At 41.9% G+C, this 72,089-nt stretch overlaps 2 protein-coding genes across 4 annotated transcripts; both read left to right on the top strand.

The window, feature by feature from the left end:
- Positions 1-2,187: 2,187 nt before the first annotated feature.
- On the top strand, positions 2,188-17,038 carry sqor (sulfide quinone oxidoreductase). Of its 2 annotated transcripts, XM_060914831.1 has the most exons (10): positions 2,188-2,281; positions 3,831-4,062; positions 12,652-12,822; positions 13,111-13,164; positions 13,683-13,877; positions 14,052-14,261; positions 14,349-14,532; positions 14,760-14,827; positions 14,925-15,103; positions 15,197-17,038. In XM_060914831.1, the coding sequence occupies exons 2-10, from the start codon at positions 3,847-3,849 to the stop codon at positions 15,252-15,254; spliced, it is 1,335 nt and encodes a 444-aa protein (XP_060770814.1). In that variant the 5' UTR covers positions 2,188-2,281; positions 3,831-3,846; the 3' UTR covers positions 15,255-17,038. The 2 variants fall into 2 exon arrangements, with proteins under 2 accessions (XP_060770814.1, XP_060770816.1); XM_060914833.1 differs by lacking the exon at positions 3,831-4,062.
- A 16,853-nt stretch (positions 17,039-33,891) lies between these two features.
- ctdspl2a (CTD (carboxy-terminal domain, RNA polymerase II, polypeptide A) small phosphatase like 2a) lies at positions 33,892-61,411 on the top strand. Of its 2 annotated transcripts, XM_060914834.1 has the most exons (14): positions 33,892-34,078; positions 38,538-38,644; positions 38,883-39,091; positions 39,218-39,356; positions 40,033-40,179; positions 43,062-43,283; positions 43,411-43,498; positions 43,595-43,706; positions 44,455-44,541; positions 51,050-51,112; positions 55,721-55,800; positions 55,992-56,118; positions 56,202-56,297; positions 60,080-61,411. In XM_060914834.1, exons 3-14 carry the CDS (start codon positions 38,906-38,908, stop codon positions 60,143-60,145), a joined length of 1,413 nt encoding a protein of 470 aa, XP_060770817.1. In that variant the 5' UTR covers positions 33,892-34,078; positions 38,538-38,644; positions 38,883-38,905; the 3' UTR covers positions 60,146-61,411. The 2 variants fall into 2 exon arrangements, with proteins under 2 accessions (XP_060770817.1, XP_060770818.1); XM_060914835.1 differs by lacking the exon at positions 38,538-38,644.
- The last annotated feature ends 10,678 nt before the right edge of the window (positions 61,412-72,089 follow it).

Raw genomic sequence — 72,089 nt, forward strand, 5'->3', positions numbered from 1 at the left:
AGCTCAGTCCCCCCCAGTTCAAAAATCCTATCTGCACCCCTGTAAAGATGTGAATGAGCTGAAAGAACAAATCACTTTAATAAATGAAAGTTGTAAAATAACACATTTTCAACAGGCTAAAAGTTGGTTAGCAACTAACATTACCAATGCACGTCTTCTGCTGCAAACCACAGACTGTATAAATTGCTGCAAACCCTGTATCTGATGAATCAACTGAATACGGTGTGGACTAGAAGCTATTGCTTCTAGCGCAGGGCTTTTCAAAGTGTGGGGCGAGTCTCCCCTAGGGGGCGCCAGAGTTCTTCGGGGGGGCACAACGTGAGGAAAAATAAACCAGAATAAGTTACTATTGCGGACATTTAGCGAACTTCAGCTAGCCTTTGCCAGAGACAAAATGGATCGATTTTTAGTACCTAAAGCTACAGTGAGTGAGGAGACAGAGTCTGGGCCAAGCAGAAAAAGAAGGAAGTATGACCACGATTATTTAAAGTTTGGATTTTCATGGACTGGATCTGAAGATGCTCCACTGCCACAGTGTGTTGTCTGCCAAGAGGTGCTAGCTAACGATGCTATGAGATGTTTAAAATGTGTAAAACAAGATGTTTAAAAAAAAGCACAGATGTTTAAAATGTGTAAAAAAATAAGAGGTTTTCAAAAAGCACAGATGTTTAAAATGTGTAAAAAAAAAGATGTTTTAATAAAGCTCATATGTTTTAAATGTGTAAAAAAAGAGATGCTTTCAAAAAGCACAGATGTTTAAAATGTGTAAAAGAAAAAAATAAAAATGTGTACAACACCCATCTCATCTCATTATCTCTAGCCGCTTTATCCTTCTACAGGGCCGCAGGCAAGTTGGAGCCTATCCCAGCTGACTACAGGCGAAAGGCGGGGTACACCCTGGACAAGTCGCCAGGTCATCACAGGGCTGACACATAGACACAGACAACCATTCACACCTACGGTCAATTTAGAGTCACCAGTTAACCTAACCTGCATGTCTTTGGACTGTGGGGGAAACCGGAGCACCCGGAGGAAACCCACGCGGACACGGGGAGAACTCCACACAGAAGGGCCCTCGCCGGCCATGGGGCTCGAACCCAGGACCTTCTTGCTGTGAGGCGACAGCGCTAACCACTACACCACCGTGCCGCCCTGTACAACACCCATTTTTTTTAAATACGAATGGAACATCAAGTATAGCAACAACAAAAATTGTGTGTGTGTGTGGGGGGGGGGGGGGGGCGCTGTTGTTTATTTGCTCTCTGCGGGGGGGAGGGGGGGTGACTCTCCCACACTTTGAAACCCCTGCTCTAGCGCGTTCTAGCGCTGCGGTGACTAAAAATGGTACGGTCCACAATAGGGGTGTCTGTCTGAAATCAATTTACATTAAAATGTTCCTACAATAAGAATGCCGAATGGGAGTTGGTTTGAATTATTCATTCATTCATTCATTCATTATCTCTAGCCGCTTTATCCTTCTACAGGGTTGCAGGCAAGCTGGAGCCTATCCCAGCTGACTACGGGTGAAAGGCGGGGTACACCCTGGACAAGTCGCCAGGTCATCACAGGGCTGACACATAGACACAGACAACCATTCACACTCACATTCACACCTACGCTCAATTTAGAGTCACCAGTTAACCTAACCTGCATGTCTTTGGACTGTGGGGGAAACCGGAGCACCCGGAGGAAACCCACGCGGACACGGGGAGAACATGCAAACTCCGCACAGAAAGGCCCTCGCCGGCCACGGGGCTCGAACCCAGGACCTTCTTGCTGTGAGGCGACAGCGCTAACCACTACACCACCGTGCCGCCTGGTTTGAATTATATATTCCTTTTCACAATATCAGAAAAAATATCGGACCCCCCAAAAAAACTTATATTTTTGTCTCTTTGGGGGGTACTGGGTCTTCATTGGGGGGTATAGTACCCCCCAGTACCCCCCGTAATTCGAACTATGGGTGTGAATCAGAAGTAATCTTTATTAAAATTAATTTTGATTTGATTCTCATTATTTGCATTTACAAGTTTTTTTTTTTTTTTTTTTTACATTTTGATAATATTTTGCTTGTGGAGTTTATTATTTTAAATGCAGCATTAGGCGCAAAATGAACTCCATATTACGGCTCTCAAGATTTGAATTAAAAGAGTCGGTTCAAAGAGTCGACTCATTCGTGAACATTTGATTCTCAGTGCAGTGCAGCAGGAGGATAAGCAGGAGCTGAGTCGAGGCTGCACTGTGGGTCAGACTAGCCTGTCCTCACTAAAGCCCTTACACGGTAAGTGTACATTACATTTGATATTCAGGACTAAGCAGTGTTTGTGGTTTTTTTTAAAAACAATAACAACAACAATAATAGCAGCAGCAGCAAGCCCCCTCCCCCCAAAGGACCCGTTATTAAAGCGGAAGTCGAGTGTTCTGTAGCTATATTAAATACAGTCCAGGTGTTTGATAAACACCAGGATATTTTGCTGTGTCATTACTAAACACCCTGGCCGTGTATTACAATGCAGTTCATTCTGTGCGACAGTAAGTGTGTCGAATGCAAAACATCCGGCTGTTATTCAGGGTCCATGTCTGTCTTTCATTACAGCAGGACATTGTAAAGTTGTTTCAAATTGTTACTGTTACTTTCCTTCTCCAAAGTTCTGGTATAAACGAGGACATGAGCTGTGATAAGGCCCAGGAAGCTGGGGGAGGACAAAGTGGGCCAGGCTGAATTTCAGTAGTGTTGTGAGTCTGCTGTACATCGAATAGGTTTTGCTAACTTCCTACATGTTTTGATCTCATCTCATCATCTGTAGCCGCTTTATCCTGTTCTACAGGGTTGCAGGCAAGCTGGAGCCTATCCCAGCTGACTACGGGCAAAAGGCGGGGTACACCCTGGACAAGTCGCCAGGTCATCACAGGGCTGACACATAGACACAGACAACCATTCACATTCACACCTATGGTCAATTTAGAGTCACCAGTTAACCTAACCTGCATGTCTTTGGACTGTGGGGGAAACCGGAGCACCCGGAGGAAACCCACGCAGACACGGGGAGAACATGCAAACTCCACACAGAAAGGCCCTCGCCGGCCACGGGGCTCGAACCTGGACCTTCTTGCTGTGAGGTGACAGCGCTAACCATTACACCACCGTGCCACCCTATGTTTTGTCCTAATACCTAAAATCCTTCATGTACTTGCTTGATATCTGTTTTGATGCCTGAAATATGCATATGGCCTGTAATTTAACCTGCACTCGGAGAGCTTATGTTAAGCTTAAGAATTGCATCTTTAGGGTGGCACGGTGGTATAGTGGTTAGCACTGTCACCTCACAGCAAGAAGGTCCTGGGTTCGAGCTTGTGTGGAGTTTGCATGCTCTGCCCATGTCTGGTGTGATTTCCACCACAGTCCAAAGACATGCAGGTTAGGTTAATTGGTGGCTCTAAATTGATCGTAAGTGTGATTGGTAAGTTTGTGTCTGTCAGCCCTGCAATGACCTGGCAACTTGTCCAGGGTGTGTCAGCTGGGGTAGGCTCCAGCTTGCCTGTAACCCTGTAGAACAAGATAAGTGGCTACAGATAATGGATGGATGGATGTTTTTTTTTTTTTTGACTTTCCAAATCATGGTGGTTCAGCACGCAAACCCTTTGAGGTGTATAAAATGCATTCTGAGTCAGACATGATTAAACATGTAGCAGTCGAATGAAAGTCAATTGTCTGATTTATAAACTCTGGACAGGAAAGAAAACTGCCCTTTTCTTTCCTTAGCTCTGATACTGGATTCTGTCTTCCAACACATGTTTACATACCGATGTCTTTTTTTTTTTTTTTTTAGAGGAAACTGCAGAACCATGGCAGCTGCTTTAACTTCACGAGTAGTTCTGGTTAGAAACTCTAACAGACTGCTTTACTTTGTGAGGTCCCACTTCCACACTAGCAATGGATTGTCCTCCAAAGAGCATTATAAGGTTGTGGTGCTTGGAGGTGGCAGTGGTGGTATTACCATGGGTGCCCGAATGAAAAGGAAATTGGGTGCAGAGCATGTGGCTATTGTGGAGCCCAGTGAGGTATGGTGTTCTACAGCTTTTCAACCTTTTAATATACAGTACTTACTTTTGTTTTGAAAATATGTAGAAATGCACTAATGCATCTCAAACAATTAGAATATCATAAGTTATTTTTTTCATAATTTAATTCAAAAAGGTAAACTTTTCGTATTCTATATTCATGACACAAAGTTAAATATTTCAAATATTTGTGTTAATTTTGATAATTATGGCTTATGGCTCATGAAAATCAGAAATCCAGTATTTCAAATTTAAAAAAAAAAAGATTTAGAAGACAGAAATGTACAACTTCTGAAAAGTATGTTCATTTATACACTCGATACTTGGTTGGGGCTCCTTTACCATGTATTACTGCATCAGTGCGGTGTGGCATGGAGGTGATCAGTCTGTGGCACTGCTGAGGTGTTATGGACGCTCAGGTTGCTTTGTTAGCGGCCTTCAACTCGTCTGTATTGTTGAGTTGGGTGTTTCTCATCTTCCTCTTGACAATACCCCACAGGTTCTCTCTGGAGGTCAGGTCAGATGAATTGGCTGGTCAATCAAACACAGTAAAATCATGGTCAGTAAACCATTCAGTAGTCGTTTTGGCACTGTGGGCAGGTGCTAAGTCCTGCTGGAAAAGGAAATTCTCATCTCCATGAAGCATGAAGTGCTCCAAAATCTCCTGGTAGATGGCTGCGCTAACTTTACACTTGATTAAACACCGTGGACCAGCACCAGCAGATGACCTGGCACCCCAAATCATCACAGATTGTAAAAACTTCACACTGGACCTCAAACACCTTGGATTCTGTGCCTCTCCACTCTTCCTCCAGACTGTAGGACCTTGATTTCCAAATTAAATGCAAAATTTGCTGTCATCTGAAAAGACGACTTTGGACCACTGAGCAACAGTCTAGTTCTTTCTCTCCTTAGCCCAGGTAAGACGCTTCTGACGTTGTCTCTAGTTCAGGAGTGGCTTGATATTAGGAATGTGACAGTTGTAGCCCCTTTCCTGAAGATGCCTGTGCGTGGTGGCTTTTGATGCACGGACACCAGCCTTAGTCCACTCCTTGTGACGCTCTCCCAAGTTCTTGAATCGACTTTTCTTGACAATCCTCTCAAGGCTGCGGTCATCCCTATTGCTTGTGCACTTTTTCCAGCCACCCTTTTCAGCAATGACAGCCTGTGGCTTGCCCTCCTTGTGGAGGGTGTCGATCATCATCTGGACAACTGTCAAGTCAGCAGTCTTCCCCATGATTGTGGTTGCATGTACTGAACTAGACCGAGAGATGCACGGTGTTTTATACTGTTGTACTCAAAATGAAATATTGTATGTTGAGAGGTTTTTGTTTTTTTATTATTTTTTGCACTATAGGCCATAATTATTAAAATGAGCTAAAATGTTTCAAGCATTTTTCTATGCGTAATGAGTCTAGAATACATTACATTTTCACTTTCTTAAATAACTGATGGAAAATATTGAACTTTTTCATGATATTCTAATTGTTTGAGATGGTACTATATATCTCGTCCTTTGATCCAAAGTGATTTTAAAAATAGGGCAGATTACAGCCAAAGCCTGTGGCTGAGCTAATTACATTTAAGGGTCTTAACCTATAATGGTTCTGTGGAAATACTGGGATTTGAATAACAGTAAAAGTAAGTGTGCAGTAGCTGGGTTCTTAGTGAGTGGTGGTTTATTGGCTGGGTGATCTGGCAAAAAAAAAAATCATATTCTGAATAATAATGTTACATTTTATATAGCACCTTTTCATAGACCGCGGAACGCATTTGAACAAGGGGGGGGCCACAATCGCAAGAGGGTGTCACCGAAATGTTAGGTCAGACATGATGCATATATGCTACATTATATACGGACACGCACGTAATGCTATCAGTCATGACAGCCAGCACAGAACCGCGCAGATTAAAATGCACAAGAAAAGCACCTCGGTGGTCGGTGGTAACTCAAACTGCTTGCTTGTACCAGTACTAAAGCACTATAGAGAGAAACAGTGAACACAGAGAAGTGCACTCGGCGGTGCTCGGTCAGAGGAAAGTATGGGAATATGCCTACAGTTTTGTCAGAGCTGCGTGTGTCCCTGCGTGCGCGTCTGTGTGAGTGTGTGCGTTTCCACAGTATGCCAGCACATAACTGCGCAGAAACTGTGCTGTGTACATTTTGCAACATTTCACGCACGACGTATACACGTTGCTCAATGTCAAATATTGGTTTAGGAAATGTTTAAGCAAATGTTTGATTAAATTACAGCATGGGTTGGGTTTAAGTTCGATTTTGTTGACATGTTTTGAGTTGAAAAACACTCGCAGGCCAACATTTTATTTATTTTTTTAAATAATTTTCAAAAATTTACCCGGGCCACGGCCCCCCTGGCCCGGGCGGTTCCGCGGTCTATGGCACCTTTCACAAACCCAAGCTTGCTTTACATAAGGGGGGGCAAATGAAGCAGTAAAAGACGAAGCGTAGTGTTCATTGAAGAGAAAAGTCTTTTAATTCAGATTTAAATGAAGAGAAAGAAGAGCAGTCACAGAGAGATTGAGGAATAAAGTTCCACAGTTGGGTGGCCATGACACTGAAGGACCTGCCTCCCAGAGTGGAAAGCCTGGTGCATGGGACAGCAAGTAGATTATTGACAGAAGACCTGAGCGAGTGAGAGGGGCAGTAGGGGGTCAGGAGCTTGCTAGTGTAGAGAGGAGCAAGGTGTATGCAGGGCCTTGAACATGAGAAGCAAGAATTTGAACTTTAATACAGGACTGAACCGGTAGTTAGCATAACAGATGCCCCTTTTCCACCAAAGCAGTTCCAGGGCTAGTTCGGGGCCAGTGCTTAGTTTGGAACCGGGTTTTCTGTTTCCACTGACAAAGAACTGGCTCTGGGGCCAGAAAAACCGGTTCCAGGCTAGCACCAACTCTCTGCTGGGCCAGAGGAAAGAACTGCTTACGTCAGCGGGGGGGGGCGGAGTTGTTAAGACCAATAACAAGACCGTGAAAGATCGGCATTTTTAAGCGACGAGAGGCAGCAGCTGTACAAACGCGAAGTCATTTATTATTATTATTATTATTGTTGCTGCTGCTTCTTCCGTGTTTGCTTTGATATTCGCGCCAAGGTTTATGCAAATGTAGCAATGTAACTGACGTATACAGCGACGTAATGAAGTGGCTTCCCTTAGCACTGCGAGCTATAGAAAAGCAAACTGGTTCTCAGCTGGCTTGCAAGTTGAACGAGTTGTGCACCAGCACTGGCCCCGAACCAGCCCTGGGACTGATTTGGTGGAAAAGGGGTAACAGAGGATGGGGTGATGTGCGCAGAGCGCTTGGTATGGGTGAGAACTCTAGCTGCAGAGTTCTGAATATACTGTTGCTTTTATAAAGATGTAGTCAGTAAGCCAAGAAAGGGGGAATCACAGTAATCTAAGCAGGGCATAATGAAGGCATGAACCAGAGTTTGTGCACCATTACTAGTCAGAAATGGGCAGAGAAAAAAGAATTACATTTTGGTGAGGGACTTGATATGTAGCTCAAAATTAAGTAATGGGTCAAAAAGTACACCAAGATTTCTAAGAACGGGAACAGGTTTAAAAAGCACACCATCAATACCAATAGAAAAGCTGGAGAACTCCGATAGTAAGGATGTATATTAGAAAGCGATCCCTGAGAAACACTACAGATAATCGGCGAGGTGGAGGATTTGCGTGGACCTAACGTGACCAAACCGCTGTCTGGTTGTGAAATACAGTCTGAACCATTGAAGGATTACATCAGCAATACCACTAGAAGAAAACCAGGAAATGAGTAGATCATGATTTAAGTGCAGAATTTGACACTGTTAGTCAAGGAGCAAGATGATTTTGAGCGAACCGCAATGGGGCCATGTGGTCCTAAATTAGTTAATTCTTCTGTTAAAACAAGAAAACTAATAAAATTTGAAGTTTGTGATTTGAATTCAGTAGCCTTCAGTCCTCTAAACAAAAATAATTGGGGGTCAGGGAAAATTATTTTCTTTTTATGACCTACACTTGAAAAATCTGAAAGGTAGTCTACTTTTAATTGTATGGGAATTGAGGATACTAATTTTGCAGTTTTGCAATTGGAATTTTTGTCCATCTTTGCTTGATACAAGACTTCAGCTGCTCAACAGTCCGTGGTCACCATTGTCTGATTCTCCTCTTCATGGTGCACCATGCAGAGTCAATAGGAGGCTGATCGGGAATGGCAGCAGGCCAGTTTAGCACATGCGCTCTGTTTATGAAGCCATGCTGTTGTGGTAGGCAGAATGAAGCCTGGCATTGTCCTGCTGAAATAAGCATGGACTTCCTGGGAAGAGATGTTGCCTTGATGAATGTCTCTCTGTAATCCCAATATATGCCCCAATATATCAATGGTACCTTCACGCACATGCAACTCATCCATGTCGTGGGCACTGATGCACCCATACCGTCACAGATGCTGGCTTTTGCACCTTTCTCTGATAACGAACTGTATGGTCATGTTCACCTTTGGCACGGAGAACTTGAAATCGGATTTTCCTGCAGACAAGCTGAAATGTGGGCTCATCTGACCACAGCACACGTTTCCCCTGTCTTTTGGTCCATCTGAGATGAGTTTGGGCCCAGAGAAATCTGCAGTGTTTCTGCCTAGAATTGATTAATGGCTTCCTCCTTGCGTAATACAGTTTCGGGTTGCATTTCTAGATGCAGCTGTGTTAAGTGATACCGGTTTTCCAAAGTCCTCCTGAGCCCATGTGGCCACATTTATCACATTAGCATGACGGTTTCTCAGGCAGCGGTGCCTGAGGGCTTGAAGGTCACAGACCTTCAGCAGTGGTTTCTGACCTTGCTCTTTCCACATCAAGATGTCTCAGAATTTCCTAAATCTTTTGACAATATTATGTAGTGTAGATTTTGAAAGACCTAAAATCCTTGCATTGAGATGTTCTTTTTGAATTGACTAACAATTCTCTCATTTTGGTACAAAGGAGTGAGCCATGACCCATCCTTGCTTGCAGAGACTGAGTCTATGGTGCATACTCCTTTTATACCCAATCATGTTACCATTTAACCTGATTATTGTGGAATCTTTCAAAATGTTGTCACTTGAATATCCTGTAAACTTTTCAGTCGTCTTTTGCCTCTGTCCCAACTTTTTTTGTGTGTTGCAGGTGTCAAATTCTAACTTTGTTTATATTTTAAAAATACAGTTAAGTTGGTCAGTTAAGTTAAAGTCCTTCCCGCGCCATGTGGCACATCGGGTGGCACCGATCTCCGTTTCCGCAGCCCTCAGCCTCTTACCTATTACAGGTCACCACGAGTTTAACTCCCCACTCGCATCTGTATTGCAGCGTGCCTTGCCAGATGGTAGCAGGTACCATTTTTATGATGGTCTTTGGTATGACCTGACCGTGAATAGAACTCACGATCTCTCAATCGAGAGGCGGACACGCTAGGCCACTAGCCGGCCTAGTGGTAGCGTGTCCGCCTCTCAAATCTTTTCGAGATTTGAAAATCTTTTCTTTGTATTTTGTCAGTTAGGCCACACCAATTCGATTAGTTGGTTCTCAGAATCGCCGCTTGAAGAAAATGCAGAATGAAGAAAAAAATCGAAATCAAACTCCCGCCAACAGAAAAGGTCACGTGACGTGAGATCACGTGACGTCGAAAACTAATCAAATTGCCCCTTTCACTTTCGTTAAAGACTTGTGAAGTAGCCTACTCCTGGTCAAATCTTTTTTTTTTTTTTCTGTGTTGATGTTCAATTGACTGTAATTCAATCGTTTATTTAGCCTATCTGTTTACTGGTTTGCCTGTATTGTTTGGTCTATTTCCACCGCTAATTTTACCATCAGAGAATTTTTTTAAATTTCGCCCGCTCGCTTCATGTTTTACCTGAAAAAATCCGAGAACCAACTAATTAAATTGGTGTGGCCTTAAATAAATTAACAATTCAGGGTTTTGTTTTTTTTTAATTGCATTTTGGAAAATATCCCAACTTTTCTGGAAATAGGGTGAGTAGATTAACATGTCTTAAGTAGATGGGTGGGGGCAGAGTTAAGCTGACGGGATGAAAGGTTAAAGTTAATGATGAATTCAGAAACGGAACAAGTGCCAACAGGTGGGAGGCTGGGACAAGCCAATTCTTGAAAGGGCCAATATCATTGAGCAGCTCTGAGAGAGTGTCATGATAAAGGGAAATCATACTGCCACAGGAGGAGAGTTTATGTAAGTCAGACTGATGCCATGTACACACGTAGCCGGGTATTTTTAAAACCGAACATTTTCCCCCCCCTCCGTTTATAAAAATGTTTTATCCACACCACCTCGTCTTCGAAAAAAATCCCTTCCACACATAACTGAACATCTGCGTTTTCAATCATATTCATAAGCATTCCAAACCTGTAGATGGCTATTTCCCCAAATCCTACCCCCTAATCACATCGCCTGTGCTCTTGGAGCAGTAGTTGGGCTTCTAAAATTAAACATGTAAATAGCACCTGCACAATAATTAACGCTTTCAAGGCACTACTCCGATCCATTACTCTTTAGCTAGCCGCACACTACGCCGATTTTCAGCGTACCGAGCCAACTGAAGTCGCGAGTCAGGCGTAAAGACTAGTTTTCGATGGTACCGACTCATCTCACAGCCGATTCGAAAAACTAATCGGGAGCCAGACTGATCGGCGAGAGTCGCTAGCAATAGCCAATCATATCTTTCGCATATAACACGTGACATCATTAAACACAATTTCCAGCGCGAGAAATACGTGTTGGTAGCACCTAATGCAGGTATATACTGTAATTCCATAGACTGAAGCTTTATCCATAGACACAGTGGGCTGGAAAGCCACTCTGCTCAAGTTGTGTGGCTGAATTCCAAATCGCTTTAACTCCCTTATATAAGTGCACTATTTAAGGTTAGGAATAATAGCTCATGCAGCCTAGATAGTGCGCTACATATTCCGTGTTGTGTCATTTGTAATTCAGCCTGTAGCATCTTCAAGTGTTGGATTTAACAGTAACTATATCCAATAGCCAATCACAAAGCTATTAAGTTGTCACGTGTCGCTTCAATCGCGACTGCACTCGTAAACAGTCGGGAGTCGGCTCTGAAATGGGTTGGCTCGGTACCGCGTGGATCGCCGTGGTGTGCGGCTAGCTTAAGTCCATGCTTAATCTGGCTTCTGCAGTAAACAAAGGTCGCACGTTTGACGTCAGGGCAGATTTGTTGTCATTTGTTTTGGCGCAGATTGTGACGTTCTAAAACGCAAAACTCCGGTTATCTCTGTCTACATGAAAAGGCATACACGGAGTTTTCAAAAATCTTCACTTTGCCCGGAGTTTTTTTAAATATTCGTTTTTGATGTGTTTTCATGTGGATGACAGGCCAAAACGTAGAAAAATATCTTCGATTTAGCAGATACCCAGCTACGTGTGGACGGGGTCTGAGATGAGGACTCAAACTGATTCAATCAAACTGATTCAATCAGCTTGTGATCAGATATGAGAAACTGAACCAGAGATCGGGATATCATTCAGACAAATAGGACCGAGCAAACCAAGAGTATGACCATAAGTGTGGGCTGGAAAGTTAACATGCTGTATCAAGTTAAATCATTTCTAATATTGAGATGAACTTAGATTTGTAGGAACAGTTAGTGTCAACATGGATATTAAAGTCACCAAACACAATTATGGCAGCGCAACGAGATGAGCTCATTGTGAGGAGTTAATTAAATTCAGACAGCAAGCGAGCAGCAGCTTTGGGAGGACTATCAACTAACAGCTGCAGGAACGGAGCCTTTAGAGCAACCTTTGCTCAACCTTTAGAGCAATATATTCACAAGATGTAGCATGAAATGGTGAGAGCTCTTTGACTTGTAGCCCAGATCTTTAAACCACATCCAGGATGCCCCTTCTTCCTGTTAGAACTTGGGCATTTTCACAATACGAAATATGATGTTTAGGCTTGCTAACAAATTGACAGCAAAACAGTGGTGCCACATGTATTTAAAAAAAAAAAGTGGTAACCTGGAATTGTGGGTTTTTTTTAATTAATTTTATTTATTTACTTTAAACACAATTAATTCCAGTTTAACACTTATGTAAGTGGTAAACTGGAATTAATTGTGGGGTTTTTTTTAATAAAAAAACAACTCAATTCCAGTTTACTTTTTTTTATAAATATATATAAAGTGGTAAACTGGAATTAATTGGGGTGGAGGAGGTTGCCTTTTGAAAATAATGCATTATTTGAAAAAAACATTGAGTGGAGCTGGTCAGGGTTAGAACAGTACTGATGATACCTATGATCTGTCAGAACAACCTAATGAGACATAATTTATCCCAATATCTACTTCTTATTGCCCTGACCTAGATAGCACTCATGTCTGTCAGGATTACTGCAAATGAAATGTGGACTTTTTATAGCAGTTGTAGAGTTCTCAGCTTGGTTCAAATTAGACGCATACAATACTTACCAAATTAGAACAACTTAGTTTTGTAATGTTTTACAATTTGCCTGTAACATATTATAATCGTGCATAAGTGAGTTGTTGTAATATGACTCCTCTCAGTATTTTTGTTTCTGTTGCAGATGCATTATTACCAGCCCATGTGGACATTAGTCGGGGCAGGGGCTAAAACTATTAGTGCATCTGGACGTTCCACTGCCAGTGTGATGCCCTCTGGAGTCAAATGGGTCAAGTCCAGAGTCATGAAGATTGACGCTAAAAACAACACTGTCTTTACAGAGTCTGGGAAAGAAGTGAGAGGAAATGAAACCCATTGTGACTAAGATTGACACATCTAACCATGATATTGCTGAGGATTTTATTGCTGAGTTGCTGTGGTTAAGCAATAAGGATTGTAGGTGTGGCTGGTCACCAGCCTTAACTGGAACTGTGCTAGAAATAAAGTTAGTCATTCAGAGTAGATGTGCTTTTACACAGTAAACAATGTGTTTTATCATTTTGACAAACATGATCCACTGATAAAATCTGCTGTAGAGTGTGTAAACAGCATGTACTCTTATTAACTGTATATCGTTTCTTAGCTTTCCTATGACTACCTGATTGTAGCACTGGGACTCCAGCTGAACTATGAGAAGGTACCTTTTCTACTATAGAGAATGCAGCATAGGAAGTGTTTTGATCTCTTTTCATTCTAACAGTGTTAGTTGTTAGTAATAAGTTAAATTTATAAAAACCCAAGTTTTAGTTTGCATAATCACCCTGTATATCTCAATGCAAGTTGTTTAATAAGCCTCCTGAGGGATAATATACAGCGAACCAGTCATTATTTCAGCATAAACCAAAACAGGGAGATCTTGAATCACCCTGAGGGAGTTTAGTTTGCGATAATGACTGGCTCACTGTTCATTATCCCACTTGTTACATGGCTATTTACTAAAGGAATTACATAAAATATTAATTTAAAAATGAGTTCATTGCCTCTGCTAATGATGTGACCTGTTGTACAGAAATACCAGACTGTAGAATGCCCCAATTGACCACTTTAACCCACTACAGAAAATGTAGCTTATATTTATTTCTACTGACAAATCTAATCATTATTGAAAAACTTCCAAGCTAGTTAATTACTGATTCTGCTTTTGTCGGAATTCAGATTAAAGGACTTCCAGAAGGTTTTGAACATCCAAAGATTGGCTCCAACTATTCTGTGAAAACCGTAGAGAAGACATGGAAAGCATTACAGCACTTCAAGGAGGGAAATGCTATTTTTTCCTTTCCCAACACTCCTGTGAAGTGTGCAGGAGCACCTCAGAAGATCATGTACCTTTCTGATTCCTTCATGAGAAAGGTACTTTATAGATGGGTTGTATGTGGAGGAAGTAGATGAAGAAAGTAATCAGTTTAGTTCCAAGATCATGTGTATATTTAATAAAATTGGTTCAAATTACATTGATGGCAGTTAAAATGTCAACATTTTACACTTTTTCGTTTATAATGACTCTGTGGAATGTTGTTTTGTAAGACAGGAAAACGGTCGAAAGCCAACATCCTTTACAACACATCATTGCCAGTGTTGTTTGGAGTTAAGAAATATGCTGATGCACTCTGGGAAATTGTAAAAAGTCGTGACCTGATTGTAAACCTCAGACACAACCTTGTAGAGGTCCGAGCAGACAAGCAGGAAGCGGTGTTCGAGAACCTTGATAATCCTGGAGAAACAAAGGTTTTTGAGGTGAGCGGTCCATGTTCCTTGATTCAACATAAGTCACTATATGTTGGTTTATTCACTTTTCAAATGTCCTGTCGATGATTTGGATAGTATGAGATGCTCCACGTTACTCCTCCTATGGGACCACCATCCGTGCTTAAGGGCTCCTCATTAGAGGACGAAGGTGGCTGGGTTGATGTAAATAAAGACACCCTTCAGCATAAGACGTACAGTAACGTGTTTGGAATTGGGGATTGTACCAATCTTCCAACGTCCAAAACTGCAGCTGCTGTAGGTAAGCCATCTGTAAATCATGCTTTTCTGTATTTGTATGTTATCACACTCATCACTGGTTTGGACAATAAACTTGCATATCAGAATAATGAGTGTGAATAAATGGGCACCGTTATTTCAAATTGTAGGACAAAGTCAGAATTTTTTAGTCCGTTAGTAGATGTTAAAAATAACCTGAGCAGACATAGCTAATTCTGCACAGCGGTTAATGATGTCTCTTTTTCATAGCTGCACAATCAGGTGTCCTTGATAGGACCATTACCAAAGTGATGAGGAATGACAAGCCTGATGATAAAGTGAGCATGAAGGAGTTGAACATTAAGCCTCTGTTTAAGTAACTTTGTCGTAATTCACCAATCATGACAATATAAATGTACTTTTATCTCCTCACAGTATGATGGCTACACCTCTTGCCCTTTGGTCACCAGCTACAAGACAGTCATCTTGGCCGAGTTTGACTATAATTTACAACCTCTGGAGACCTTCCCAGTAGATCAGAGCAAAGAAAGCAGAATCATGTATCATATGAAGGCTGACCTAATGCCCCATCTCTACTGGCATGGTCTTCTCCGGTAAGTCCAGTTCATTCCGTTTTAGATGACAAAGACCTTGTGTAGTCTACAGTGAGGATTTTTGGCTCTAATATATTGCTTTTATTCTTAAAGGGGACTTTGGGGAGGCCCAGGACCATACAGAAAAATCATGCACCTTGGGATGAAATAGAGGTTGCCAGAGATCAGCCAAAAGGAATGGGCACTACTTGTATTCACTCCTTACCACATTTCTACTAAGCCTTTGTATTAACATTTTAACTTTCAAACATACCATACACAATTGGTGTAACTTCAGGTAAAACGGGATACAAATAATGCATTTTAAACATTAACCAAATGTTTTTGTTCAGAAGATAGAAATGGCAATTTGACATTGTATATAAAGTTTTTAAACCAAACGAGTATATTCTAGAAACTGTACAGTGTGTTGGTTATTTCTTGTCTTTTAGGTGACGGTGTAATTATTTCCAGTGTGACCGTTTTTGCTTTAAATACAGTGGGAGAAATAAATGGTGTGTTCAACACATGAACTATTTTTCTATTAAACCTATTCCCTGTGCAGCTCTTGACAGGAAATGCTGAGTGGACTTGGGTAATATTGCAGTAAACCTACACAAAAAGAAATGCTATTCTAAACCATAAAAACGTTATGTGCAATAAAGTGGAATGATGCAGATTTTATTTATTTTTAATAATTAATTTTGTTTAGGCACTACCTAAAAAGCAGAGCTCCTGATGAGTGTATAAGCAAAATATTTGCAAGGGCACAAAATCAACCTGAATAGAATAATATTGGAGCATATGAATCATGGAATTTTATGTACCATTTGTGTATTTTGCATCAATAAATTGCTGCATTGTCTTGACAGTGATGCCAATAATCAGATGCGCGTCACAGTTACAAATACATATTTATTCCTTTCTTTGGCACTGTAGGCCGTGCACCAGAAACACCACCACTATGTTTGTTTATTATGGTGTGACTCTGCTGGGTGCCTGGTGGACAGCAGGGAACAAAGCACTTTCTCTTTACATCATTACTATTGAATATTATTGGACATAAGAACTTATTAGGCATCGATACACGGTAGTTTTAGATTATCTAAAACAAAGGAAAGATGCTCATAACTGCTACTGAACTATATAGTAGTAAGAAATCACTCGGGTTAAAAATTATATAATGCAAAGACACGTTGCCTGCTATGAAAAAAAAAATTTAATGAAAATTTTCTGTAAGATGTGTTAGTAAATAATCCCACTTCACTTTTTTTTTATTTAAAATAAGTGTTGGACAAAAATGCATCTATTATGTAAATAAGGATACAAATTTTGTTGCCCGGTGGTCAAGTGTTTGAAATGTTGCCTTGCACTTATGATCAGGTTCCCTGTGGTGGTACACATTCATCATTTCATACGTACGTGCATGCAATTAAAAGCCATCAAAAATCAGGTTGATGCATTACCATATTCTCTGAAGTCTGGCGCTCCACTCTACGGCACATATTTTTGTTGAAGATAATTATTTAGTGATTGGTTTTTCTCTGAATAAATTCGTTTCCATTAAAGGCGCCCCCAAGTGTGAGATGAAGCTACTTCACCAAAAGGTGGATTTCTCCCACCTCCTCCCAACCCTTTTTACTAAGGGCTCTGGATGCTCTACAGAAAAATGGTTGTGTTTTAATACTTATTTCCCCCACTGTAGCTTTTTGACTATATTATTTTATTTTTTTATGAAATTGAGATGATTTGGTACTTAAAAACAAGATGCCACAGCACTGTTGAATTGTCTAATCTAGTTAGTCAGAAGTGTGTGGGTTTTTTTTTTTTTTTAATTTTCTATCACCGAAGCCCTTGTTATTGGGGGCCAAACAGTGATGCTGTGTAGGCATCTATTAATCATCATTTTCTTGCAGCCCATGAAACCATATAGTAAAATGCTTTTTGGCACACTGATTGGAGACTGTCTGCTGATTATTTTAACCAAGTTTCATGTTTGCAACTCAAGTGATCTACTGCCACCAATGGGTCAAATTTGGAGGTGCATCTTATGAATGTAACACAAAAACTTATGCCCACTTTTAAAAAAATGTGGGACCATTTGGATTCCTCAAGCTAAGTTCGATGAATGTCATCAGTTTCTACCACAATGGATTTTATGAATAAGTTTAAAATGCTTCGCATGCCACATTGTCCAATTTTCACCAAATTTTCTACAGGTGATCTTTTAGTTTGGCTAATGCGACTTCAAAGCTCTGCACGCATTTGGTCTGGCAAAGATATTAAGCCCAACCGTTTCCCAAAGGCGTGGTTGACCCGCCTCCCTGAAATGCCTCAGTTTGCTACTGGTCGAAGCCAGAAAAGGCTGTGACGAAGCTTAAACCAATCACATCACTCTTTCCTCTGACGTATGTGACGCGATGGAAACGGAAACTTGAGTAACGGGAAGAAGATAAATACCTCCAGGGCTGCTCTTTGCTCCGTTTTCAATGAGAACTTCCCGTTGAATGCTTTCAGTACAGCATCTACCGCTGTGTCAAAGGCTTGCCGCTGCTCCATGTTCGTAATGTTTCTAGTGAATGAAGCGCTTCCGGCATAGATTCTGTAAACAATCTATGGCTTCCGGTCGCAGTTCTACTAAGTCACTGCCTTGAACACGCCTCTACCCAGGGCCGTTGGAGATGCTCAAAGTTGTTTGGCTCCCGATTTTTCGGGAGCTTGAAAGAGCTGGAGATAGCCTGCCTGGCCAGACTCGCAACAGGCCCTCGTGTTGCGTCACACTTAGGATGGGCGGGCCCAGGCTAGTGATCTTTAGACCAAGCCTAAAAAAAAAAGTCATCATATGGATATTTTAATTTTTGAAAATGTTTGTCCAAATCGGAAATGAGATCATAACTCTGCACCGACTTGACCTATCAAAATCATACTTGGTACAGGACCAGTCAAAAGTTTGGATACACCTACTTTTCATAGGTTTTTTTCCAGTATTTTGACCATTTTCTACATTTGTAAAACATTTCATCAAAATTATGAAATTCTATTTTTTTCACGGTCCGGTTTCCATCGAATCCTGCGCTCTGATTGGCTGGCAAGCGGGTCTGTATCCTACGATACGGACCTCCTGGCGACTCGCTCGTTCACAACAGCAAACATAGTAGCAATTTTTGTCAACATTTTATTTTTGCATTTCTCAGGAGAATAGCATTAATTTTACAGCATGGATAGTGATAACGACAGTCTTTACAGCGAAAGCGAGTTCTACTACCCTGAGGAAGAAGAAAGAAAAGAAAACATTTCAGGAGAAAGCTAAAAACCTCTAACTGTTGCTAACGCCGAGCAAAAACATGGCTGAATTCTGAATGACTCAATTTTGTATAAATGGGGGACTACATGGGTGGCAAGATGTAGTGGTTTTTTTTTTCTTTCCCCTTCCCCCTGCCATGGAAGTGCACTTGTATACTGAGGAGGAAGCACTTTGCATTACAGCCGTGAATGAGGATTCAAAATGGCGGCTCGGCTCAGTTTTCCCTTTCGGGCGCTCTCGTTTTCTGTTAGAATTTGGTAAAGGAAATAAATATATTATTTACCAGCTTAAGGTCTGTCCATATGGTGAAATGCTGTGACCTCGGCCTTGAATACTGACCTCGGCCCAGAGGGCCTCGCTCAGTACTTTCAAGATCTCGGTCACGGTATTTCACGATACGGACCTCCCAGCTGGTAAATAACACAAATGTTACATGTTAAGTGTGTTTATAAAAGCATTTTCATATTTTACATTCTTCAAAGTACCCAGTGTTTACCTTGATGATGCTTTGCACACTATTGGCATTATCTTAACCAGCTTCATGAGGGAGTCACCTGGAATGCTTTTCAATTAACAGGTGTCTCGTCAGAAGTTAATTAGTGCAAGTTCTTGCCTTCTTAATGCATTTGAGATCAAATAGTAAATAATAAAAATACAGTAAATAGCCCTATTCCACAACTGTAGTAATCTATATTATGTCAAGAACCGCTCAACTAGGTAAAGAAAAACGACATCCATCATTACTTTTAAGACATAAAGTGACTTTTAATTAATAAAAATAAAGAAGAATTAGGTGTGTCCAAACTTTTGACTGGTGCTGTATAGGGACTCGAGACACCATTCTAAGGAAGCACAAAAAATTGCACCATTTGACCACTAAGAGGTGCTACGTTTTGGCTAATAACTGCTGATATGTTTGCCTTTAAAAACTGTTTCAGGTGTCTGGCAATACTTTGGGAGGGCCCAAGGCCAAGAGATGCCAATATTTTATGTCAACCTAATTGATGCGGCTGCTATATTGGATTTTATCAAAAGGTTTAAAAATGTTCACAGGCCAAAAAGTTTGTCCAATCTTCACCAAACTTGGCACAGATGATCTTTGGCCCAAGCCTTGCAAAAGTTATCAGATGGATGTTTGATTTTTCTGTGACAGACAAATAAAATTGGCGGTAAAGCCACCAAATAGGATGTGAGGGCATATCTCAGCAATGCTTTGATACGTTGATACCAAATTTGGTATAAGAACTTGGGATGCATTCTGGAGTATATTTTTTTTAAGAAGTCATTTGACCAGTCGGAGCGCTGTAATAAGCAAAAAACTACTTTTTGCTTTGCAAGTGTTGATGTGTGTTCCTTGATTCTTCTGTCAGGTGATACTTCGGGAGCTTCCAGAAGATGAGACAGGGCACATTGTCATGTCAAATTAATTGCCCTTTAGAATGAGGGGAAAAAAAAAGAATTTTCACAGGCCACAAATTTTGTCCGATATTCATCAAATTTGCCAGACATCATCTACAGACCAAGATTCAAAAAGTTATCAAATGCATTTTAAATTTTCAAAAGTATTTGTCCATTACAGCCAAATCAAAGGCAACTGACCAAAATAGGACATGAGCTCATCTGTTACCCCCAAGCTTTGGTCAACTGACAAACTTAGTATGAGTGTTTACAGCCATACTTGTAATATGATCAGATCAAGTTGCCATGGCAACTCTGCCCTGCTGGACCACTTGGTCCCCTCATTGCTGCTTGCAGCTATATTTCAAATTGCAGATTTATATTGATGTGCCTGTTGTAATAGGCTGCTGCTGCTGTTGTTGTTGTTTTTTTTAATCTTAACACCTTACACAGATTTATGACACGCGTCCCACAAAAATACATTTTAAAAACTTTTGTGATGATTGATTATATTTTCTCTAAGGAGACTGTTCTTTAGCATTTGTGGAAGGAGTCTCCAGTTTCAGGGCTTTGCAACAGTTAGCGATAAGGCTGTTTTAAGGGGACTTGCCGTAGACTTTTCAATTATTTTACATTAGTATAAATATGGAGGTGATTTATAGGAAATCCCGTGTTGGTTGGTGGAGAAATTCAGACTATTTCTTGATCATCAGCTCGAGCAACTCAGCAAAATGGCCGTCAATCTCTTTGTCATCATAAATGAGGAAGAATTATAAATTCATCTCATCTCATTATCTCTAGCCGCTTTATCCTTCTACAGGGTCGCAGGCAAGCTGGAGCCTATCCCAGCTGACTACGGGCGAAAGGCGGGGTACACCCTGGACAAGTCGCCAGGTCATCACAGGGCTGACACATAGACACAGACAACCATTCACACTCACATTCACACCTACGCTCAATTTAGAGTCACCAGTTAACCTAACCTGCATGTCTTTGGACTGTGGGGGAAACCGGAGCACCCGGAGGAAACCCACGCGGACACGGGGAGAACATGCAAACTCCGCACAGAAAGGCCCTCGCCGGCCCCGGGGCTCGAACCCAGGACCTTCTTGCTGTGAGGCGACAGCGCTAACCACTACACCACCGTGCCGCCCAGAATTATAAATTATGAAAGAAAATGCCGTTCCTAAAAACACTAAAGATGCTACGAAGTTTGGTCTAAAACTATTCAAAGGTAAGGTGGAATTGTGATTTAATTTATCTAAAAGTATTTAATGTGAGTTGGCTTAGAAAAGTGACAAGGCTGAAAAAAACAAACCTCGGTTCTTTTTCTCATGCCATTTTAGCATGGTCTGAAATCTACAGGCTGATTTTGTGGGTGTGCCTTTAAATTTAAATATGTAAATAGTTATACTCTGAATAGCTAACATCTGTAAACAAAAACTCTGTGAGCCACACCCTCTCTGTGACCATGTGTGCAATTGCAGCTAAACTCTGAAAGGTAGGCAATGGTTTCTGCACCAGTATAGCAACCTTTATATGTATGAACCTGACTCAGAAAAGGAAAATGAAGGAGCAGACACCAAACAAGACTACAAATGGCTGTTTCAGAATGGTCATTTTAAAATAATTTTTAAACCTTATATTTTAGTGACCTCTGCTAATTTTCTTTCCAATATTTTTCCAAAACAACAGTGGACAAACTATGCTACTCACTACAGGGCTAACATATAAGCTGTATATCGTACAAGAACTAGATACAGTATTGCAGTGATGGTGAGCATAGTTGTGATTATCCATCCATTTTCCATAACCACTTATTCTGTGCAGGGTCGCGGGCAAGCTGGAGCCTATCCCAGCTGACTATGGGCGAGAGGTGGGGTACACCCTGGACAAGTCGCCAGGTCATCACAGGGCTGACACGGAGACAACCATTCACACTCACATTCACACCTACGGTCAATTTAAAGCCACCAATTAACCTAACCTGCATGTCTTTGGACTGTGGGGGAAACTGGAGCACCCGGAGGACATGGCGAGAACATGCAAACGCTAACCACTACACGGCCGTGCTGCCCAGTCGTGATTACATACTTGGAAAAATATAATATTTACAGCTGACTGGAAATGGATGGCAACTGCTTTGACAGGAAGTTTATTGACATGCCCATATTATGATGCATAGCAGAATTATTTTTTAAATACTTACTTTAAACTTGATTCTGATTTTCCCTTGTCTGCAGTTTTGCCACAGACAGTTGGTATTGATCCCTCTTTTAGGCTCAATTTGTTGCCAGTCCTGAAAGTACTGGCCCAGGTTGGTAAAACAATCAGTCAGAAATTGGTGACCCTACACGAACAGGTTTTTGCTGACTGTAGCTGGGATATTGCCATCAAAAGTAAATTAATTCCACTCAAGCCTTCTGTCCTCTGAGTCTGGGGTTCGATGTAACAATGAATGCTGATCTGTGCAACCAAAAACTGATCGGGTTGTCTTATTTCAGAGTTTGTGGGTTGGCAGGCACTTCTGATACCCAATGTATGTGCATAACACTGAAAAGTGAGTTTTCCAAGAATGTTCATCCATTATCCGTAACCACTTATCCTGTGCAGGGTCACGAGCAAGCTGGAGCCTATCCCAGTTGACTATGGGTGAGAGGCAGGGCACACCCTGGAGAAATTGGCAGGTCATCACAGGGCTGACACATAGAGACAAACAACCATTCACACCTACGGTCAATTTAGAGCCACCAATTAGCCTAACCTGCACGTCTTTGGACTGTGGGGGAAACCGGAGCACATCCACGCAAACATGGAGAACATGCAAACTCCATGCAGAAAGCCTCCCATCAGCCACTGGGCTTGAACGCAGAACCTTCTTGCTGTGAGCCGACAGTGCTAACCACTACACCACCGCACCGCCCCCTCTTTCTTTCTTTCTTTCTTTCTTTCTTTCTTTCTTTCTTTCTTTCTTTCTTCCAAGAATATGTTCCTTTTAAGCTCTCAAACATTGGAAAGTCTTCAGGACAGAGTGCTTTGTGGTTTCTTGGTAACATGAAAAGCTGCATTAACAAAATCTTATTACCTTCAAAATAAATATTAATAAATAATAATAATCAAGCAGCCAGTGAGGGAATGATTGTTTTGTAGCTGTTCTATCATACAAGACAACATGAAATAACTTGTTTAAACAGAATACTGAACTCATAAAAATTCCATTTGTGTTCTTTAATCAATAATGCTAAATGGTGGAGTTTTAGCATTGGCAAGTAGTTACTGTATAAAAGGAATAAAACACAGCTGGGCAGCACAGTGCCACACCTCACAGCTCTAGAATCCCCGGTTCGATCCTGAGCTTGGGTTACTGTCTGTAGAGTTTCACATTCTCTCTGTGGCTGCATGGGTTTCCTCTGTGTTCTCTGGTTTTCCTCCTATGGTCCAAAACATGCAGGTAGACTAGAATACTCTGTGATGAACCGGTGTCCTCTCTGGAGTGACTTCTCTTACCTTACACCCAGAACCACCATCCAGTCATGATAAATGAATGTTTTATTCCTTAATTCATTGATGGGATTTTACTTGAAACCTACAGTTTGTACATTATGTCAAACTGAAGATTTAAAACCTGCTGTCACTTAACTTCTCTCTCGTCAGTAGGCAAGTTGGTTGGTTGTTTTTTCAGGGGGAAAAAAAATCTTCCAAAGATTTTATCTCTAATCTGTGACATCTCAGGAAGGAGAGCTGAAGCATTCAGCCCTCATTAGTGTGAATGATGAAAATAAAAGATTATAATACAATAATGTGTATAAACAGCACTTCTTGACACCTTAACAGTGCGATATCTATCCAGCCATTATCTGTAGCCACTTATCCTGTTCTACAAGGTCGCAGGCAAAAAGAGATTGTCCGGGGTGAGCGCAGTCAGTCCTAATCTTTGTGGCTCTATTTCTCAGCCTGGCAGAGTAGATCTGTTCCAGGGATTGGAGAGGGGTTCCAATGATTTTAGATGCAGTCCTGATGAGCTGCTGCAGATCTTTCCTCTCCTCTGAGGTGCATCTGGAGAACCACACTATGCATCCATAGCTCAGAACTCTTCGTATGGTGCACTGGTAGAAGTTGGTGATGAGCTTCTGTGAGAGCCCGGTTTTCCTCAGGGATCGCAGGAAGAAGAGTCTCTGCTGGGCCTTCTTCACCACCTCTCTGGTGTTCATTCCCCATGGCAGGTCCTCTGATGCCCCTTTTCCACCAAATCAGTTCTAGGGCTGGTTCACAACTCGTTCAACTTGCGAGCCAGCTGAGAACCAGTTTGCTTTTCCATAGCTCACGGTGCTAAGGGAAGCCACGTCATTACGTCGTTGTATACGTCAGTTACGTCGTTGTATACGTCATTACGTCGCTGTATACGTCAGTTACGTTGCTACGTTTGCATAAACCTTGGTGCGAATATCGAAGCAAAAACAACACGGAAGAAGCGGCAGCAACAACAACAGCAATAATAATAATGGATGACTTCGCGTTTGTACAGCTGCTGCTTCTCGTCACTTAAAAATGGCGATCTTTCGCGGTCTTGTTATTGTTGTTGGTCTTAACAACTCCGCCCCCCGCTGACGTAAGCGGTTCTTTCCTCTGGCCCAGCAGAGAGTTGGTGCTAGCCTGGAACCGGTTTTTCTGGCCCCAGAGCCAGTTCTTTGTCAGTGGAAACAGAAAACCCGGTTTCAAACTAAGCACTGGCCCCGAACCAGCCCTGGAACTGATTTGGTGGAAAAGGGGCATGTGAGGTGAACACCGAGGTACTTGAAGCTCCCCACCTGTTCCACCTCCTTTCCAGAGATCACCAGGCTGGCATTTAGGCCATGACTGCCTCCATCTTCTTCTTCTTTTGGCTGCTCCCGATTAGGGGTCGCCACAGTGGATCTTTCATCTCCATTGCTCCCTGTCTTCCACATCTTTCTCTACCACTTTCATGTCCTCTCTCACCACATCCATGTATCTCCTCTTTGGCCTTCCTCCATGGACGTCACTAGGATTGAGAGATGGGGGGGCTTAGCCCCAGGAGTGTGTTCAGTAATGTCTCAGTAATGTACGTGCCGAAATTTTTTTTATTGCTCCTATATAGGCTTCGTCAATTATTCATTATTTGAAGAACATTTATCAGAATCTGTTATCTGGATCACTTTCTTTTTCTACCCTGCTATTTCTCTCCTAAGTCTTCAGGATATCTTCTTTATATTAACAAAATAAGTCTAAATCAGTTCATTAGAGGCTGGGGCTATGTTTATGAAGAAAGATGTTTGCAAATATCTCCATCAATGCATTTGGTAAAAATTAATTACGGTAGGTTATATTCCAAATAGGCGGCACGGTGGTGTAGTGGTTAGCGCTGTCGCCTCACAGCAAGAAGGTCCTGGGTTCGAGCCCTGTGGCCGGCGAGGGCCTTTCTGTGCGGAGTTTGCATGTTCTCCCCGTGTCCGCGTGGGTTTCCTCCGGGTGCTCCGGTTTCCCCCACAGTCCAAAGACATGCAGGTTAGGTTAACTGGTGACTCTAAATTGAGCGTAGGTGTGAATGTGAGTGTGAATGGTTGTCTGTGTCTATGTGTCAGCCCTGTGATGACCTGGCGACTTGTCCAGGGTGTACCCCGCCTTTCGCCTGTAGTCAGCTGGGATAGGCTCCAGCTTGCCTGCGACCCTGTAGAAGGATAAAGCGGCTAAAGATAATTAGATGAGATATTCCAAATAAAGCTATTTATTTCAGTCTGATGCACTGAACAGGAGACAACATAGTGGTGTGGTGCTTTATTTAATTAGTTTAGTTACAACTAGCTTAGTTCAAAATCCTAGTTAAATCTGACAATACAGACAAATATGAATGTTTCTCAAACATTTATTCTGCCAAATGAGAATATGGTATACCGTAACCCTTTGGGGGACACTTAGTTTTCAGAGCAGATATCAAACAAATAAATAAGCTTAAACTGATAGTGACGTTTAGAAAGAAAATTTGCTCACCATTTCTGTCCTACCTCAAAAACAGCTTTCATTATTTAAGTGCTAGCTAGAGCTACTTTACGAGATGGGCTAAAACACAAAGAAAAAAAAAACTAAGGTTGAGTTTATAAGAATTGGTCTTACTTAGTTTAGCTCAAAATATAAGTTGTCAAGTTGTACATCATCATCACAGGAAAGATGAACATCCTTGAGACTATTTCACAGTACGCAGCTACATTCTTATAAACTCAATGTGTATGTCTGACTGAGTCTTACATAACAGAGTTTTAATGTAAGTAACAGTGATATGTTCGAGAACAGAGGAGGAAATGTTTTTAAATTGACAATTAAAGACAAAATTACAGTATATAACTAAGTAGAAGAACTTATAATACAGAAAGTCAACTATCCATTCTTATCACTGTTGTGACACTGTTGTGAGCTCTGTGCCCACTTTGCTCTACTTTGTGGGTGGAAGCATCAAAGAATGCCTTCTGTTTTTCAGAGTGGCAAAACGATCTAACTGTTCCTCACTCACTCTTAAAAAACCGTCGTATATCCATCTAGCCAATGAATTGAAAGGACACATTAAATCTTCTCTCGCCATAACTATTGCTACTAATGGCATTTAGTTTTCACTCGCAATAGTTGAAGAACATACCAATACACAGATGGGACAGAATATAGAAAGCTGTCAAGTTTAACTGTTCACGCTAATATTGGCTAACATTTTCCATAAAGTTCAATTTAGCTGCCATAATGTTAAAAGGGACAAGTAGCCTACAACATCACATTTTCTTCCCCTTAGATGAACGTAGGTAACGTTAAGCAATTAACAATGACTGACATCAACTTACAATCTCTTGTTCACTATATCATTCACTGCGAATTAAGTCCTCTTCTTCTCTTAACAACTCTGCCGGCCTCAGGAACGTAACGTTACAGCAAATAGGCCTAATAACATACAGCTCCCGCCTGAACCGCGCATGCCCGCCTACCTGGCTATGCTGGGAAACATAACGATAATTTTATTCGTGTCGTAGCTAGAACTTGTAGACATATTATTGTTTGACTCGCTTTCTTGCTGGTTTGTGTTATGTGCAAGTCTGCACTATTTTCAATATACAACCCCGATTCCAAAAAAGTTGGGACAAAGTACAAATTGTAAATAAAAACTGAATGCAATGATGTGGAAGTTTCAAAATTCCATATTTTATTCAGAATAGAACATAGATGACATATCAAATGTTTAAACTGAGAAAATGTATCATTTAAAGAGAAAAATTAGGTGATTTTAAATTCCATGACAACAACACAGCTCAAAAAAGTTGGGACAAGGCCATGTTTACCACTGTGAGACATCCCCTTTTCTCTTTACAACAGTCTGTAAATGTCTGGGGACTGAGGAGACAAGTTGCTCAAGTTTAAGGATAAGAATGTTAACCCATTCTTGTCTAATGTAGGATTCTAGTTGCTCAACTGTCTTAGGTCTTTTTTGTCGTATCTTCCGTTTTATGATGCGCCAAATGTTTTCTATGGGTGAAAGATCTGGACTGCAGGCTGGCCAGTTCAGTACCCGGACCCTTCTTCTACGCAGCCATGATGCTGTAATTGATGCAGTATGTGGTTTGGCATTGTCTCATCTCATCTCATTATCTCTAGCCGCTTTATCCTTCTACAGGGTCGCAGGCAAGCTGGAGCCTATCCCAGCTGACTACGGGCGAAAGGCGGGGTACACCCTGGACAAGTCGCCAGGTCATCACAGGGCTGACACATAGACACAGACAACCATTCACACTCACATTCACGGTCAATTTAGAGTCACCAGTTAACCTAACCTGCATGTCTTTGGACTGTGGGGGAAACCGGAGCACCCGGAGGAAACCCACGCGGACACGGGGAGAACATGCAAACTCCACACAGAAGGGCCCTCGCCGGCCCCGGGGCTCGAACCCAGGACCTTCTTGCTGTGAGGCGACAGCGCTAACCACTACACCACCGTGCCGCCGGTTTGGCATTGTCATGTTGGAAAATGCAAGGTCTTCCCTGAAAGAGATGTCGTCTGGATGGGAGCATATGTTGCTCTAGAACCTGGATATACCTTTCAGCATTGATGGTGTCTTTACAGATGTGTAAGCTGCCCATGCCACACACACTAATGCAACCCCATCCCATCAGAGATGCAGGCTTCTGAACTGAGCGCTGATAACAACTTGGGTCGTCCTTCTCTCCCTTAGTCCGAATGACACGGCGTCCCTGATTTCCATAAAGAACTTCAAATTTTGATTCGTCTGACCACAGAACAGTTTTCCACTTTGCCACAGTCCATTTTAAATGAGCCTTGGCCCAGAGAAGACGTCTGCGCTTCTGGATCATGTTTAGATACGGCTTCTTCTTTGAACTATAGAGTTTTAGCTGGCAATGGCGGATGGCACGGTGAATTGTGTTCACAGATAATGTTCTCTGGAAATATTCCTGAGCCCATTTTGTGATTTCCAATACAGAAGCACGCCTGTATGTGATGCAGTGCCGTCTAAGGGCCCGAAGATCACGGGCACCCAGTATGGTTTTCCGGCCTTGACCCTTACGCACAGAGATTCTTCCAGATTCTCTGAATCTTTTGATGATATTATGCACTGTAGATGATGATGATATGTTCAAACTCTTTGCAATTTTACACTGTCGAACTCCTTTCTGATATTGCTCCACTATTTGTCGGCGCAGAATTAGGGGGATTGGTGATCCTCTTCCCATCTTTACTTCTGAGAGCCGCTGCCACTCCAAGATGCTCTTTTTATACCCAGTCATGTTAATGACCTATTGCCAATTGACCTAATGAGTTGCAATTTGGTCCTCCAGCTGTTCCTTTTTTGTACCTTTAACTTTTCCAGCCTCTTATTGCCCCGTCCCAACTTTTTTGAGATGTGTTGCTGTCATGAAATTTCAAAATGTCTCACTTTCGACATTTGATATGTTGTCTATGTTCTATTGTGAATACAATATCAGTTTTTGAGATTTGTAAATTATTGCATTCCGTTCTTATTTACAATTTGTACTTTGTCCCAACTTTTTTGGAATCGGGGTTGTACATACATATACATATACATGTATATATGGCGGCACGGTGGTGTAGTGGTTAGTGCTGTCGCCTCACAGCAAGAAGGTCCTGGGTTCGAGCCCCGGGGCCGGCGAGGGCCCTTCTGTGTGGAGTTTGCATGTTCTCCCCGTGTCCGCGTGGGTTTCCTCCGGGTGCTCCAGTTTCCCCCACAGTCCAAAGACATGCAGGTTAGGTTAACTGGTGACTCTAAATTGACCGTAGGTGTGAATGTGAGTGTGAATGGTTGTCTGTGTCTATGTGTCAGCCCTGTGATGACCTGGCAACTTGTCCAGGGTGTACCCCGCCTTTCACCCGTAGTCAGCTGGGATAGGCTCCAGCTTGCCTGCGACCCTGTAGAACAGGATAAAGCGGCTAGAGATAATGAGAATGAGATTATATATATATATATATATATATATATACACTAGTGCATCTCAAAAAATTAGAATACCATGAAAAAGTTCCTTTTTTTCATAATTTAATTCAAAAAGGTAAACTTTCATATACTCTATATTCATTACATGTAAAGTGAAATATTTAAAGCCTTTTTTGTTTTAATTTTGATGATTATGGCTTATAGCTTATGAAAATCAGAAATCCAGTATCTCAAATTATTAGAATATTCCCCAAGATCAATCAAAAAAAGGATTTACAATACAGAAATGTCCAACTTCTGAAAAGTATATTCATTTATACACTCAATACTTGGTTGGGGCTCCTTTACCATGAATTACTGTATCAATGCGGTGTGGCATGGAGGTGATCAGTCTGTGGCACTGCTGAGGTGTTATTGAAGCCCAGGTTGCTTTGATAGTGGCTTTCAGCGCATCTGTATTTTTGGGTCGGGTGTTTCTCATCTTCCTCTTGACAATACCCCATAGATTCTCTATGGGGTTCAGGTCAGGCAAGTTGGCTGGCCAATCAAACACAGTAATATCATGGTCAGCAAACCATTTGGTAGTAGTTTTGGCACTGTGGGTAGGTGCTAAGTCCTGATGGAAAAGGAAATCAGCATCTCCAAAAAGCTCGTCAGCAGATGGAAGCATGAAGTGCTCTAAAATCTCCTGGTAGATGGCTGTGTTGACTTTGGACTTGATAAAATACAGTGGACCAACACCAGCAGATGACATGGCACCCCAAATCATCACAGACTGTGGAAACTTCACACTGGGCTTCAAACACCTTGGATTCTGTGCCTCTCCACTCTTCCTCCAGACTCTCAGACCGTGATTTCCAAATTAAATGCAAAATGTACTTTCATCTGAAAAGAGGACTTTGGACCACTGAGCAACAGTCCATTTCTTTCTCTCCTTAGCCCAGATAAGACACTTCTGACATTGTCTCTGGCTCAGGAGTAGCTTGATATTAGGAATACGAAAGTTGTATCCCCTTTCTTGAAGATGTCTGTTCGTGATGGGTCTTGATACACTGACACCAGCCTCAGTCCACTCCTTGTGAAGCTCTCCCAAGTTCTTGAATCAACTTTTCTTGACAATTCTCTCAAGACTGCGGCCATCCCTGTTGCTTGTGCACCTCTTCCAGCCACCCTTTTCAGCAATGACCTTTTGTGGCTTACCCTCCTTGTGGAGGGCATCAGTGATCATCTTCTGGACAACAGTCAAGTCAGCAGTCTTCCCCATGATTGTGGTTGTGTGTACTGAACTAGACCGAGAGATACACTGTGTTCAGACTGTTTTACTCAAACTCGAAATGAAATATTCTAATATTCTGAGATGTTTTTTTAATGTTTTTGTACTGTATGCCATACTGATTAAAATTAAAATAGAAAAATGCTTGAAACATTTTAGTTTATGTGTAATGAGTCTATAATATATAACATTTTCACTTTCTTAAATAACTGATGGAACATATTGAACTTTTTCACAATATTCTAATTGTTTGAGATGCACTAGTGTGTATATCTCATCTCATCTCATCTCATCTCATCTCATCTCATCTCATTACCTCTAGCCGCTTTATCCTGTTCTACAGGGTCGCAGGCAAGCTGGAGCCTATCCCAGCTAACTACGGGCGAAAGGCGGGGTACACCCTGGACAAGTCGCCAGGTCATCACAGGGCTTAGTGTGTACACATATATTAAAAAAAAACACTGAAAATTATAGGGGGGCTTGGGAACATTTTAGGTGGGCTTAAGCCCCCCTAAAATGGACCTAACGACGTCCATGCCTTCCTCATTTTTGTGTGCCTGGCAGCTCCATCCTCAACATTCTCCTTCCAACATGCTCTGCATCTCTTCTCAGGATGTGCCCATACCATCTCAGTCTCATCTCTCTTAGCTTAATTCCCAAGCTCTCCACCTGTGCTGTCCCTTGAAATAGAATAGAATAGAATGCCTTTATTGTCACTGCACAAACGTACAACGAAATTTAGTTCATCACAGGAGAGCAAAGCCGCTGCATACGTACATGCCGCCACTCTTCAGCCCCAGGCCGTCCTATGTTAACCTAACTGCATGTCTTTGAACTGTGGGGGAAACCAGAGCACCTGGAGGAAACCCACGCAGACACGAGGAGAACATGCAAACTCCACACAGAAAGGCCCCCGTCGGCCACTGGCCTCGAACCCAGAACCTTCTTGCTGTGAGGCGACAGTGCTAACCACTGCACCACCGTGCCAGGATATGGACTTTAATGCTCTTAGCTACTGATCTGAAGGTCAGGGGTTCTAGCACCACCAAGCTGCCACTCTTGGGCCCTTGAGCAAGGCTCGAATAGTCTTATCTCATCTCATTATCCCTAGCCGCTTTATCCTGTTCTACAGGGTCGCAGGCAAGCTGGAGCCTATCCCAGCTGACTACGGGCGAAAGGTGGGGTACACCCTGGACAAGTCGCCAGGTCATCACAGGGCTGACACATAGACAACCATTCACACTCACATTCACACCTACGCTCAATTTAGAGTCACCAGTTAACCTAACCTGCATGTCTTTGGACTGTGGGGGAAACCGGAGCACCCGGAGGAAACCCACGGGACACAGGGAGAACATGCAAACTCCACACAGAAAGGCCCTCGCCGGCCACGAGGCTTGAACCCGGGCCTTCTTGCTGTGAGGTGACAGCGCTAACCACCACACCACCGTGCCACTTTAATGCTCTTAGCTACTGATCTGAAGGTCAGGGGTTCTAGCACCACCAAGCTGCCACTCTTAGGCCCTTGAACAAGGCTCTAATAGTGATATTTAATTTTCCACTTCACAGTCAAGAGATCTTGCAATCAGCTTCCTGCAAGATCCCTTCCTGTTGGATATGAAATGTATTTTAAATAAACTTGAAATGGACGCTTTGGTGTGCTGAAGCGACAATTAACAACACAAGGTGTTAGATGCAAGCTCGTATTACTTGTGTATTATTAGCATGTGTTAATACATGGGTTGTTTTACAATCAGGGTACAAAGTTTGTGTCACAGGAGTCCAAAATTCAAATTGGTTCAAACTGGTTCTTGTACCAGTTTTTAAGTGAAGGACAAGTTAAAGAACAGATTTCAGGTAATTTTTTGACGTGTGTATGGTAGTTTTGTGTAATCTGCTATAAGATGGGAGAAACAAATTAAGTGATTCTCAGAGAGGACGTTTTTTTTTGACAATTCAGAATCCACTACTTCCATCTCATCTCGTCTCATTATCTGTAGCCGCTTTATCCTGTTCTACAGAGTCGCAGGCAAGTTGGAGCCTATCCCAGCTGACTACGGGCGAAAGGCGGGGTACACCCTGGACAAGTCGCCAGGTCATCACAGGGCTGACACATAGACAACCATTCACACTCACATTCACACCTACGGTCAATTTAGAGTCACCAGTTAACCTAACCTGCATGTCTTTGGACTGTGGGGGAAACCGGAGCACCCGGAGGAAACCCACGCGGACACGGGGAGAACATGCAAACTCCGCACAGAAAGGCCCTCGCCAGCCCCGGGGCTCGAACCCAGGACCTTCTTGCTGTGAGGCAACAGCGCTAACCACTAAACCACCATGCCGCCCTATGAAAATAATCATTTTAGATATGTTATTTTATATTGAAAAATTAGCTGTCTCGGAGAGGACATTTTTTTGACACATTTACATTCTAATTTGATCAAAATAGTCTGAAAACTTACTGGCATTCAACCTTAAAACTTAACTATGTTTCCAATGATATGGAACCAAATATTTGTTTTATGGTATAAAGAATGATTTAAGTGCATCCCTTTTGGTCAAAAAAGCACTTTTTCTAAATGACACGAGTAATTTTGCTAAATATGACATACACTACCGTTCAAAAGTTTGGGGTCACTTTGAAATGTCCTTATTTTTGAAAGAAAAGCACTGTTCTTTTCAATGAAGATCACTTTAAACTAATCAGAAATGCACTCTATACATTGCTAATGTGGTAAATGACTATTCTAGCTGCTGGTTTTTGGTGCAATATCTCCATAGGTGTATAGAGGCCCATTTCCAGCAACTCTCACTCCAGTGTTCTAATGGTACAATGTGTTTGCTCATTGCCTCAGAAGGCTAATGGAGGATTAGAAAACCCTTGTACAATCATGTTAGCACAGCTGAAAACAGTTGAGCTCTTTAGAGAAGCTATAAAACTGACCTTCCTTTGAGCAGATTGAGTTTCTGGAGCATCACATTTGTGGGGTCGATTAAATGCTCAAAATGGCCAGAAAAAATGTCTTGACTAGATTTTCTATTCGTTTTGCAACTTATGGTGGGAAATAAAAGTGTGACTTTTCATGGAAAACACAAAATTGTCTGGGTGACCCCAAACTTTTGAACGGTAGTGTATATTGCCATGCATTCACCAAAAATAATGTTATCACCATTTTTTTTTTTTTTGTTGCATGGTAAATAGTTATCACAGGGCTACAATAAACAACCAAGCTTATTTAATCAAGCCTTTTGATATTGAAGATAAGTGTTAAATGTGATCTTTAGCTTGTGTAGCCTGAGAGAGAGTGTTTCTCAGAGCTGTGCTGAAGTGAAGTTTTGCTCATGCGCAAGACGGTGCGTTCATTATCATCCGGGTTCTTTCAAGAGTGTCTCGGTGAGGAGGCGGGAAATGGCGTCCCAAGAAGCAATGGGAGAGCTATGTGTCGTTCCGTGACTCATACTGGACAGACGCGTGAAGGACAGAGACTTTCCTAGCGGTGTCCGCCGTCGTGGCTCCATCCCCAGCCACAGCCGGATTGTCCTGCTGTAACACTCGGCATGTGAGTAGCGCGCTGAGCGCTGGAGAGCGGTGCTGGCGTGCAGAAAAGCGGAACCGTGTGCCACGGCTGCAGTGCGCGCGTTCAAAATCTCCGCGTCTTCACGCCTTGTGTGTAGCACAAGAGCGCTCGTTAGCTCCGGCACGATGGAAAGCCGCCGTTTTGCTGAGAAATAAACGCGCTTATTGAGACTCCAGCCGTGTCCGCTGTTTGTTTGTTTGTTGCCCCGGCGCGATCTCGAACATGACAAAGCTCTGCGCTGCGCCGCAGCAACCAGCAAATGTCGCGACACAGCTGGAATTTGAACAGCCAACTAGTCGCTAGCTGGTTAGCATTAGCAGCGCCGCGATTTCCAACTCGGAAAATGCATCAAGTCATAACCTCGGACGTGATTTGTTCGGGCGCGTTTTAATAAATTACCAGAAAGTATGTTATTTCAAAAACACCCGCTTGTTTAATGTTTTTTAGTGCAGGCTAATTACGCTGCTAGCTAGCTTGCGAGCTAGCTAGCAAGCTCACAAATCCTATTACTCGCTAAGTCGCTAGTTAGCGTTATTACTAGCTCGTATACCTGACTGGAGTTTTGTTATTATGCGCGAGTGTTATGTGGTATATAGTGTTAAAATAAACAGCTAGCCACAGTTGCTTAAATACATAATTTAGCTTTAGCATCATCCAGGCTAGATGCTAACCAAGGAGACATGTTTTGACCCCGCCCACTTTGCCCGCTCCGCTGTTCGAGTGCCAGTCGGTTGTTCTGCTGCTGTTCGGCTCTGACTTCACTTCACTTCACTACGCACCGGTAACTCTCACATTGCGCTACTGAGTGTTAAAGGAAACACAACACATACAGATAATGAAGTATTTGCGATTCTGGTCCCTTTTTTTTTTTTTTTTTTGGTTGGTCTTGTATTTGTATTTTTTTTGTTTTTGGGGGGAAATTCACGGTTGTCTGCTGCTCTGACGTCACAAGGGGACTGTAGTAGTGCAGTTATGATGCTGTTTTGGGAGGACAATTTTTAAAATATCTTAAACATGGGTAGTAAAAAACAACCTTGCACACAAAGTCTGAATGTTTGTTTGTTTTAGGGCAATTCCATGTAAATGTCAACCTCTCCATGCAAAAATAAAGCAACATGTAATACATCAAAACCACTCCCAGAGATATCACCTAGGCCTGTATTTTACAGATGTGAATAAGTTGAACCAATTTGTAACCAACCTAATATGTCACTGTCAGTCTTTCTTTCTTATAATGTAAAATCAACTTTGATCATGTACAATTCTATATTATTGCCACAAGCCACAGAAATGTATGCAAAAATCCACAAAACAATAGCCATCCTAAATATTATTTAAGAACTTTGATAGTTTTAGCTGATATTTAGAGAGTTTTTCAAAGGGTTATGGTGGTTAAATTGCTGATTTTCTAAACATACGCCATGTCTGTTTCAGGCGCGTCACATCCGTAACGGAATTTCGTCGCATCCATAACGCTGACTTTTCCTTCCGAAACTCTGCATGAAATACAAAATATTTTAAACAGATTTTTTTTAATATTCACCTTGGACCCCTCTATCAAATGGATATCTCCATTTCGACATTAGGTTTACAATTTCACAGAGTTTGATAAAAATGTACAGTCACCCAAGAAAAGTGATACTTTTTCTGTCACATCCATAACGCATCTTTTATTGGCATTTTCTGGCATGCCCCAGATGTACTATGGGAATTGTTCTTGTTCTATCACTTCTCCAGTATGGTACAGCCTTAAAATATGCAACACCTGTTTAAATACTGGGAGACAATAAAACATGCACTGGGTCATTTGTTGCCATTTTGAGTTCAAGTGTCACGTCCATAACGCTGGAATTGCTCTTTATCCATAACCGCTTATCCCGTCCGTGCGAGGTTGTGCTGGAGCCTATGGCAGCTGACCATAGGCAAGGGGCAGGGTACACCCTGGACAAGTCACCATCTCGTCGCAGGGCTGACACACATACAGAGATATAAACAACCATTCACAGTCAATTTAGAGCCACCAATTAACCTAACCTGCATGTCTTTGGACTGTGGGAGGAAACCCACGCAGACACGGGGAGAACATGTAAACTCCGCACAGAAAAGCCTTCGTCAGCCGCTGGGTTCAAACCCAGAACCTTCTTGCTGTGAGGCGACAGTGCTAACCAATACACCACCGTGTAGCGCATATACAGATAATGAAGTATTTGCGATTCTGGTCCTAATTTTTTTTTTTTTTCTGGTTTTTGTATTTTTGTTGTTTTTGGGGGAAATTCACGGTTGTCTGACGTCACAGTGGGACTTTAGTAGTGCAGTTATGATGTTTTAGGAGGGCAATTTAAAATAGCTTTTAAACATGGGTAGTTAAAAAAAATCAGGTTTTGATTTTAGCTGCAAAAAAAACCCTTGCACACAAAGTCTGAATGTATGTTTGTTTTTTTTTAATCTGTAACTGCTTATCCCGTATGTGCGAGGTCGCGCTGGAGTCTATCACAACTGACTATAGGCAAGGGGCAGGGCTGACACACACACAGAGATACAAACAACCATTCACAGTCAATTTAGAGCCACCAATTAACCTAACCTGCATGTCTTTGGACTGTGGGAGGAAACCCACGCAGACATGTAAACTCCACACAGAAAGGCCCTCGTTGGCCGCTGGGTTTGAACCCAGAACCTTCTTGCTGTGAGGCAACAGTGCTAACCACTACACCACTGTGCCGCCCGAGCCTGAATGTTTGTGTGAAACAGTCACACAGGTCATTAAATACACCTGTTCTTATTCATCTTTGCGCACCAAGAATGAAATTCAGTATGAGGAAAAGTGAATTCGGATCCATCTTGTTTGTTTCATCCCACCCTGCTGTTTTCGGTTGAGAGTATGTTGTGCGCATTTTGGCTGCTGCTTCTCGCCTGAGTTTATATTCTTTTTTTTTCCCCCTCTGTGTTTGTATAGTCTGATTTGTTCGTTTTTAAAAAAATTTTTTTTTTAAAATGTTTTATCCGCCGGTTTTGACTTAGCTCCGGACCCAGTTTTGGGTGTCGGTTTCTTTCAGGCCTTGGTCCGCTGTGGGTGATGCCTTTGCTCGTTGCTGTGGACTGTGGTGAGCACATTGCTCATTTTAATATCGGGGTTGTCCAGTGCTCTGTGCGGTGGTGCTTCTGTGCTTGGTGCGGTGTTCCGAGTGATGTTGCCCAGTGGCATCGCAGTGCCTGTGCAAGTGGTTTGGAGCATATCAGCGCTGTGTGTGGCAATGCTTCTATGCTTGCTTTGTGGATCCATGGCGCGGTGTTCTGAGCGATGTTTCCTCGTGGTGTTGTGTCAGCAGTGTGGGATTTACTTTTGTGCGTCTTTTGGTGGGACTACGGGTAGCTATGCCATTGGAATTGCATCCTGACCCTTTTTTGGTGGACTTTTTTTCTTTTTGTAGTTGTAAAGAGACCTTGGGTATGAGAGGCACTACATAAATTTAATTTTTTATTATTATTAACTTCGAATGAGAAAATGATTGGTCTGGTAATCAGACGGGGGTTTTACTGGCTTCCATTGATGCCACACAATAGAATGACCAACCAAATGGGTGTGCAAATCCTTAATCTTGTTGCCAAACATCCCGTCTTGTATGACAAAAGTTACGTAGAGTATTTAGACTCCAAGCTTGAACTCCACCAGTTATCCTAAAATATTATCTGAACCTGTCGTGGTACAGCTTTACCTCTTGAGCATGATTTATGAATCTCTCCATTTGTTGTCGCCATTCCAACAGAAAGTGTACGCAATACTTTCTCTTTCTTGAGAGCATGCCTATAATTACGCCATCAATATTGGACGATGCCATCATTCACTCAGGACGCTTCTGACAGCCGCAGCACGAACCGAGCACGAAATAGAATGCAAATTATTAAAATTCACATCAGATTCTGTGTGCGAAGGTTTAACACGCTAATTTTTCACATCACAATTTCGTGTCCTATCTGGTGTGTGATAACTCTAAGTAGTGGAGACACCGGATGATGGAGTCCAAGTTGCAAAATGCAGTACTGCTATGTAGTGAGTTCTGTAACTCTGCTCAAGAGACTCTGTTAGGCTCGTTAACGATCTATGAAGGTGGTGTTATGCTTTCAGCTAAAGGTTGTAATGTGAAATTTCTGACCTCCAACTAAGTGGAAAGACTTTATATATATAAAAAAAAAGGCCCTCTCAACTCTTAATTCCTTCTCCGGAACCCAGGACGATCTCCTTAACCCTGAGTTCAGCAAAAAATGTTAAATCAGCATCACTGCTCACAGTATTAACAAAGCTCTTAGCTTGTTAAAATTATAACATTTAACTAGACAGTTCACTGTTTTGAAAAGATTAAATATACATCAGTTAACTGGTGAGCTGTTTGCTACAAAAAGACAAACACAGAGACATTTGTGTTTTTCTTTCACTTTTTAGCGTGAATGCTGGAGGTCAAAAATGATGTATTTCCGAGTTCCGGCTACTTACTTCCCAGGTGCATTAGCATGAAAGTTGAAGCTTTGGAAACGTAACATTTTGAGCAGGTAATTGTACAGAATTGTGGCTAATGTAGAAAAAAAATGTTAAAGTGAAAACTGACCAGCAAGATGATGGAAAAACTTTTCAACACACATAGTTGACTCAGTTACATTCCAGGTATAAATCTTTGATGCCAGTAATAATTTTTTTAATATGCCTAACTGTGTGGATGTGTCCTTTTTAATAATGAAATGGGATATTTGAAAATACACGGTGTTTCAGTTTGATCATCTTGTCTCGCAGTCTTACATGTGACTTTTGGGACAATGAGGCTGAGAGTGCGTAAAGCATCTCAGCAGCCGAGCGCCACTCCACCTACCCGCACCACCAAGGCCAAGAGGAAGCACTCTGAAGTGGAGCACACCAGGTCCTCTGGAGGAGCCGCCATGCAGAAGAGCGATACTGGCATCTTCTCCACCATCAAGAGATTCATTAGGGGCAATGCTGTGAAGGTGTTTTAGAACTGTATCTTTATCACTTTGTAATAGACAGGTCACTGGAATGAGGAAGTGGTACAGTTTTGTCTTTTTCTTTAAGATATGTCCATTTATTTAACCTCTGCCCACTCTTCACGTTAGGTGGAGCAGTGTACCCCTGCGAAGAGGAGCCGTGTGGATTGTGACTCGGACAGTAATTTGATCACATCCACCCCACCCACTGGGAACCTGTCCAGCAGAGCTAACCCTAGAACTCGCAGAAAAGGTCCTGCCAATGGAGGTGAGTTAGAGTACAGTGTTTGTCTCGCACAACGTTTTGCCCCTGAAAAGCAAGGAATTTAAGCCTTGCAATGTCATAGGAAAACAAATTTCTTCATGTACTAAAAGTAAACTAATAAATAAAACACAAGGTTCTTAGTTGAACTGATCTCACGTTTTCAGTAGTCAGGACTGGTTGGTGAGTTAATGCTTAACCATTCGTGACCATTTCATGGCTAATAAGACCGTTTGAAGAGATTTTGTTTCATAGAGGTGCTTCTTGTTGATTTATGGCAAAGAATTTGACACTGGTAGAATAAACACACACTTCTTTGTCCAGCCGTCTTTCGTTGATGTTTCTTATTAGTTTACTAATTAAATCGTAGGTCTGGGAAAGCTTTTTTCCCTCCCCCGACCTAATGTCTCTAGCCCTGTAGCGAGTCTCTGGTCCAGTGAATTGCCTCAACTAAGTAATTTACTTAAAAGGGTCATTCATAAGCTGCACAGGTTCAAGTTTAGAAAACTAGTCAAACTATATCCTGCTTTCTTTTGTCTGCTTATCAGCTCTGCTAAAAGCTTCTTTTTTTTTCTCCCCTTTTCTGTCCAAGTTTGGTCCTTTTGAACGAACTTTGCTGGGTCTGCGTCCGGCAGTTGACAACCCGTTCACTAAAATGAGTTGTTGACTCTCTTCTCTTCAGATACCATGGCATGTCCGAGTAAACTGGTGAAGCCCAATGGGAAGTTAGAAGTGCAGACAGAAGCCCCCAGCAGTCCACCTCGCACTACCCTGCTCGGAACCATCTTCTCTCCTGTTTTCAACTTCTTCTCACCAGCCAATAAAAATGGTAATTGGTCAGAAAGACTTGTGTTACCTCTTAGTGTCCTCAATAAATATTTGCACCTTGGAATCTTTGACTCCTGTTGAGAATGGTGATCTCGGGGATGAGAATTTTCTGCCGATCGGCGGATTTTCTACTTTTTCAGACCAAAATGATCGTTTCTGAGATCGATGTAAATCCGTTGAGACATTTTCGGAGGGTATGGTTAACGATCTGTGGTCACCTTATAATGTCTTGATTCTTGGTGGGCTCCGGGTTAACACACTCGAGTCTTTCGACATGTCGTAATTAACATTCACTTTTGCGACGATGTTCGACTTATTTGCGGTAGAATTTTTGGGAAATCCCATCGCGTGCAGTGTATAAACGTAAGTACGCATGCTCTCCACGCGTGGCTTGCAATCACCGTTCAGAACACTGAATGTTGAGATCGACAAGCAGACTGTCGCAACGAAGCTCGGTGATCACATACGGAAAATCGACGTCCCAGGAAAAGTACTTTGCTCATTGTGTTCTGACATGATAAACTACGCTAGTAGATGGGCAAGGACTATCGAACTTCACATATACACCAAAAAACACAAAGGTAGGTCGGAAATTATTTTGCCTGTTCAATGATTCATTATATTTATAATGTATATCGCACGAATCAATGCCACGGTGTGTGTACATATATAATCTATCTGTATATCTCAAATACATGTCATATAGAAGTGTGTATCTTTTATAAATGGGGTTAGCTTATCAAATGTAGCATGTTGGGGAGAATCATAGTATCATATCTATATTTCTGATAAAATTTTAGGTATGATACCATGTATAACTCTCCTACTTATTGCCCATTTCATGGGGGGGGATTGCTGGGATGTGCCGCACGGAAGCGTCTGCCCAAATTTTTTAGGCCGAGATGAGCTTAGTTTTTGATTTAAAAAAAATTTCCAATATGTCATGCCCATTGTACATGCCTGTTCTTTAATTCAAAATCACCATCTCGATCTTCAGGTTGACCGTATGGTATCTATATTACATTACACAACATCCTGTCCAGATAAAACCTGGTTAGTACACACAACAGCTGAAAGGGAAGTGATAAGTGATGTTGAATGTTGCCTGCTTAATATGCAAGACCTCCTGCTACCATGATAACATCAGAAGAAAGCTTAAGAGAATTATATGGTAGAACTTTTTTCTGGTTTGCACTTCATTTTAAAGGATTAGAGTATTCAAAGACATGAATAGCTAAAATGCAGAAATATAATACTGTAGAGCTCGTTTATATTAAAAGGTGCATTGATTTTTTTTTTTTTTTTGAAATCATCAAATGTGAATTGATTAAAACCAAGTCTCTTGTACCATATTAATCATTTTCACCTGGTAGTCCACCAAGAAGGGGAATTTATTTCCAAATACATTGCAACTTTTTGCTGATAAAATTAATGGTTTTGGGATTAAAAAAAAATAGCCAAAAATCATTAGCTCCCGCCCCCTGGGCCCCCACCGGGGCTGTGCCCCTGGGCCCCGCTAGGTGCCTGCGGCTCCCAAACCCCCGGCTTTTTTCAGACTTTTTAAATATTTTTCATTCTCATCCCTGTGATCTGCAGCCTGATCAGTTGCAGAGGAAAATTATGTTGATCTTGCAGTGACTATTTGCATATCTATTGTGTTCATGTGTATTTATAAACGAACACAGTATGCTTGAATTTAGCTCTACTATTTCTGTTTAAATGCAAGTAATGGCGTTTTGTACTAGCAGTCTGAGTTTCATTACTGTTTTGTAATGCGTAACTTGTAGCGTGCAGTATTTGTCTGATATTCCTGCTGTTATAAATGAAGATTGAAGTTTCTCTTTCTAAAAGCATGAATGTTTTGTTTGATCTTGATCTAGAAGGTATTTAATGAGGTTGGAAAAAGGTTAATTCTCACATGCTTTCTGTCATGATCAATAATTATTGGCGTTTGTGAGTACTTGTGGCCAACCCTATTTTGGAACCAACTTTAGATATAATGGTTTAATTCACCTGCTATAGTAAATTTTAACCCATCAATCCTATGTCATAATTTTTCCCAAAAGGTATCAGCTTTCCCCTTGCAAGCAGGGCTTTTTTAATTTCTTATGCAGCAGCTCTAAATTCCATGACTTGCTTCTGAAGCTTATGGGCCTTTTCCACTACCCTTTTTCAGCTCACTTCAGCCCAACATGGCTCGCGTTTCGACTACCTCAGAGCAGCACGACTGAGCTCACTTCAGCCTTACTCAGCACCCAAAACTCGCACGGTTTTGGAGTAGGGCTGAAGCGAGCCAAACCGAGCCGAGTGGGGCTAGGGGCGTGAGGAGACACTCCCCTGTGCACTGATTGTTGAGGAGGAGTGTCCTCACATGCCCACACACGCCCCGCGAGCACGCTGGGATCTGTAAACACCGTAAACCCAGAAGAAGAAGAATTATGAAGCCTTATGCGCCTCGCCTCATCTATATGCTCTTGCCAGTATCTGTTGGCGTTGTCGGTGACAACAAGCCACAGCACCAAGACCAGCAACACTAACGACTCCATGTCCTCCATGTTTATTGTTTACTATCCGGGTTGTGAGACTACTGCTTAAAAGGTCACTGATGTCACTGTTTGCGCCGCCTAACGACATCACGTGACGTCCACCCACTTTCGCTAACTCCACCCAATGTGTCCACCCACTTCCAGCCAGCACGGTTCAGCGCGGTTGTAGTCGAAATGCAGCCCCACTCAGCCCAACTTGGCACCGCACGGCTCAGCCCAACTCAGCCGCGTTGGTAGTGGAAAAGCACCACTATTTAGTATTAGCGTGCTTGCTTTATTTTAATTTGTTTCAAATGCCATAGCTTTAAAAAAAAAAAATTTTCTTCTTTTCCATTAGCTACATCAGGCTCAGACTCCCCAGGGCAGGCAGTTGAGGCAGAGGAGATCGTAAAGCAGCTGGACATGGAACAGCTGGAGGAGACGCCTACTAGCACTACCACTGACAGTAGCAGAGACATTACATTTGACCCAGCACTAAACCCAAGGCCTCTCCTGCCCACAGATGCAGCTGAGGAGGAGGGCGAGATAGTCACTGAGGCAGACATGCCACCTTTAACAGGTGAACAAGTCCAAAAAGAAAAATCCCATTCTTTCAACAAACCAATAGAATGAATGGTTAGATCATGCATTAGTTTTGGATATAAAGCTATGTGTAGAACAATCAATTATTTTATATTTTCTGATAGTTGTTGGATCCAACAACAATTACCCTGATGCTCCATCATCACCCCCTGCAGAAGGGACATATGAAGAAGACTGGGAGGTGTTTGATCCGTAAGTAGGGAAAACAAACAGTGATGAATCTTAATTGCTTCTCTATTGCCCACCGTGTTTATGTGCTCTATTTTCTGTGCCCCCCCCCCCCCCCAGCTATTTCTTCATTAAGCACGTTCCACCGTTGACAGAAGAGCAACTTACCCGTAAGCCAGCACTTCCACTGAAGACCAGGAGTACTCCTGAGTTCTCTCTTGTCCTGGATCTGGTGAGTTTAGACTTTTTTTTTTTTTTTTAATGGAAAAATCAGCTTTTTATTTGTGAGTATTTCGGAATGTTGTCTTTCCTTTTTGTACAAAGAACTTTTACTAGCTAAACTTTTAAGAACAACCTCAATTTCTGCTTTAGAAGAAAGAAGAAACCTTTATTTGTCACATGCACACTTCAAGCACAGTGAGATTCATCCTCTGCATTTAACCCATCTAAAGCAGTGAACACACGCGCGCACACACACACCCAGAGCAGTGGGCAGCCACACTACAGCGCCCGGGGAGCAGTCAGGGGTCAGGTACCTCGCTCAAGGGCGCTTCAGTCCAAGGCCGCCCCATATTAACCTAACTGCATGCCTTTGGACTGTGGGGGAAACCGGAGCACCCGGAGGAAACCCACGCAGACACGGGGAGAACATGCAAACTCCACACACAAAGGCCTCTGCCGGCCGCTGGGCTTGAACCCAGCACCTTCTTGCTGTGAGGCGACAGTACTAACCACTACGCCACCGTGCCGCCCAGATGCATTTTCATGATTCATAATTCAATATTTTCAGTTTAACATGATCTCCCAAAGTTCCTGCCAGCTTTGTTGTCTAGCTCTGTCCCATGTTTGATGCAGTGAAATTGCAGAATTGCTGTGCGTTTAGGAAATATACATATTAACTGGTAATTTCAGCAGGCAGATGTTGAGTTTGGATTGACAATCTTGTGGTTGTGGGTTGATACAGTACTTGTATATTGTAGGATGAGACATTGGTCCACTGCAGCTTGAATGAGCTGGAGGATGCAGCACTGACCTTTCCTGTGCTTTTCCAAGATGTCATTTACCAGGTAAGTGTGTGTATACATTACTTGTAGTTATTGGGCTTGTCAGCCTTGGTGCCTTGCATGAGTATCGACCCCCTAGTAAACTTTTCCCACATGTTGTACATCATTTAGTTTTTAATTATTTGCATATTTAAAAAAAAAAGTGTAATTGCATATTCACCCCGTCATTGTGAAATCCTTAAGTTCATTTTGGTGCAGCTAGTAGCCATCAGAGGTCATGTAATTGTTGGAATGGAGTTCACCTTTTGTTCAGTTGTTATGATCTCGATATAAAAATGTCTCTTCCTGAAAAGCTCCAGAGTTTCTGAGAAAACATGCCTAAATGAACATCATGAAGAGCAAGGAGCGATGAAAACAAGTGAGAGATGAGTCAAATTTCTGGCAACGTGTCAATCAAGGTTTAGTTTAAAAAACATCTCAAACTTTGAACATCCATGAAGTCCATTATTTACAAAAATGGAAATATGGCACAACCATGACTCTGAAAGTGATTGAGAGATCCACAGCTTCAGTGCAAGAAGCTGTTCATGGACACTCCATAAAATTAGGCTTTATCAGTGAGTGATGTCTGAAAATCCTATTTAAAGGCGCTGTAAACGTGTAACAAATGCTTCTCGGGTCTGATTAGACCAAATTTGAACATGCCACAAAGTGTTGCATTTGACCAAAACCCAACAATGCTCATCACCCTGAGATGCCATCCACATAGTTAAGCATGGTGGTGGTAGCATCATGTTGCATGATTGCGGTTTATCGGCATGGACTGCGAAACTAATGTCAGATGGTATGTTTTTAAATCGTTAATCTGGTGAACACTTGGGTAAGGCACTGCAACGTTCCTTGTGCTGATATTAGACTTGTGTTGTCTTTTTAAAGATGCACAAAGTAGTACTGTACTCATTCAAATACAAAGAGGTAATGATTACTGAGAGTTAATAATTTTAATGTCCTATCATGTCTTTTACGTTTCCAAATTTTTGGTATGATGACTAAGTGACTGCCATTGTCATTGTGCTTCTTTTGAGTATCATGCACTACCTGGCCAAAACAAGCTGCACTAATTTCATTGGACCGCCTTTGGCTTTGATTATGGGGCGTGTTCGCCGTAGCATTGTTTCTGCAACCTTGTGGAACATCACGTTTGATGCAGCTCTGGATGGATTTTTTTTTTTTTTAAATTGATCTTGTATTGACGAGGGGAGAGTTGAACCACTCCGTAAAGTCTTCTCCAGCACATCCCAAAGACTTTCAACGGAGTTAAAGTGCACATCTTGGGTATATTTAGGAGCAAGATCAATGTAATTCTCTTATTTTATATTAAACTTTGGTCAAATATCTGTCGCATTTTGTGCAATTTTTTTTACCTTGCGCAATACCAGACAAATTCAGTTGAAATCAAGCCATTTGAGGCGAATTGGTCCGCGTCTGAAAAAACTTGGCATTTGGATTTCCAGGCAAACATTGATTTTCGTGACATCACGTGCGGGACGCCTCCCTCTGAATCCTACGTCAGCGCTAGTTTGTTTATGAGAAAACGACCTGGTGGTTTTCTGCAAATTTCTTCGTTATCACGTAATTATTAAAATGGTTAACAGATGTATCGTAGGAAGGTGTAGCAACACCAATCTTGATGGGATTAGTACTCATCGTTTTCCAAAAGACCGGACAATGAGCGAGAAATGGGAGCACTTCGTACGAGGCATCTGGAAAAAGCCGAGGACCAAGCAGAGCCGAGAAAAAGACCAAGAAAATCGGCCATTCACAAGTTGACTGTTGGCAGGGTAAGAAATAAGAGAGACTATACTCTAAATTAGGTGTTCCTGTGTTTGTGTGGTACACGGATAATGTTATTTATTGACGCACACACACACAAGTAAACACTACGAAAGCGCTGGGCGATAATACACTTCACATGTATCAAGGGATACAGTATGCGTGTCAGGGCTTGAGATCTTGGGACCTGTCAAACGCATTAAATGTATATACAACCCTGCTTAGCCGATTCCATGTGTGTAGCTTATGGAATCTTTCTCCTGCAGTAGCCAGTATTCTTCTAAATGAAGAAATATATAATATATAATAGTAATTTGAAAAAATGATTTATGTAACAATAGATAGATGAGCATTGAAACATGAATCCATGGGTTTAGGTCAGGTGACAATTCCATATTTCAATGCAAAATTGCTAGCTGCTAAACTTGGTCTACATTGACTGTGCACTGAATCCATTGCAAGCTCTCTCAGCCTGCTGGCGGATCCACACGTGATGTCACGAATCTGGCTCCAGACTCCCTTGGGATTTTTCCAGACGTGTTTATTTTTTTCTGCTGTAGACAGATGGCCTTGTGCAAAATTACCCTTCTGGATGAGTGTGTAAAGGGACATACTTTCATATATATTAAAAAAAAAAAACACTAAATTGGTCCAGAATATGCACTTTAAGGTCAGAACTCTGTGGTGGCCAGTTCGTGTGTGAACATGATTCCTCATGCTCCCCGAACCACTCTTTCACTATTTGAGCCTGATGAAACCTGGGATTGTTGTCCTAGAATATGCCTGTGCCATTGAAAAATCCATTGATACCTGGTCATTCAGTATATTTCATACATGAAAATCCCTCACTTTTCGGCAGAATTCGCCGTTTTGAAACCAAAATGGGTGACCTACATGAATCGTGTAGATCTGATGAGAGAAAAAAAATTGGGGGGGTTTGATATTGACCCAAAGGGCAAGGAGGTCGCTTTGCACCCATAGACAGCTCGTGCCGGTTTGCACCTCCACCTCCTGCTTTGATATTGATGCCATAGCGACGAGTACATCTCGCTGCGAAGGGCAAGCAGCATCATTTCGCGCCTCTTCTCCTGCTGGCCAGAGCGTGCACACATCAGTCAGAGTGCAGACCAGACCACCAGAAGCTGGAAGCTGGATTGAGTCATCGGACTGAATTTCCTACTTTTTTCAAACTTTCCTGATTGCTATCAAAACAAACAAAACTTCCGGCTTGATTACGTCAGCATTCGAAAGAGGGCGCGCGCGTCTTTTGACAATCCCTGTGTCCGAAATTGCTCGCTACTCACTATATAGGGCACTGTATAGTGGAGACGCCATTTTGTAGTGCTGTCTGTGCTGAAAGAAATCAAATTAAAAGTCTCAAATTTGATTTAATAAAAGACAGCAGCAAAGAAGAAAGTATTCAGCCTTGATTTAAAAAGAACTGAAAGCTGCAGGTACTTCCATATCTCGGCAGGCTGAGTGGTATGCTGGGGCACCTCTTGCCAGCAGACCAGGATATCCAGAGGGAACTTGTGCGGTTCAGTGTTGACCTGACCATCCCCAGCTTCAAGGAGGGAGAGAGCATCGTGGAGTGGTGGGGTCATGTCTTCGACAAACCTGACAAGTGCCCCTCCCTGGGTGCACTGGTTAAGTGTTGCCTCTCCATCTTTCATGGACCTGGAGTCGAGTCCTCATTTAGTCTGATGAATGATGTAATTGATCAAAGGAGTGGCAACATGAATGTGGAAACATTTAATGCAATACAGACGGTCAAGTACACGCTGATGTCCAGGGGGAAGACAGCTATGCAGCTCTTTAGAAGGGAGGACGTGAAGTTTGGGGAAGTGGACAGAACATTAACTCTGCAGCAGCCACATACAAACACCAGCAGAGGGTGAACAAGGAGGAAAAGCAGCAGAGCAAGTACTGTATGGCTCTCAAGCAACTTGCAGTGCTCAGCAGGCCAAGAAACGGACTGCTGAAGGAGAGAAGCGGGCAAGGCTGAAACATGTGGCAACTCGGCGAAAGCGGGCCATGGAGACACTGGTGGTCCAGGCAAATAAAAGGAAAAAATGATCACTATTCCTTGTGTGTTCTCCACTTTCTTCGTTCTATTATTTGCGTTTTTTTCCAGGGCATAATTTCACTATAACTACATGTATTTGTACTGTATGTCCTTGTGCAAATGTCAATACAGTATACTTAGTAAGGAGGCTATAATATTTATTCTAGGGGAGGACCGCCCAAACAAAATAAAAACAACACCAGAGGCCACTTCACCACTCACGCACCCTTCTCACCTTTTTCACCCCTGACCCGTTTTCATGCCTGATATTTAGGTAGTCAGCTGACTTCATTTTGTTGCTGAACTCCGACCTGACCAACTGAAGCAACCTCAGATCATAACACTGCCTCCAGTGGTTTGTACAGTGGCTGCTGTGCATGATAGGTGCATCACTTCATGCGCTTCCCTTTTTACCCTGATGCACCCATCACTCAGGAGCAGGGTAAATCTGGACTTATCGGACCACATGACACCCCCCAATCACTCCAGAGTCCAGTCTTTATGATCCTAGCAAATTGAAGTCTTCCGATTAGTCTCACTAACAAGTGGATTTCTTATGACCACAGCTGTTTAGTCCCAATCCTGTGAGCTCTCGTCACACTGTGTACATGTGTGGCGATGTTCTTACTTTCACTGTTAATCATAGCCATGGGTTTGTGTAGCCTGGCTAACGCGACTTCAAAGCTCTCCGAGCTATTGGTCTGGCCAAGGTATTAAAGTGCCATTCCACCATTGGATGTATTCTTTGGCATAAAATACACTATATTTTGACAACATATATAAATGGTATCACTAGATAGAGAAATCTTTTAGCTTCAAAATGATATATCAAACATAATTTTTTGACAACGACAAGTATATTAATTTTGCGACCAAAGTCACCTACCCTTTTAATTTCCGCGCGTGATGTCATCGGCAGGTTCCCCTTCTTGTATACCACATGACGTGTGACGTGGCACATATTATCAGCAATGGCGGATAGAACGCGATAAAAATAATATACCAATAAATCTAGCTAATACCAATAAATCTAGCTAACTGAAAGATTAACTCAATTTTTTGCAATTTTTTTGGCCCCCATATATGAGGAGAAATGACTCTCTCACTTTGGGGGTTTCCTGGTCTAAAAATAGACCGACACGTGGTACACAAGAAGGCGAACCTGCCGATGACGTCACGTTTCACTACCGCGCGGAAATTTAAAAGGGTAGGTGACTTTGGTCGCAAAATTAATATACTTGTCGTTGTCAAAAAATTGTTTGATATATCATTTTGAAGCTAAAAGATTTCTCTGTCTAGTCATGTTGTCATAAAATATATTGTATTTTATGCCAAAGAATACATCCAATGGTGGAATGGTACTTTAAGCCCAACCGTTTCCCAGAGCCCGTGGTTGACCCGCCTCCCTGAAATGCCTCAGTTTGCTACTGGTCGAAGCCAGAAAAGGCTGTGACGAAGCTTAAACCAATCACATCACTCTTTCCTCTGACGTATGTGACGCGACGGGGCTAACTGGTAGATTAAACTCTTACCGAAGCCGGTCGGGAGCAAGGCGAAAACGTCCTTCCTTTCAATAAATACCTCCAGGGCTGCTCTTTGCTCCGTTTTCAATGAGAACTTCCCGTTGAATGCTTTCAATACAGCATCTATGCGTAATAGATGCGAAAGCGTGAATGAAGCGCTTCCGGCATAGATTCTGTAAACAATCTATGGCTTCCGGTCGCAGTTCTACTACGTCAGTGCCTTGAACACGCCTCTACCCAGGGCTGTTGGAGATGCTCAAAGTTGATTGGTTCCCGATTTTTCGGGAGCTTGGAAGAGCTGGAGATAGCTTGCCTGGCCAGACTAAGCTCGCAACAGGCCCTCGTGTTGCGTCACGCTTAGGATGGGCGGGCCCAGGCTAGGGTTTGTGTGGTTTTTTTTTTTTTTTTTTTTAAATATATAAAACAACTCAATTTCACCAAACTTCTAAGTGATCTCTGATCAGTTAGTTTTTTTTTTTTTTTCCCCCCAACCACATTTTCTTCTGTGAAGTTGGTGGTTCACCATTATCCTTCCAGGTTTTAATAACGCGTTAGACAGTTCTTAACCCGCTTCCAGCAATCTCCTTAGTTGTTTATTAAGCAGGCCAATAATTTGACCCTTCTGAAACGCAGTAATATCTTTCCCACGACCGCAAGACATGTCTTCTGACATGTTTGTTTAAGAAATGAAAGCTACTCACTGTATCAGTTAGGCTTAAAAAAAATTTTTGTTGCCAGCCGAAACACATTAATCGCTGCGGTAATTATCCAGTTAAAGGCTCTTCATTATTTGCCGATTTAAATCCAAATAGTGACCTGTTTTGGCCGAGCAGCGTACTTTTGAGCATCTGCCTTCCAGTATTCATGTTAAGCGCTGCAAAGAAATGTTTATTATATTTAATTTGGCTATATTGTGACAAAGTTTTGAAATGTTGCTATTAGATACAGATGCATAATTCCAGTAAGTTGTACAATTTACAAAAAGAAAACTGTTTTAACATGTATTGAAGACTCCAAGGCATTGTTGGTTGTTAATGTCCAATATAGTGTAACTTTTTTTTTTCTCTTTTTTTTTTTTTTTTTTGCTTTTTCTTTTGTAATATGATTGAGCTGACCTGTTGTATACAGAGATTTTTGTTTTCTTTCTAAGGTATATGTACGGTTGCGGCCGTTCTTCAGAGAGTTCCTGGAACGCATGTCCCAAATTTATGAGGTAAGGCTCCGTGCATGCTCATTTCTCTACAAAGGACCTTCAGGTTTTGTTTTAAATTTGAAAATAATTTGGAAAGCAAATGTTTAAAAATGTGTGGGTAGTTCTTTGTACAAATAGTTTTTAATAACGTACAACGCTCCATGTACTGAATTATGAAATAACTTGCGTATGATGGGGTTATAGGTATGAGAACTTTGGGAAAACAAGGACAAGGAAGCAGTCACTGAGTGTGAATTGTCCCCCCCATTGTTTCACAGTCTAAAATGTTCCTCTGTTTTCCGAGTAATCTAAATAGGTTAAGGTATTAAAGAATCATTTATATTTTGACATTTAAGAACAGAAGGTGAAGTGTTGCTTTTATGCATTGTTTTCACTGTTCCCATATTTTTATATTAACATTAACAGCTATTAACTAATAGTCTGAATTTTGTTTGTTTTCTGTGATAAATGACCATGTATGGCAGATCCTGATGTCTCACAGGCTTGTAGCACTCGAATCCAGGACTCGTGCCCTAATTTTAAGGACTCGTGACTCGACTTGGACTTGAGCATTAATGACTCGGACTCGTGCGTTAACTCCATTCGGCTTTGTAAATTGGAGATGAGGACTCGGATCTTTTTCTTTATTTTTTGGAACATGCCATAATTTGGCATAAGATATTTATAGCTACATTAATTTTTATACTAATTTCGTGTAAGAGTGTCACTCCTGCACGTGCCAAGGCGCGCATCAGCTAGACTCGGGTGTGCTCTGGACAGTGCACGTGCCAAGCAGACTCTCGTGCGTGCTGTAAACAGGGTTCCCGTGGGTCCTTAAAAAGTCTTAAATACAACTTTCGGTTTTCAAGGCCTAAAAACGTCTTAAATTGTTTGGAATGACTGGAATTTTCGAAAGGGAGGTATTAAATTTAATATTGGACCGAACGAGTGAAATGTCTCCATCTGGTTTTGGGTATTTTTTTAACCGTAATTTTAAAAGTGACCAGTGTACCTTTTGGGGGCAGCATTGGTTCTGTGCATTCCATAGAACAAGAACTAACGTTAGGAGGCTACTGGAGGAAGTGTGGTGTGGTGTGGTGGTTGTGAAGAGTGAGAGATACGCAGGTAGCTTACGTGGGCGCTAGAAAGCGTTGATAATTATGGGAAGATGTCTGTTTAACGACAAGTGGTTGGGGGATGACAGATACCCCCCCCCCCCCCCCCCCCCCCAAATAAGGAGAAGAATCGTTTGCGATAAAAAGCGCTGGATTGCACAAATGTGTTTAAAGACGATAACGCAGCACTGGGGACACGGCGGACTGGGAAACTGGCTTTTCACAGACGCGAGGCGCGCGTGTGTGTGTTAAGGCCTCTGCATGCTCTTGCGACAAGGCTTTCGCAGATAGCGTTTCGCAGACAGTTGTAATTTATCGTTGAGCGGGGAGTAATAGGCGTGCGCGATGTTATTCACCGCCACAACGCAAGGGGGCGCGAAGTCGCGAAATCGCTAGGAGTAGTTGGTGGGTGTGGTTAGTGGAGTGTTTATCCTCCGGTTACTTATAATGACTAGAACTGGAGTCGTATAGATGTACGTACTTCCTCACTTCCTCGATCAACCGCTCTTCGTGCTGCTCCATCTTCGCTCGTGTTTTTAAAAATGGCGGTCGTGAAAACAAACCAAACCGGGAAAGTAGGGAAGCGGAAGTGTGTGTACAGCGGATGTAGAGTGGACCAATCAGAGCCCTCTTGTCTGCGACGCTGTCTGCGAGGCTTCTGCGGTGGTCACAATTTTTGGGAGGTGTGCGCAGAGCGTCTGCGAAGGTGGGGGGGCTACGCAGACGCTATCTGCGGCGCCGTCTGCGAGGACTGGGTTGTCAGCATAAATTGGCCTTTAGAGGTCAAGCACTCCGGAGTGAAACGCAGGGGGGTTCGCGCATGCACAAGAGTCAGGTGGAAAATGGGACTTGTAGGACATAATAATGATGATGATTAGGATCTTTTTTTTACATAATTAACATTGTTTATTGTACTAAGTTTAATATAAATATATAAACAACCTTTAGTTCAAAACTCAAAAAGAACTCCAGAAAATACAATAATTCTAAATATAGTACAATATAAATAATTTGTACAAAAAGTTTAGTTTTATTACTTATCGTCTACAACAGTGTTTTTAATATAATAATAAGAATATTAACCACTAATAATTAGTAGTAATAGTAATTATTATTGATTATTAATCATTACTACTTATGAATTAGTGATTAATAAGTACTAGGGATTATTAAATGTTATAAAATTAAGTTATTAAAAATGATTACAAATTATTAAAAATTAGTAATTGGTAGAATACAAACAAATACTCATGGATAAAATAATTTTTTAAAATAGTGAACATTGATATAAAATAACTCTACTACTACTGCTAATAATAATAAACAATAATACTACTAGTGGCGGCACGGTGGTGTAGTGGTTAGCGCTGTCGCCTCACAGCAAGAAGGTCTGGGTTCGAGCCCCGGGGCCGGCGAGGGCCTTTCTGTGCGGAGTTTGCATGTTCTCCCCGTGTCCGCGTGGGTTTCCTCCGGGTGCTCCGGTTTCCCCCACAGTCCAAAGACATGCAGGTTAGGTTAACTGGTGACTCTAAATTGACCGTAGGTGTGAATGTGAGTGTGAATGGTTGTCTGTGTCTATGTGTCAGCCCTGTGATGATCTGGCGACTTGTCCAGGCTGTACCCCGCCTTTCGCCCGTAGTCAGCTGGGATAGGCTCCAGCTTGCCTGCAACCCTGTAGAACAGGATAAAGCGGCTACAGATAATGAGATGAGAATACTACTAGTAATACTTGTTGTTATTATCAGTTCAGTTGTTATATCAGTGTTCACTATTAAAAATAAATTATCTATAATCCATGAGTAATTGTTTGTATCACTAGTACTACTACTAATAATAACTACTTTTTAATAATTTTAACTAATAACTCAATTTTATAGCATTTTAATAATCACTACTTATTAGTATAATTTAGTATTTGATAATAATTACTACTTATTATACTACATTTTGATAATCACTGCTTATTAATTAAGTAGTAATTAATACTGAATTATAATAATTGCTACTCAATTAATATAGCTAATAAGTAGTGATTATTAAAATGTTATAAAATTGAGTTAATTTTTTTAATTAATATTAAAAAGTAGATTTATTATTATTATTATTAGTAGTAGTAATACAAACAATTATTCATGGATTATAGATAATTAATGATTATTTTTGAATAATGAACATTGATATAACAATTGCACTGATGATAATTAGTTTAGTTATTACAACACATTGATTAATATTGATAATAATGGTTATGAAAGGTGACAGTTGTTTTTCTGTGTTTAATGTAACGCTCTGATGATTGTATGACTGCATAAATAGGTTTATGCTGTTATCTGCTATAATGCAGAAGATACTCGAGAACTTCCTCAGCCAGCTGTGTACTGTACCACACTCAGACTGATTTTGCTGTCGGACACAAAATCACATATCAAAGATAATCTTTGGGGATTGAAATAATGCCGGCTAAGGTTGTTCAGCTGGTTCTACTTGCCGTTTATTGTTTTTGAAATGATTCCTGGTGTTTTCTCCAGTAAACCCCAGTCTTCTCCTTGCTGCTACAGTAGCTCTGCAGGCCCAGAACACACGACTTTGCTTCAGCTGTTTGCGTGTCTAACAGCTGCCATTGATGCACCCTGTTGTTCACCAGTTGTGTGCATTCTTCTTAAAGTTAGTAAAAAAATCTATTGCAGAAAACAGTTTTAAGTTGTCGTATTTATCATTTTCTTTGCCATGGTACAGTCTTAATTTTTCCATTTAGAGGTCTTGAAAAGGTCTTAAGTCTTTAAATTTGTACTTGAAAAATGTGCAGATGCCCTGTGTAAACTACTCGCACCTGCACAGGATTAAGGTGCAATCAGCGTGCCAATATAAAAACTGTGAAAACGCATTTACTTTAAAGTATTGAGTTGCGTTGCTGACACATTACCAAGCCTTATTTCCTTGTTTGGGTTCCTGATCCCTGATTTCCTGTTTCTCGTCTTTGAGTCTGCCAAGTCTACCGGAGCCCGTTTGTGCCTCGCTCGACCGATTGCCTGTTTTATGATTTTGCCTGCCGTTCTGGATTGTTTACCTCTCTTCACTTGTATTAATAAACGCACCTTCTGCACTTGCATCCGTCTCCCGACCATCTCTGACAGAATACTTCACACTCCCTGACAGAGAACGCACATTCAGCTGTTCATACATCATGTTCAGGAACAAACTAATGTTAATGGTGCTAAAACAGCCACTGTCAATTGGTGCGGTTGGAGTCTTGTTCTCCGACTCGACTCGGATCACCAGTGGACTCAAATTTTTTTAAATGACTTGAACAGTGGACTCGGACTCGGTTTAGTGACTCGACTACAACACTGACGTCTCGTAAACCAATAGGATTTATATTCATCAGACAGGAAGCACAGCATTTAACAGTTAACTGTATTGTCAAGCGAAAGGGTGTAGGAATAAATGAAGTGCTTCTTCTAGATTTATATGTTTCAAATGTATTAATTGGCAAATGATTTTAAATCTTTCACAGATTATTCTTTTTACTGCTTCCAAAAAAGTGTATGCTGACAAGCTGTTGAACATTCTGGATCCTAAGAAACAGCTGGTTAGGTCAGTTGCTTTTACACAAACACTACCTTGTCTTCATTATGTGCGATTTGTATCAGTCTCTTTTGCCACATGTAACCTTTTTAACGTAAAATCTTTCTCTTGGTGTTGATTGGGGTGTGGGGTCCCACCCCCTTTATTAGCTTCATGATGTAATGAGCTTGTAATAATCAATTATTCTGTTTGTGATTTAGGCACAGATTGTTTCGTGAGCATTGCGTATGCGTCCAAGGAAACTACATCAAAGACCTTAACATACTTGGGAGAGATCTGTCCAAAACTATCATAATTGACAACTCTCCTCAAGCCTTTGCATACCAGGTTAGTTGGCTTGCTTGTTTGCTTGCTTGTTTTCGTTTGTATTTTGGAGAATCTGACACTCGGATTGTGTCTCCCATTTTTAGCTGTCTAATGGCATCCCCATTGAGAGCTGGTTTGTGGACAAGAATGATAACGAGCTCCTGAAGCTGGTCCCGTTCTTGGAGAAGCTGGTGGAATTGGTATGTTGATGCCCATACTTAAGGCAAAACAAAACCCAAAAAGTAAAATCCTTTATACCAGTGGTCACCAACCTTTTTATGCCCGAGATCCCTAACCTCTGCCTAGATGGCAAGCAAGATCTACCCCTTGAAGCGTTGACAGAAAAAGAAATCCAGACTAGACTGTTTCAAGTTGAGGCTTTTTATTTAGCCTAATTTTAACTGAATAAGATTTAAGACCCTGGTCCAACTTTTTAATTTCTTGTGAGAGCTGATGAAATTACTTAATTTCAGTACAACATACAATGGAAATTAACTATACACAAAAAATATATAGGCCTATATCTGTAGTGAGCAGAATGAATGAACCACCAATGACTGATTGTTATTAATATCAACTAATAATATTGTAATGAGAAAGCTGAACTGTTAACATCAGTTGCACTGTCTTGTTTGTATTGTAACACTAAATTAATTAATTTCACAGCAACATAAAATGGAAATTGTCAACTGAAATTACAACACAACAGTGATGATATATCACAAATTGTAACTTAAGTGACAAAATGACAACTTCAGTTCAACATGAACTGATTTTCTTTAACCATACATACCGTAAAATACCAAATAATAGCCCGGGCTATTATTTGTCTCAATCATGTAAGAGACCCGGCGCGTATTAGAGACTAGGCGGCTATTTGGAACAGGCGATTAATTCCTTCTTCACAAATACCTTCCCCAAAATCTACCTCAAAACGGGGGAAAAAATCATTCTCAGATAGGCCTACTTTTAACCAGTATAACTTACAGTTTGTTTAGAGTTAGATTACAGATAGCACAGTGCCGACTTCGGGGAATTTTGAAGATGCAGAATGCATCTTCGCATGGCACAGTCGGGGTGGATAAAGGATAAATCACACACCTTTTCCTGTTAATGACTAGTTAAGCGCATGCTTTACAAAATAATCAAGAAACCACACCATTGTCTGTGCGCAGCACTGTGATTTAATTACTCTGCAAAGTTATGGTCACTTGCTATCACCCTCACCCATGCAGCCTCCACCCTTTGCGCTTCGCGATGTCTGTCAATCTGAAATTGCATGGAGGGCGCGACGTTGAAGCAACATAATTAGGGTGCGAAGTGTCAAACCAAAGGGTTTTTTCTTATGCTGAAAAATAAGTGACCTGCAGTGGCTACATACTGTCATCTTGCATCACGTTTCTCTCCAAGACGTCTCCCTATTTGGCCGATATGAGCCTATTCCCCGAGTGAGTTGGTACGGTGGCTCGACCCCGTAGAAAACTTAAAGTTCGGATGAAAGTTAGTTGAATAGGTTACTGACTTGTAGCCCTACATGTTGCCTGCCTGCCTGACGCGTGCTTCTGCCCAACTTGCACGACAGATTACTTGTTGAAAAGGCCCCTTGGATTAGATTGGCCGCGAGCAGACTGAAATGCATGTTAGAACGCTCTCACCTTTTTTGTAAAGCGTCTTCCAGATCCGAATGGGTAAGGGCAAGTGAAATGGTATAAGGTCTTTAATAAAACTCAGTGTGTGCTTTGACGGATGCATTCGGCAATTTAGGTCGTTTAACCGAAGCAGCAGTCCAACCTTGGAAACCCGCAGTCCTCAATGTCACCACACACGCTGGCTTTCGTTGGGTATACCCAAAGGGGTATTCCTCATTCGATGACGTAAGTGATATCCCACACACCCATGTCAAACGTAATTGGCTAAGACATCTGTCAAAAGTTACGGAGTTGCATTCCTCAAGAAATATTACGGTAGACCAAGATTATAACATTGAAATGGCATGTTTATTATCACGTAACAAAATGTTGTAAACAGTATTATAGAAATAATTTAATTCATTCATTCATTCATTCATATTGTTTCGGTAGAAAACTATGCAATGCAAAATCGTTTAAAAACCAGAAAAGTGCTGGGCCTCAAGATTCTAGATAGAACGTTCGGACGCTTTTTTTTTTTTTTAGACCCCGGCGAGTATTCGGAACCGGCCTTTATTTGTCACAACACACGCGTACACCCGGCCGTTAAAGGGAACTCGGCGGTTAATTGGAACTCGGCTATTATTTGGTATTTTACGGTATACACAATAAAGACAAATATGAACTTGCAGTGATGCTACTACCAATGACTGCTGTCATGCTACAGAGGTTACAGTTCATCACGCAACTCAAGTCAATGTGATGGCTGTGACTGAACACGGTCAGTGAGTGCCTTATAGTTAGGTTCATATCACGTATCATATTACGGCAGGAACAAGCAGTAGGAATGTCCATGACCTTACGCTTAAAGCTCGACAAAGGAAAAACTTGACAGCAAGCTAATTAGCATTTGTTAGCGGCTACAGTCGGTACTCTGTACGTTAAAAGTGGGTCAGCGTTGTAACGACATAACGTTACTGTCCAAGCAATGCTTATTTAACGGTAACAAACTTAAGCCCTATATGCTGAAATTCCTCTCTTATTCGTTCGTTAATTTATCACACAGTCTTACCTCAGTCACCTTCTTCCCTCCTTCTGTGAAAATTCAACGTCTCAGACGCAGACACAAGTGGGCGGGGGATGCGTTTGATTAGGTCTCCTGATTGGCTGGTGATAGATTGGTGGGCGGGGGATGCGTTTGATTAAGTCTCCTGATTGGCTGGTGATAGATTGGTGTCAGAGCGGTTCATGCCAGGCTCGAGTCCGATCCACCACTCCGCGGAAACACTTCAAGAGCTACAGTAACACTGACAGCCAGGTTATATCCTCACGGTTTTATAGGCAATATCATGCTTCCTTTTGTAAAGGGGCGGCAGAAATTAAACGGGGGCGGGAATCATAGAAAGGGGGGCAGCCCGCACCTCTAAAACCCCTCGTGGAGAACCCTGAACTGTATTGCGAGGCTATCACCATGGTGACGACGCTCAGAGATGTAAGACATAAGCAGCAGGAGTTTAAAAAAAAAAAAAAAAAGAACCCTGCGACACAGAGGGGGAAAGCTGTAGTGGGCCTATCGGAAGACATGTAATATGAACGCCAATCAGATATACTGCAGTGTATTTCTGTATAATCTTCCAATTTCTTTCCTCATCCCCCAAGATCGACTGGGAAAGCCTCCGAGATCGACCAGTCGATCGCGATCGACGGGTTGGTGACCTCTGCTCTATACTGACCGATAGTATCCATACAGGACACGTTGGAGTGTTCATTTGTTCGTTACTACCTGTATATTGTCTATAGATTTTATTTTTAAAAGAAAAACAGTGTCCCTGGGCGCTGCAATCTCACGGAGTTCAAATATCGCACTGTGAGTACAAATTACGCAAGAGAGTCTGAGATTTTGGTGTAATTTATTCACCACATGACTTACCGAGGCTGAGATCTAGTGGATGCATCACTTCTAAACTGTTGTAAACTATCCTGTCGATGCTAAAGTGTCAAGCATTTGGCTGTAAAAAATAATAATAATAATCCCCCCCCCCCCCCCCCCCCCCCCAAAAAAAAAAATTTAAAAATTTCCCTTGTATTTTTATGTGAAATGCTTTGTTTGTTTTTATTCACTGAGAAAAGTGGCCATTGTTTACCTAGGATCTGTGTCAGGGCACCTCACGTGATCGGCAAACGCTTCTTATTTTTTGGATTTTGTTCGGCTTTAATGGACTTTTTTTCCCATTTTGTAATTTGCTATTCAGATTTGGGAGCGCTCGTTTACTTTTAAGTTGATTTTGTGCTGTTCCACTTATCCAGTGAAAGGTGATCATTTTAATTATTTGTGTCTGTACTTTTTCATGCAGAACGAAGATGTTCGGCCACACATAAGAGAGAAGTTTCGCTTGCATGACCTCTTGCCTCCGGATTGAGGCATCTGATGCTTGCAGATCCACTTGACTGTTTTAGTAAATTGGATTTTTCAAAATGGGGGGGGGAGGGAAATGTACACAACTCTGAACTCCTAATGAGGATTTCAACTACCGTTTTACTTTAGCCGACTATGTTTTATGTGGAAATGGGGGTGGGTTATCAACAATTTTAAAGGAATGACTTTGGAGTATGCATACATTTTTTTATATAAACCACGTAAATCTAATTGTAATTGAAGGAAAGAACAAAATCTTCAGCTTTGACTGCCTAGCCGCTCTACAGATGTTTGTAAGGCTTGGCAACGGAGGAGACTTGAAGCAAGTTGCTGTTCCCTTTTTGCCGAAATTGGACTTCATGTAGTGCTATGGAGAAGAGGACTGATGTCACTCCTTTTGGTGCTCAAGGGGACACTCTGCCCTCACTAGCCATCGACCTTTCAACCGGAATGGCCAGTTCATTATGGTTTCATAAACATATAAATATATACATATTCAGTTGTGTGTATATGTATATATAACATTTGTACATATGTATTTTCCTGTCAGGTTTGTAAAACGTTCCTTTTGCTCTTGTTCAACATGCATTCCTTTTAGTTGGAAGGCTTGTTTGATAGATATGCTGACTTTTTATTGATTTTTACTATAGGTTTGAAGTTTTATTTTTAAACGGCTTCTCTTATGCTTTGTTTTTATAAGTGCTTTTAGACTGGTTAAAAGATGAAAAGGAAAAAAGCAAACACATCCAGTCATCTGTAAGATGCGTAGCATAATGATGGGAGGTGGGGTGGGTGGGTGGGTGTCAATAATGTAAATCACAAAATTGTCTTTACTGCCTCTTGTGTATTATTCGCTGATGATATGACAAATGAATCAAGGCATTTGGTTTATGACTGCTTTCACGTCATATGTTCTTTGGGGAGTTTTAATGTTTTTATTCACTTGTTAGTTTGTTTTATATGCCAAGTATAGGTAAAATGTAAAATATTCTATGTGCTTTTGATTGCTTTTTCTGTGAAAATAATGCCTGGTCTCTTTTAAGAAATGTCTGGTAACTGTAGCACCAGCACATGGACTAGCCTGATCACTGCACATGCGTCATATTCAGTGTTTTTCTCTAGCCAACTCAATCTTGCTTTTGAACTCAGTCCACTGTTTTAGGAATCATGTACAATTCTACCTCTCTCTGAAGGGTAGACCCTGCATTTCATTCAGTGTTACCCCAATGTTTTTTTTCTATGGACATTAATACATTATTTTTATGTATCAGCATGACTGAAATGGCTTTTTTTAAACATTGCTTTGCAGTGTTGGATCAGGGCTTTACGGGTTTTTTTTTTTTTTAAACTCTTCTTCCTGTGAGAATGAATGTAGCTTGTCGAGCACTTGGTTGAAACCTGCTCATCACAATTTGAGATTTTTTTTTCCCACCTCCTTTTGCACAAAATACTTCAACTCATTTAATACCTAGATAGAAAGTTCAGCAATTTTGATAGCAAATAAAATTTCAGCAGTATCGAACTTGTCATAACGACATGGCAAATAATTTGGTGCAAAATATTTTGGCTCGGGTGTCTGTGGTTTCCTTGGGCACGTAAGCAACGCTCACGAAAATATCTGTGCCTAAATCACAAACAGAATAACTGGATATTCAAATGTTCCATTTTCACTCTAACGATGTTGAGACATCATAACTACATCTGTTATATCAAGGCCCATTCAGTCTCAGTGTTTGGGTGTATTTTCTGCAGGCTAGTTATAATTGCGCTCTTCATCTTGGTCATTTATTCCTCTGGGTGTTCCGGTTTCCCCCACAGTCCAAAGACATGCAGGTTAGGTTAACTGGTGACTCTAAATTGAGCGTAGGTGTGAATGTGAGTGTGAATGGTTGTCTGTGTCTATGTGTCAGCCCTGTGATGACCTGGCGACTTGTCCAGGGTGTACCCCGCCTTTCGCCCGTAGTCAGCTGGGATAGGCTCTAGCTTGCCTGCGACCCTGTAGAACAGGATAAAGCGGCTAGAGATAATATGAGATGAGATCTTGGTCATTTAACAGAAGGGTGTGTGTCTTTTGAACCTACTTGCAGCAGGTAGCGTTGTTGCCTCACAGCTCCAGCGTCCCTCGTTTAATTCTGAGCGCAGGTCTGTAAGGAGACTTTGTGTGTATGTTCTACCTGTTTCTGTGTAAAATACAGGTTCCCAACCCTGCTCCTGGACTTTACACCATTTTTGTAGTTTGACCAAATTTGAGTGTATGAAACTACAGGTCATGTGTCTGCGCACTCGGACATGAAGATATCAAACTGTACCTTTCCTTGTCACTGGGGTTTTACCATTATATATAAAAAATGTGTACCTTTTTTTTTAATTAGCTTCAAAAGCAATGGTCTTTTAAGACAATGATTTGCATGTAAATACATACATAGTAAAGTACAAAACTTGATGGTACAAGGAAAGTTTCAGTTTGGGGACCTTTATCAAAGTGTGTGTAGAAGAGAGAGAGAATGTATTCAGTGGCCATTTTAATAGGAATACCTGTACACTTCATCCATGCAGTTCCCCAATCAAGTAGCAGCAGTAACTGGCTTATTGGATAATTGCATGAAAGATCAAGTGTCTTCGTCTTCTTTTGGCTGCTCCCGATTAGGGGTCGCCACAGCGGATCTTTCGTCTTCATTGCTCCCTGTCTTCCGCATCCTTCTCTACTACACCTGCCACTTTCATGTCCTTTCTCACCACATCCATGAATCTCCTCTTTGGCCTTCCTCGTTTTCATGTGCCTGGCAGCTCCATCCTCAACATTCTCCTTCCAACATGCTCTGCATCTCTTCTCAGGATGTGCCCATACCATCTCAGTCTCCTCTCTCTTAGCTTCATTCCCAAGCTCTCCACATGTGCCGTCCTTCTGATGTGCTTGTTCCTTATCCTGTCCAACCTCCCATCGCAAACCTTAACATCCTCAACTCCACCACCTCCAACTTTGCCTCCTCTCTCTTCGTTAAGGGTACGATCTCCAATCCATACATCACAGCTGGTCTCACTACTGTCTTATACATCTTACCTTTCACTTTTGCTGGGAGTTTCCTATCTTAAATGACTCCCGAAATCCTCCTTCAACTGCTCCACCCTGCCTACACTCTCTTTCTCACCTCACTATCGCAGCCCCCATTTTCCTGCACAGTTGACCCCAGGTACTTGAATTCACCAATTTTCTTCACGTCTACTCCTTGCATCTTCACTACACTCTCATCCCCATTCTCACTGATGCACATGTATTCTGTTTTGCTCCTGTTCACCTTCATTCATCTTCGTTCCAATGCATCCCTCCATCTCTCCAAACCCAACTCAACCTCCTTTCTACTTTCACCACATCACAATATCATCCGCAAACGTCATGTTTCCTTGGTGACTCTTGCCTCATTTCATCTGTCAAGCTATCCATCACTATGGCAAACAAGAAAGGACTCAAAGCAGATCCTTGATGAAGTCCCACCTTCACCTTCATTCGTTTCAACTGCTGTTTCACTGTTCTCATACATGTCTTGCACCACTCTGATATACTTCTCATTCACTCCACACTTTCTCATACAATACCATAACTCATCTCTCGGCACTCTATCGTATGCCTTCTCCAGGCCTACAAACACACAATGTAGCTTTCTCTGGCCTTCCCTGTACTTCTCCATTAATATTCTTCAAGCAAAAATTGCATCTGACGTGCTCTTCTTTGGCATAAACCCGTACTGCCGTTCACAGATTGCTACCTCTTTTCTCAATCTCGCCTCCAATACCCTTTTGAGATTGAGAAGAGAGGTAGCAATCTGTGAACAGCAGTACGGGAATGAATCAATGAATGATCAAGTGTACATGTATTTATTCCAATTAAAGGAGCCAGTGATTCTATGTATGTATTCGATTTTTGAACATCGGCTCATAAAGTCTCTAACAAACATGTCCAGTACTGTACAAATGTCTTCTGCACCCTATTTTTTTAATCCAAACTTTATTCTAAATTTCTCATGTTTATAGACTTCTCCTTTATCGTGTCAGTACAAAATATTTTAGATTTCCAAACATTAGTTTTCCAGCATCAAATTAAACGTTACAGAAAAGTGTTTGTCAGTAAAGAAAGCGGCACATTACATAAGTACAGAAGAGCGATAGTTCCACTAAGAAATACATATATTTTTTTTACATTTTTGAGAAAAAGTGTCAAAATTTGAGAAAAAAAAAGTCAGAAATCTGTAGAAGGCGGGCTTCCATACGGAAGTGACACTCACTCGCGGCCGGTAGACATGAATGGCTCAGACCAGAGCCATGGAATTCAGAGTTGTGACAACCGGGGTACAGGAAGTCAGTTGGTGATGTGATTTCACATAGATTCAAATACTTCTAGGCAGCGGCTTTCTGTTTGCTAGAGACTAACACAGAACCACTACATAACAAGCAAAGATTAAGTAGAAACGAATTACATTTACCTTTACCGCACTTTCTGTGTTCTACGGCCACTTCCTGGAACCAGTGGAACTATGTCAATGGCGATCTATGTGTCTTGTTCCAGGAAGTGGCCATAGAACACACAGTGCGGTAAAGGTAATTCGTTTCTACTTAATCTTTGCTTGTTATGTAGTGGTTCTGTGTCAGTCTCTAGCAAACAGAAAGCCGCTGCCTAGAAGTATTTGAATCTACGTGAATCCCATCACCAACCGACTTCCTGTACCCCGGTTGTCACAACTCTGAATTCCATGGCTCTGGTCTCAGCCATTCATGTCTACGGGCCACGAGTGAGTGTCACTTCCGTATGGAAGCCCGCCTTCTACAGATTTCTGACTTTTTTTTTTTTCTCGAAAATTTCGACTTTTTTTCTCAAATTTTGACTTTTTTTCTCGAAATTTCTGACTTTAATCTCAAATTCTGAGTTTTTTTTCTCAGAAGTTTCCAAATAAAATATAAAACCCTGGCCCTATTGCTCTGCCGTACATAAGAGACACTTTTCAGACAAAAACAATGAAGGCTACGGGGTTTTGCTGCAAAATTAAGAATAAAGTGTGACAAAATGGCTAGAAGAACTGTGCATGATGCTGTAAGATATTCAGTAAAGCTTACAACTCATTTCCTTATAAAACTGCTTTAATTGTAGCTGAGGTGACACTTTTTTTTTTTAAAGCAAAGCATCAACACTCCAAATACTGACACTTGTTGTTGTTTTTTTTTTTTGTGTGTGTGTGTAGAAACATTTCATTTCATTATCTTTGAAGGAATCTTTGTTCTATGATTGTTGGTGTTTTTTTTTTTCTTTTGCGTGTGTCTTTTTGTATAGAATTTTGTACAATCAGCCTAGACTTAAACGCTGAGAAGACATTACACAGTCTCAGGGTTTAAGTCTAGGCTGAAAATGTATCCGTTTAGTCAAGCCTTTTGTTAATGGTGTTTATGAGGTAAAGGAGTAGATCTGGAGGGTCCTCAGACGTAGAGTGTTTTGGTAAACTGGGATGTATGGATGCTGTCAGTCTCCCATTCACTTGCTCACTCGAGTTTGTTGACAGTGTAGTGGCTGCTGCTTTATGTCCCGGGACGCCCTCATGCCTGTGTTACCTTCTGGCTCTCCCCTTTTAGTTATGCTGTCATAGTTAGTTTTGCTGGAGTCCCTGCTTGTACTCAGCGCAAAATATACTGTTCCTACTTATTCAGGTGACATTGGGCATACCTAACAACCTGTGTTTTCTCTCTCCTCTTCCCTCTCACCTGCCATCTGTCCCGCTGAGTTACATGTCAATCCTGAGATCGAGATGCTGACCTCTTCTGCTCCTCGGACCTGCCTGATCCATCCTGATGCCCTACGTCTGGTCGGAGTCTCATCGCATCGCTCCTGTGGAGGACGGCCCCATATGGACAGTTGAAAGTCAGACTTGGAAGACGCTCTGGACACTTACAGTAATGCTTTTATGGCTGAGGACTACAGTTGACTTGCTAACTTTAGGACTGCAGTTGTCATGAACAGTTTTGCAGTCAAGTTTCCATCAATGATCAATGGTTCCTCTCGAGGTTTCTTCATGTCATTCGTCCATCCATTATCTGTAGCCGCTTGTCCTGTGCAGGGTTGCAGGCAAGCTCGAGCCTATCCCAGCTGACTATGGGTGGGAGGTGGGGTACACCCTGGATGCCAGGGCTGATATATACATTGAGACAAACAACCGTTCACATTCACACCTTTAGAGCCACCAATTAGCCTAACCTGCATGTCTTTGGACTGTGGGGGAAACCCACGCAGACACGGGGAGAACATGCAAACTCCACACAGAAAGACCCTCGCCAGCTGCTGGGCTCGAACCTGGGACCTTCTTGCTGTGAGGCGACAGTGCTAACCACCGCGCCGCCCCCTCCTCATGTCGTCTGAGGGAGTTTTTCCTTGCCACCGTCACCACAGGCTTGCTCATTAGGGATAAATTTAGCTCATGTTTTAAATCATTCAAATTGACTGACTGCTTTGCGACAATATTTATTGTTAAATGCGCTCTAGAAATAAACTTGAAACTTGACAGTCCTGTATATTTGTGCATTTTTTTTTTCTATGAACAATACCAAGCAGTAAGTGTAATTCAACACGGTGGTGTAGTGGTTAGCACTGTCGCCTCACAGCAAGAAGGTTCTGGGTTTGAGCCCAGTGGCCAGCGGAGGCCTTTCTGTGTGGAGTTTGCATGTTCTCCCCGTGTCTCTGTGGGTTTCCTCCGGGTGCTCTGGTTTCCCCCACAGTCCAAAGACATGCAGGTTAGGTTAAAGTGCATATCACGGGTAAATTCAGGAGCAAGATCAATGTAATTCTCCTATTTTTTTATTAAACTTTGGTCAAATATCTGTTACATTTTGCATTTTGTGCAATTTTTTTACCTTGTGCAATACCAGAAAAATTAAGTTGAAATCAAGCCATTTGAGGCGAATTGGTCCGCCTCTGAAAAAACTCGGCATTTGGATTTCCCGGCAAACGTTGATTTTCATGACGTCACGTGCGGGACGCCTCCCTCTGAATCCTACGTCAGCGCTGGTTTGTTGATGAGAAAACGACCTGGTGGTTTTCTGCAAATTCCTTCAATGTTATCACGTAATTATTAAAATGGTTAACAGATGTATCGTAGGAGGGTGTAGCAACACTAATCTTGATGGGATTAGTACTCATCGTTTCCCAAAAGACCGGGCAATGAGAGAGAAATGGGAGCGCTTGGTCTTCACAGGCTGTGCACTGAAACCGTGCAAAGCTCGCGCAGCCTGCTGGCGCTTCCGCAGGTGACGTCACGAATCTGGCTCCAGACTCCCTTGGGAGTTTTCCAGATGCTTTTGTTTTTATGCCTCCGCCACTGTAAGGTGCAGGAGGCATTATGTTTTCGGGTTGTCCGTCCGTGCGTGCGTCCGTCCCGAAACCTTGTGAACATGATATCTCAAAGGCTAATGAAAGGAATTTCACCATTTGTGCGCTTTGGGACAAACATGAACTGATTAGATTTTGAGATCAAAAGGTCTAAGGTCAAGGTCACTGTGAGGTCAAATGTCTGTCCGAAAACCTTGTGAACACAATATCTCCAAGGCAGATCAAAGGAATTTCACCAAACTTTCACCATTTGTGCATTTGGGGACAAACATGAACTAATTAGATTTTCAGATCAAAAGGTCTAAGGTCAAGGTCACTGTGAGGTCAAATGTCTGTCCGAGAACCTTGTGAACACAATATCTCCAAGGCTGATACAAGTAATTTCACCAGGTCAAGATTACTGTGAGCTCAAATGTCCATCCCCAAATCACAACTTAATAAGGCGTGTAGTCTACCGGGCGGAGGCATCCCCATCGATGCCGTTGGCGTCGAGTTCTATCTAGTTTTCTGCTGTAGACAGATGGCCTTGTGCAAAATTACCCTTCTGGATGAGTGTGTAAAGGGACATACTTTCATATTAAAAAAAAAAAGAAATTGGTCCAGAATATGCACTTTAATGTGGGGCAGCCTTGGGCTGAAGCGCCCTTGAGCGAAGTACCTGACCCCTGACTGCTCCCCGAGCGGCTAGGGTTGCCACCCGTCCCGTAAAATACGGAATCGTCCTTTATTTGGCAATTAAATCTTGTGTCCCGTATTGAACCGATACGGGACGTGATTTGTTCTGTATTTTCATAAATGTCCAATACACATGTCTATCTCACACATATCAACACTAAATCTAACAATAATGAACAAAATAAAACAGGAAATGATGGTGGTGTAGTGGTTAGCGCTGTCGCCTCACAGCAAGAAGGTCCGGGTTCGAGCCCCGTGGCCGGCGAGGGCCTTTCTGTGTGGAGTTTGCATGTTCTCCCCGTGTCCGCGTGGGTTTTCTCCGGGTGCTCCGGTTTCCCCCACAGTCCAAAGACATGCAGGTTAGGTTAACTGGTGACTCTAAATTGAGCGTAGGTGTGAATGTGAGTGTGAATGGTTGTCTGTGTCTATGTGTCAGCCCTGTGATGACCTGGCGACTTGTCCAGGGTGTACCCCGCCTTTCGCCCGTAGTCAGCTGGGATAGGCTCCAGCTCGCCTGCGACCCTGTAGAACAGGATAAAGCGGCTACAGATAATGAGATGAGATAAAACAGGAAATACTCTGTTGCAGGATCTCCCCAGGACACAAACCCCTCCACTCTGTGTCCTGCTCTGTGCGTCTGTGCCTGGCTGCCTGCGTCACTGTGTGTGGCCTAGAGACAGACAACACACACCAGCGCTGCTCAAAAAACCCTGGCCTTTTAAAAATGTCGACAAAGAGTTGAAAGACAAAGAGTTACTCAGTGCAGCAAGAAGTACACTTGGAAAAAGAAGTGAGGGAAACCTGACTGTTTAAATCTGGTCTACTCCACAGACAAGAGAAACACAACAGTTCCTGATGAACTCAGGACTGCTGAGGGAAGGAGTAATGTTTTGCACTTTCTTGTTTTCTGCATTCTTGAATAAGCAGACATGCATGTTTGTTGTGTTTTTGTTGTTTTTTGTTCTCTTTTTTCCTCTCTAAGTAAAAATGTCCCCAAGGTTCACAAAGAGAGTCCCTACACCAAGAACAGTTATGCACTTACATTTACAGTGATATTAAGTTCTCGATATATTTAGATTATATTTTAAAAGTTCATTGTTGCTCACTTGTACATTATACATTTTTACAGCATCGGCAATAAAGCATTTCAAGCTTTAAGTATGAGTAATTGCTTTCTTGATCACCCCTTTACTAAAAACACCTACAAAATAAAACATCCCACTGCTGCGGGCACCCCACCCCATGGGAGTCGTGCCCGTGGTGGTCATGGCCCCAAGGAGCCGTGGTGGGTGTCCCTTATTTTCATTTCTGAATGGTGGCAACCCTACCGGGCGCTGTAGTATGGCTGCCCACTGCTCTGGGTGTGTGTGTGTGTGTGTGTGTTTTCACTGCTTCAGATGGGTTAAATGCAGAGGATGAATCTCACTGTGCTTGAAGTGTGCATGTGACAAATAAAGGTTTCTTCTTCTCAAGGTGAAAGAGTTCAGGCTGGAGCCACTGCATGAACCGCATAGACATAGAGTATTGAGCCTGGTGGCCCGTTGCTGGGATACGTCAGAGTGTCCGCCATATTGGATGTGGCAAATCTTCCCCGTAAACCAATGCAAATGAATGGACTGAACTTCATAAAGCCCCTTTCTACAATAATATTTAACTCGATGCCTTTTATTCACCCATTAAGACACACACGTATATATTTGGGAAACAAACAGGCATCAAAACAACATATATAACTTGTAATGTGATGGTTATAAATAGCGTGCGAAATACCCTGTACACTGCAAACTAGCGACAGATACGCGATCGATAGCTCAGGTAAGCTAATCAGTCAGCATACCGTAGCAAGCTACCAAAACCTGAGGCCACAATAACCAACCTACAAACTGATGGAAATAGTGGAAAAACTGGAAATAGTGAATGAAAATAAAAATGTACTGTTTTATTTATTGAGTCACCACACAGACCTACTCTCGTTGAATAAAGTGAGCTGAATGACCGCCAAACTGAGTTCGGCCAGGTTCTAACATCATACCAAAACAAAATACATCACTGATTCCTTCACATTCAGAAAGGTTAAAAACATTCATCATACGTTCAAAAACGTTCATCATAGTGTGGCACTGTATTATCTAATTCTCACTGCTTATAACTATACACCTACCCGGTGGAGATGAGCTGGGAAACTGAAGGAACAGTATTCAAAAGTATTTTTCCAGTCTCACCTGTGAAAGGTAATCCCATGTGATCTCGTTTGGACGGTAAACCTGTTGGTACAGTTAAACGCAGCACATGAATGAGGCATCTTTATTCTTGGCTACTCTAGACGCTATACCAGAGACGGTTGAAGAATCTCCACTTTGCCACATCCAATATGGCGGCGAGGATGACGTATGATTCTACGCAGAATGCAGCGTCCATAGATTTACATAGAAGACTAGATTCCTCACCGCGTATTCCAGAACGTCCGCACAGGGCGGCCATCTTACCACAGACAAGGGGTATGAAGACTTACGCAAGCACAGCACAGCCCAGCACTCACATTATGATTTACAGGAAATCAAAGTACTGACTTTGATGACAAGATGATGTGTGTGTCTATGTGTTTTAATTGTAGATGTTTATCAGTATGTTTATTTTTATTTTAACTGCACATTGGAGCCTAGTCAAATTAAATTTCAATCTTCTGTGCTAACATATATTGACTTTGACATGATAATCAGCTTTGAATGTTCATTCATCTCATCTCATATTATCTCTAGCCGCTTTATCCTTCTACAGGGTCGCAGGCAAGCTGGAGCCTATCCCAGCTGACTACGGGCGAAAGGCGGGGTACACCCTGGACAAGTCGCCAGGTCATCACAGGGCTGACACATAGACACAGACAACCATTCACACTCACATTCACACCTACGCTCAATTTAGAGTCACCAGTTAACCTAACCTGCATGTCTTTGGACTGTGGGGGAAACCGGAGCACCCGGAGGAAACCCATGCGGACACGGGGAGAACATGCAAACTCCACACAGAAAGGCCCTCGCCGGCCCCGGGGCTCGAACCCGGACCTTCTTGCTGTGAGGCGACAGCGCTAACCACTACACCACCGTGCCACCCAGCTTTGAATGTTCTTTTTGTAAATGTAAAGATATCTTTTTATCCTTGGAAGTATAACCACATGTGATTAATTAAATGCTTTTTTTGTCACAAACTACCGTGAGTCGCTGTCACTGTTTTATACTATTACTTACTCGGGCAGTGCATTTGTTATTATGCTATGATGTGAGTTTACATTTGTTATTATGCTATGATGTGAGTGCATTAGGTTTTTGAGGTGGATGAAGTATTTCTGAAGTTTCAGAAGTGAGTAAGCTGTTTATTTAACTTTAGCTTCCCCTACGGCCCTATCACATGTAAAAATATTTTCACTAAAAATTGGGAATAAATTGTATGGTTATTTGTCCTAAGGCCGCAGTTATCCATAAGTATGCAGTGTTAGGCTTCTCACAGCATAGGAATTTCAGCATGCATCCTGTCTTACAGTCTGTAGTATACTGAAATATTTTCGCCAAGCTATGCGTATTTTTTTAAACATAAAATGATTATTCATCATTAATATCATAAATACATACTTCCGTTTGTTTTTTTTATATAACAAACCAAACCGTTTGAATATCGATTGAAATTTGAGGAAGTTACGGTCATCTGAAAAGTACATATCACTACCAACACAATGTAATGGGTAAGCCAGCTGTCTGAGGTAAGATGGCCGCCATGTGCGGACGTTCGACTTCGTTGACGGGCAACGGGGACGAAGCATCTAGTCTTCTATGTAAATAGACTGGTACCAAAATTCAAAAAAGTGCTTATTTAAGGAGTTAAAGGCATTTTTGAGACAAAGTCGGCAAACAATCTT

Source organism: Neoarius graeffei, chromosome 2, assembly GCF_027579695.1.
Source record: "Neoarius graeffei isolate fNeoGra1 chromosome 2, fNeoGra1.pri, whole genome shotgun sequence".
NCBI classification, from domain to species: domain Eukaryota; kingdom Metazoa; phylum Chordata; class Actinopteri; order Siluriformes; family Ariidae; genus Neoarius; species Neoarius graeffei.

Coding starts and splice junctions, on each gene's coding strand:
- sqor (XM_060914831.1), top strand. CDS start 3,847: ATGGCAGCTGCTTTAACTTCACGAGTAGTTCTGGTTAGAAACTCTAAC. Junction 4,063..12,651: donor CTATTGTGGAGCCCAGTGAG/GTATGGTGTTCT, acceptor TTTCTGTTGCAG/ATGCATTATTACCAGCCCAT. Junction 14,262..14,348: donor GAGAAACAAAGGTTTTTGAG/GTGAGCGGTCCA, acceptor TGATTTGGATAG/TATGAGATGCTCCACGTTAC.
- ctdspl2a (XM_060914834.1), top strand. CDS start 38,906: ATGAGGCTGAGAGTGCGTAAAGCATCTCAGCAGCCGAGCGCCACTCCA. Junction 39,357..40,032: donor AAAAGGTCCTGCCAATGGAG/GTGAGTTAGAGT, acceptor TCTTCTCTTCAG/ATACCATGGCATGTCCGAGT. Junction 51,113..55,720: donor GCATGTCCCAAATTTATGAG/GTAAGGCTCCGT, acceptor AATCTTTCACAG/ATTATTCTTTTTACTGCTTC.